This window comes from Calonectris borealis, chromosome W (assembly GCF_964195595.1).
Source record: "Calonectris borealis chromosome W, bCalBor7.hap1.2, whole genome shotgun sequence".
In the NCBI taxonomy this organism is placed as follows: Eukaryota; Metazoa; Chordata; class Aves; order Procellariiformes; family Procellariidae; genus Calonectris; species Calonectris borealis.
In genome coordinates this window covers 25,607,249-25,659,812 of record NC_134351.1, presented here as the reverse complement: position 1 = coordinate 25,659,812, position 52,564 = coordinate 25,607,249, and the positions used below count along the sequence as shown (strand labels likewise).

Below are 52,564 nucleotides of genomic sequence, written 5' to 3'. Positions count from 1 at the left end.
TAACTGGAGCAGATATCAAGGTTAGCTGCGGCTGATGGGTAGATGCTCTGCCTGTGTGCTAGCTCCTCCAAAGACTGAGCAACCTTCTCTGTTCTTGGTATAGGGGTACCTCTTGGATAGGACAACCTGCTGGTGCCGTTGAGTGCTGTTACAGTGGGGAGGATGGGTCTTTCTCAAATGTTTCCAGGTAATTTAGTCAAGGAGAAAGTCAATCAATGCCCAAATTTAGTGTCTTTGCATTTTTTTGTGTCCTTTGGCAAATGCAGATGCAGAGAGCAGAGTCCATCCCATCACAACCTGTTGGAGCTGGTTGCGCTGGGCTGGGCAGGGGGGTAGCCCTGGGAGGTATCCTGCTCACGCAGTCGTGGCTCTCCTCCCAGAAATGTAGAGTTAACCCAGTCCCAGGGTCCACCAGGGATCTTCTCCCGGGAGGAATGTCCTCCAGCCACTGTCTGGAGCTGGGAAACATTGGAAACTCCCCCTGTGCCTTCCTGTCTCTAACAAACAGTGTCCGCAATGAGGGATACCTGCCAGATTAGCAGCAGGATCCTGCACAAACCATCCCCTGCCCACTCACCCTCCTGACTGCCGGCTGGTCCCAAAAGCCTGCTGGTCCCTCTGGCAGCTTCACAGCCCACACACCTCCTGCCCTGCCATCTCTCCCAGCCCCAGCCTCAATCCCCATCCCTTGTAGGAGCAACACCGGTCTCCCATCACACCAGAGAGGCTCCTGTTGCCCTGGGCATTCTCCTCTCTGGCCCCTGCGGGGCTCTGTGTGGGCAGCGGGTTGGGCAGACCCCCCTCCCAGACACTGCAAGGTGCTGCCACCATGGACACGCTGGCATGGACACATTTCCAGTCCCTGTCCCTGACATGGTACGGGGAGGTGGCCTGCTGGTGCACAGGGCAAATTCTGGGTGGGCAGGGCTCCCCATTCAGCTCCCAAAAGTTTAATTTCTTTCAACTTTTCTCATGTCTTTTCCCATTTTCAGCCCAGTTTTCCCAGTGAATGAGCAGGATTCCCAGAGCCTAAGGTGGATGACGTATAGCTGGAGCCATGCACGCCCAGCCAGGCTGGTTACTGCATCTCACCCACCACGGGGAAAGGAGCTAAGTTTCCCATTGCAGCAGCTCCGCTTGACCTGAGCAAGCAGTGGCCTGCCAGAGGGGGAGAGCCAGGCAAGGGTCCCCAAAGGGACCTGGGCAGCGAGTCCTCAGCAAGCAGGACCATTGCAGTGCAACCACCCCAAAGCCAGGGTGCCTGCCCGGGAGTGCAGCCCGTTGGGGAACTGAGGTAAAGGTAATGAGGCAGCTCTGACTGTGGACTTTTACCTCCTCTGGTCCTCTGCCTGCTCCAGGTCTACGGTCTCTCCCCAGCCCATCCTCTTCATCCTGCACGGGATGCTGCACCTCAACATTGTGGAGGGGAGAAGAGCAGGGGCAGGAAGGGATGGACGCACAGGGTAGAGGTGAGCCAGGGCTGAGCCCCCTCCTGCTCCTGCTGCTCCTGCCCCAGCGCAGGAGCAGCACACTGGGGTGGGAGCTGGTAGCCCCAGCCTCTCATGTCCAGGAAAGGTGCCTTCTCCTGCCCACCTGCCCTGGCTGGGGAAGGGCCTCCATGCCTACAAGGATGCAGCAATAGTCTGAGCATGTGTCGTGGTTTAACCCCAGCCAGCAAATAAACCCCACGCAGCCGCTCGCTCACCCCCCTCCTCCGGTGGGATGGGGGAGAGAATCAGGAGGGCACAAGTAGGAAAACTCCCTGGTTGAGATAAAAACAGTTTAATAATGGAAATAAAATGAAGTAGAACAGTAATAATAACAATGAGAACAACAACAATAGCAGAATATACAAAGCAGGCGATGCACAATGCAACTGCTCACCGACAGCCGACTGCGTGTCACGAACGGGGGCGAGCCCCCCCACACCCCTGGTTTTTATACTGAGCATGATGTCACATGGTATAGAATACCCCATTGGCCAGCTGGGTCAACCACCCCAGCTGTGCTCCCCCCCTGCCCCAGCTTGCCCTGCACGTGGCAGGGCATGGGAGACAGAAAAGAGAAACCAAAAGTCTCCCCAGTGCAAGCACCACCCAGCAACAACCAAAGCATCAATGGGCCATCAACGCTCCTCTCATACCAAACCCAAAACACAGCACACCCCCCAAGCTACAAGAAAGTTAACTCTGTCCCAGCCGGAACCAGGACAGCATGGCACACCAGGTCCAGCGGGGACACTGCCCCAGGACCCTTGCTCTGTTGGGTGCAAGGAGCCTGAGGGCTTGCTTTGCGTCCGCAGACACGTCCCTCTCTGCCACCAAGGCTAGAGCTGTCCCAGTCCGTGTCTCCCATCCAGAGAGCCAAGGCTGACTCGGACAACATGGAGGGGTCCTGCCTGCCCTTGCCTGACACAGAGCAGTTTGCAGGAGCCAGCCCTAGCTGCGGTGTGCAGGCCCTGGTCTGCTCCTGCTCCTGCTCTTGCGCAGGCAGCGGTCTGTGCTGCCCTCGCACGGCTGTGCTGCACTGCAGGCTGGGCGCGCTGCGTGGGTCCTGCCGGGCTGCACAGCCCTCCGGCCCGGCTCGTCCCACTGCTCCCTGGCTTGGGGCATTGCCGGTTCCCCGCACCAGGGCTGGGGTATGTGCTTGGGATCCCTGCTGCAGCCAGCACCGCAGCTCCCAGCGCACCCGGCAGCACCTGCATAGACCAATGAAGGTCCTGGTTTGAAATACATCTCCATCCTCCTCAGCAGAAGCCAACTCCTCATTGACCAAATGCACCCATAGATCCAGGTCATGTTGGAGGACTATTGCAAAGCCTGCAGGACACCCCCAAACAGCCATGGATTTACTAATGCGTGCCACCCTGCTAGTGATGTGTCTCATGGGGACCCCTGCCTTGGGGACACTGCCTGAGAGCTGCAGCAGGCGCTCTGCACCAGAGCGGCTCACACAGCCCCTCGATGAGGGACAGAGATATCCCCTAAGGGGGGATAGTTCCCCTCCTCCCACACCACCCTCTCATCCTGACCCCAAGAAAGAGGCCCAGACCAGCTTCCAGCAATGAGCTATAACCCAACCAGACAGTGAATCCCAGGGACTTACTGGAGATACTGCTTTTATGGAACAATGCATAAATCCCTTTTCTGCTCACAGACCTCTCCGTCTTCCCTACCACTTCCCTCCTCCCTGTGCACACATCCGCCACACTGCTCGTGCCCCTGTGAATGGCACCCGCTGCTCCGCAGGTGTCATTTCTCACAGGGCATTAACAAAACCAGCCATGCTCAGGGAAACATCAGCTTTTCCTGATGTCTCACCTAAATCTCCAGCCCACAGCATCTCCTCCTGGTGCAAGGGTGGCTGTGGCTCCATCCCTTTCTATATGGGTGGGCTGTTCTCCGTCTAGACCTGCCCCTGCTCAAGAGACGCTTGCTATTAATTGCCAGGTCCTCATTTTCCCTTGTGCCTCTTAGCTCAAGCTCCATCTTCTTGTGACCCTGTGCCATAGAGGCAGATGCCCTGGATTGTGCTGCTCCCTCTCTCCCAGGTGCCCTGCTCTGCTCTGCTTGGAGCAGCATCGGCTCAGAAACACTGGCCAAACTGAATGCTTTTTGCCTTTTTCCAGATTGGAAAGCTGTTGCCCGAAGCGTCGTCCTTGGAGGATGTGCCTGCAAAATTCAAAACCCAGGTGGAGTTTTGAATGGGGATGGGGTATGGCTTGGCCCCTCTCAGGAAATCTCTGTCTCACAGAGACATCCTCTGTGATGCCTGCCTGTCCCTGAACCCAGGCAGGTCCCTGTCCTGCCCGGGACGAAGGCTGTCACATACCACAGCCGACACAGCACCGCTGCCCTTCCCACCATAGTTTTTCTGACTTTTTTTCCTTCCAAAACTTGGCTTTTCAGAGTATTTTTTTGCTCAGAGGAAAAACTCCAAACAGATATCCCCAAAGCTCTGACGGGTTCAGGGTCCCACCACAACAGGCAAAAGCCCTGAGCACCAGAGACCCAGGAGACCTGGAGCATGGAGGAGAGGTGTCCCTGTCACCTGCTGTAAGACAAGCCACCTTGATGTCCCTGGCATTAGATATCACAGTGCTCTTTGTCACCAAGGGGGAAGGAGCAGCTTTTGGGGATTTGAAGCCTGATGCTGTCCTCACCTCTGCCATGACTTTCTCAGCAGTGAAAGAGGGGTCACACATTGCCCAGGGAAGCTCCAGTTTGATGGGTTGAAGTTACTGGGAGCTGCTGGCCCTGTGGAGCGGGGAAAGGGGGCAGAGGGATGTGAGGCACAGGGCTGCAGCCAGCCCGGGGCCCCGGAGGAGGCGGATGCCGCCCGGGAAGCAAAGCTCAGCCCTGGTACGCAGCTGAGAGAGGGCAGCTGCAGCCCAAGCAGCGGAGCTGGGAAAGGTGCCTGCTGCCTGGGTCTCAGCAGGGACTGCTCTTGCTCCCCCCCGCAGCCTCCCAGCCCTTGCTGAGCACCCCCTGGTCCAGCCTGGGAGCTGCTGCTCTCCCCAGGGCTATGCACAATCTGGTCCCATGCCATCCCCGGGGTAAACTCCCCTCCTCCAGCAACGCCACTGCCTGATTGAGCAGGGGATCCATCAGGATGGAGGTGTTTGAGCACCGGGCTCTGGGTCTCCCCATCTTGTCCCTATTTCCCAGCTCTGCTCCATGCCGCAGCATCACCCAGAGCCCAAAGGCACCAATCCGGGCTCACAGGGGCAAGAGCAATGGGGCTTTTCACGTCAGCATAAAAAATCCCCATCCCTTGTGGTCCACAACCAGGAGCAGTATCTGGGAGCACATACATAAGAAGGGACCCCTCCCAGCCCTGATCTGCAGCTGGTAACAGGTCCCAAGGACGGCTCCCCTCTGATTTTATACCAGCCTGGGGGGGGGGTCAAGGAGGCCTCTCTGGAGACAACCTGCCAACAGCCAGAGCAGGGCCAGGGCATTAGTGGAGCTGATCCGGGAGGCACAGCAGAAGCATCTCCAGCCAGAGAAGGTGGTTGTCCCAGGAACAGCAGCATCACTTTGGCTCTGCTGAGATTTGCTGGGGAGATGGAGAGTTATTCTGCTGAGGGACCAAGGAGCAGGTACATGGGTGATATATCCCTGGGTCTAAATGACCAAAAGCCAACCTGTAGTCACCAGTGGCTTTGGAAAGCAGCTGAGCCTCGTCTTTGGGCAGGGTCTCCTTGTGCAGCACCCAGGGGGTGGCTCCACGGGCAGCATCCAGCTGCCGAGGGCCAGCACCAGAGAGATGCTGCCCAGAGCCAGGAGAGAAATCCACCCTCCACAACAGGGGGGGAGGAGACGTGGAGTCCAGCAGTGTCCAGATGTTACAGACAGCCTTTCTGGAAGGAAACATTCCAGTTTTTCCTTTGGAAATAATTTCTCATGTTCCACTTCTCTGGGTTTTTTTTTGCTCACTATCTCACGCTATAAATTTCATGTCTTCAGAAAGTCTGACTCAAATATTGTCATGGTCCTTCAGTGAATCCCTGCCTGGACTTTCTTTCGGTGGAAAACACAGAGACTTGAGATGCCTAAACAGAACAAAACTAATATCGAGCTCTAAAAATCCTCCTTACAGGCAGCTCTCTGTGCCCTCCACAGATTTAACTCTCTGTGGCTCAAACCACCCTGTTGATGATTTCAGACTAAGTGCCTAGTCCTGCGTGGTGGGCTCCGGCACCTGGCTGCCTGCCCAGGGAGGAGGGCTGCCAAATTGCCCTGGGTTTCAGGAGCTGGCTTGCCTCCCCCGGTTTATTGGCTCACTAGCATTTTCTCCCTTTAATAGCAAGGCAGCCCAGCAAGCTGCGTGACTCCGCGGGGACCAGGAGCCCTCCAAGCGCTGGGAGGTTTTGCCTCATGTCCCCAGGTTGCTGGCTGGTGGTTTTGGACTGAGCTCCCTAAACGCCAGCCCAGCCTTTGCTGCTGCCAGTCAAGTCCTGGCAGAAGGGCAGCCCCTATAAATAGCGGCGTGTATAATGTCTCCTCTCTCTGCCTCACCTCTTCAACCGCGAGTTTGCCTGTGTCTTGCAGCATGCAGTGCTTTGCATGCTGCCACCCAGGTGCTTGCAGTGGGGGGGAGCAGCTGGGGTGGCTCAAGTCTCCATCCGGGTGCCTGTCCCCAGCCCCATAGGGAGGGATTCCCTGTCCTCAGCAACCTCCAATCCTTAAACCCCATCCTTAAAGCAACCATGGTCATCACTGTGGTGTTCTCTCCAGGACGAGGACCTGCCACAACAGCAGGGCTGGAGCGGGCTGCGTGGAGCTGCTGGCCACAGGCAACGAACCGCTGGGATCCCATGAGCGGGTGAGCCCCAGGCTCTGCGCATTGGGGTGGCAGCTGGGCTGTGTCCCCTACACCTCTTTTCCAGGGGTGACGGAGATGGATGAAGAGAAAGCCCTGGAGCAGGGATGCAGCTACAGAGACCAAGGGCAATGCTCATTGCTGTTTTGCAGAGCAGAGGTGAAGAGCCAGGGAAGATGTGACCAGGCTGGGACATCCAGGTGCCAGTGCAGGTAATGTCTGCGGTGTGGCATCAGGCTGGGCATCCGTCAGCAATTTCTCCTGGCATGATGTGGCTGGCCACGCCTGGGACAAGCCACCCTGCTCTCGGACAGGATGAGCATCATATGGCATCGAGCATCCCGCCATCCCGCTCCAGGACAGGACTTCTGTCAGCTGCAGGACAGCAGTATGAATCAGAGCAGAGCAGGGCTGGCAGGGCAGGAGCCATGCTGCAGCACTTGGGGTTTTTCCTACCTTCTTTTCGCAGTGCGAGCAACCCAAGCTGTGACCATAATAAATAAAGCGACAGCCAGGGAGCAGGGCTCTCTGGTTTCCTGTACACCTCAGGCTGGCCAGGGTAAACACACAAGCCTGCACTTCAAACGGGGCCATGCTCACTGCACATCAGCCAGAGCCTGGCCATGCGCCAAGCCAGCGCAAGTGAAGCCACTGAGCAGGAGGCTTCACAGGACAGGTCCCACACAGGGAAAAAAGGCTGGTGCCAACCAGCGCAGCCCCATTGCCCTGCAATGCCCCGCATCCAGCAGGCACCTGCACCACTGGGACAGTCACCCGTGCCTCTGGGATGTCAGGGACAGTCACTGGGGCTGGGCTTTGGGGCATGTGTGCGCCCTGTAATTACCCCGGCCCCATCCATGCCCAGGCTGCGCAGTCACGGACCATCCTCAGACAGGCAGCACCGGGATGGACACCCAGGGCAGGAGAGGCTCCGCTCTGCTGGCCAGCCGTGCGTCAGAGGGGATGCACCCTGGGGCAGTGCCCTCTGCACAGAAACCGTGAGAGGACACTGCAGCCTCCATCTGCACTCGTCTCCAGTCCCCGCAAGCTTCCTCCATCCATCCCTCTGCTCCACTCGCGTCATCCAGGCAGCAATCCAGCAAGCGCTAACGCATCGAGCGCAGCTGAGGACCAGTGCCCCATCCCTTGGCATGTAATCATGACATGGCACCTGCACATCAGCATGATGCATCTCGCTTTGAGTTAGGTCTCATCCCAGCTCTCGAGCTTCCAACCCTAAACCTCTCAGTCTCTCCACCCAGTCCAGCAAGTGGGAGCCCAGTTCACAGATGGGTCTGCTTCTTCTCGGCAAAGAGCTTGGGGCGTCTTTGAGCAGATACTGGCAGTGAGTCAGGCAAAGCCATGGGCTGGGAGGGAGAGCAACACACAGCCCATAGGGCCCCTGTTCAGCAGGTCCTGCGCGTTTGTGATAGTGTAATATAACCCCCAGCCATCTGCTTGTGTGTCCAAGTCTCGACCTGCCCGGACAAGAGCCAGCAGTTCCCTCTCTGGCCTGGTCTCTGCTCAGAGGAGAGGGAGAGGGAAGAGAGACCCTGTGGTCCCCAAATTCAGTCCTTCTGGGGTGCTGAGCGGGGGACCAGCTGCTGGACGGGATGCTGCAGCCAGCCTGGGAGATATTCTTTCTTAAACTCTCGTGCCATGGCAGAATGCAGGAGCTGGGAGGTACATGGAGGTCGCGATCCTTGCCTGAGCCTGAGGATGGAGCAGGGGAAGAGCTGCAACGTCAGAGCTGCAGACTGTGCCAGTCTTGCTCGCCCTGTGCCAGGGAGGTGCAGAGGAGTCCTGCCCCGAGGACTCCAGGGTGCCTGCAGCCCCAGCCAAGCACCGTGCTAACCCGGCAAACCCCACACGGCCCCTGCCAAACCTGCCCCTTCTTCACCCAACATTGCAGCTCACTGTCTCTGCTCAGAGCTGGTGGCCCAGCAAGCCCCAGAGCCCCACTGCATCCCTTGTCCCAGCGCCCCGGCGGGGTGTCTGTCTGCTCCACACCCCACCCCCCCACTGAGACCCCTCCAAATCAAGCTCTGCTCTCAGCTTCCCAACCTCAAGGGTGGCCCAAGCCCAGCAGAGCTGAGGGATTCCCTGGATCCACAGCTTGGCTTGGCTCTCCAGTGCTGCAGTGGCAGAGAAAGCAGCATGTGGCTCCCCGCCAGTGCTGGTGCCAAGTAGCTTGGCTCCTGGCGCCCAGCAAGCACCACGAAGCGCTGGGGAAAGCTCAGGATCTGCTCTCGGGGGGGACCAACAGCCAAACACTTGCTGCAGCCCACCCAGCTCTGCTCCTTCCAGAGGGGCTGATCCTGCAAGATGCTTGGCATCCCTCAGCTCACGCGGACTGCAGGGAGTCGGGAGGGCGGGAAGGGGAAAGCAAGAAGCTGGATGGAGAAAACCTCTCTCTGCCTGGGACCAGCTCCTCCTACATCCCCAGGCTCCCAAAATCCACGTGAGCCACTAGCTAAGGGCAGATGTGAGCAGGCTGGTGGGACCAGACCCCTCCTGCAAAGCACCTGAGAGGCCATGTGAGATGACTCAAGGAGCGACATCCCCAGCCCTGGCACAGCCCCAGCTCTTGTAGCACAGGCGGGACGGATCCGGCCACATGTGGCTGGCAAGGCAGCAGCCCAGGCCACAAGCAGATGTGCCGCACTGGGCTATTCCTCGGGTGATGTGGGCACCGAGCCTCAACCACAGCTGAGCACAACACCCGCAGCGCGGCTGGGAGCCAGCGCGGGTGCTGGGCTGGGCATGCTCACCCCACACACAGCCTCCACCTCTCCCAAAGTCCGTTACTGTAGGGTTGCACAGGAGGGCTGGGACAAAGGAAAACACCAGTTTATTACTGCAGGGTTACATGGGAGGTGAGATGACTCACGGGCACGTTATTGTGGGGTTGCAGAGATAGGCTAGGATGGCAGCAGGTAGCCAGTTGTTATTGTGGGTGTGCCAGGACGTGAGCAAGGATTGGTTTGTTACTGTAGGTTGCAGAGGGGAGCTGCGACCCCATTTATTCCTGCTGGGATGCAGAGTGGTCTGTTATTGCAGGATTGCCGGAGTGGTGCTATGTGGGTGCTGCATGCATGCAGGTGCCATGCCCAGGCGGAGAGGGAAACACTGGGTCTGCCCCAGGACTCCAGCAGTGCCAGCCCCGACAGCCTCACCCGGGGTCTCCAGCGTGTCCCAGGGGGACCCCTAGACCACGCTTGGCCCCAGGTGCCAGGGGAGGGGAAAATTCCCAACTAGCTTGTTTCCTGTTGCAGAGTTTCAACATGTTTTTTTCCTTCTGAAAATTTTCACTGTGATAAAATTGCAAACCAAACCCATTTCCAAGGGAAAGCAGGTAGGGCAATGGAGGGGTGCTGCAAAAGGGGCACACAAACACGCACTGAAAGCCATGAGGAGGAAAGAGGCTTTTCTTCACCTCAGGGACACAAGCCCCGGGGCCAGATTTCACCCTACACGTTCCCCATCAAATAAACCACTATAAAAATAAACCCCAAAGAAATGCCTCTTCCTGGGGCAAGGGCAGGACCTACTTGCCTCGACTCCTCCAGGATGCTGGGAGAGGGGCAGGCAGAGTTGGCGAATGCAGGAGGTGCTGCCCCCCGAGGGCACCGGGGAGGGCTGTGCACCTTGGTGGGGGGGAGGATCCTCGTGTCCCGGAGGGACCCCAACGCCCCAGGCGGAGCGGGACGGCGAGCCCTGAGGGGCACTGTGCACGCCGGGGGCGCTGCAGGGAGCAGGCGCGGGGCTGGTCTGGGGCCGGGGGGCGGTGGCGGCAGATTGGCAGCGCCCTGCTCCAATGGAGCGGCGGCGGCAGCCCCGGCGGCTTCGCACCGCCCGCGCTCCCGGCCCCAGCCAGGCCGGCGCGGGCGCCCTGCCGCCGGCCCTGCTCCCGCTCCCGGCTCCGGCTCCGCTCCGCCGAGCGCCATGGGCACATAGCCGCGGCGCCACGCAGGAAGGTAGGAAGCCCTCCCCGTGCCCCCCCGAGGGGAACGGCTAGCCGCCGCCCTGACGCCGCGGTGAGGGGCGCGCGGCTGCGGGCAGGCTGCCGGCGCCGCGCAGGCAGGAGGCTCCCCCGGCTGTTTGCTGTTCGTACGGGGAACGGGGTGTGTGTGTGTGTGCGCGCGCGTGTGTGTGTGCGCGCGCGTGTGTGTGTGCGCGCGCGTGTGTGTGTGCTGGCAGGGACTTGCCCTCCCGCTTCCCCCCGCCTGCCTAGGGGTACCCGGTGCTATCCCCCCTCCTCCGCCCGGCGCGCCTCTGCCTTGCCCGGAGATGCTCAGGGGATGGTCGGAGTTCCCGGGGTGGGAACTTTGAGCCCCTTCCCCAGCCTCCACAGGCCCCCCCTCCCCCCCCGAATTTTCATAGAATCATAAAATTATAGAATATCTCGAGTTGGAAGGGACCCATCAGGATCATCGAGTCCAACTCCTTGCTCCTCGCAGGACTACCTAAAACTAGCCCCCCCCCCAACGTCTCCGGGGGGAGTTTTCTGGAGAAAGGCTGGAACACCAGGCAAAGCGCCTCCCTGGCAGGGCCCCTTCTTCTCCTGGGGGTCCGGGGAGGGAAAAGCTGCTCTCAATTACGGGAGATGTGGAAAGAGGCGCTTTCCCATGTGTGGGCACTGGCAGGGCTCTGCCTGCCTTGTCCCTCCTTGCCTCAGGACACCGCCTCAATCACGACTTCTCCGTCCTCTGCCAGCCCCTGCGGGTGCCCAGACCCGGGCTGTGCCTGCTGCCACCCTCACAAACTGGCCATGTCACCCCCTCCAGCTGTGTCACCTCCCGGGTCCCCTCCAAGCTCTGACTCCGGGCTGGCTAAGGGTGTCAAAGGGGGGCCGTGGGGCTGAGCTTGGCTTGGACATCGCTGTCAGCAAACCCAGACCCCACTGTGACGAGGCCTGGGGGTGCCTTGGGAATCTTATTTTCACTGTGCCTGGTCTCCATGGGGAGAAACCCGGAGCTGCAGCAACTCACAGACGTGTTGCTGTGCCCGAACCGGTGTTGGACCAACCAGCATTGGTGGCATAGCCGGTGCCAAGCTGCCCGGGGCTGGCCGAGCACCTCGGGTGCTAGGAGGTGCCCGCTCCTTGCAGGCTGCAGCCATGTCTGGTTGCCGCGTTTGCAAGGAGGTGGGGTGTTTGCACTCTGCCTCTGTTTATACGAGGGCAGGCTGTGGCGTGGTTATGCATGGGGCTGCACGGAGCCCACGGCATCTCAGCCTGGTGCGGGGCAGAGGAGCCTCCTGTGGAGCTGTGAGCTGGCAGAGGTCCCTCCTGGGGCAGGGACGGGGATGGGATACGGCCACAATGTCCCCCCAGCATCCACGCACCCTCTGCTCCACTGACCTGGCCCTGTTTTGAGGAGTGAAAGGGGCCACGTCTCCTCTCCGGAGAGCTGTGAACTGACCTCGGCAGACGAAGTGGGACAAGAGCCAGGGGACAGGGGCTGAGCGGTGACGGCGGGGTTGTGCGCAGGGCTGCATGTCGCCGGCTGTGGGTGGACAGGGGGATGGGGGGTGCGGCAGAGTGGTGGGGAGGGGTCCCTGGGGAGTGCTGCTGAAGGCAGAGGCTGCCTGCAGGAAGCTGGGAGAAGAGTGGCTCTGGTTTTGCCCTGCCTCCTGCTCCATGAATTTCAGTCTTTTGGGAACCTCACGGGGAGGGGAAAACTTGACTTGATTATATCTGATAAGCCACTTTTTCCCCATCCCAGAGAGCTGTCACGGCGGCGGGGGGAGGAGGATGCTTGGCCGGGTGCGGGCCCTGTTTGTGAAGGATGAATGAATGACTCACAGCGTGGCGAGTCTCCCCGTCATCTTCATCGTGGCAGCAGCGGTGGTTCCCTTTTGCAGCTACTAGGTTTATCAGAAGCCGCCACGCTGGGTGGGCACCCAGGCAGCCCACACCTGCATCCCCTGGCCTGCAGGTACCCAAACACAACCCAGACCTTCTTCCTCTGCCCCTCTCCCCCAGCTCACCTGGACCATCCTGAGCAGGGGAAACCGTCACGGATGGGGACGGTGCGCAGCACCCTCACCTGCCATGAACTAGCTGAGCACTTGGTTCAAATGCTCCCTTTCCGCTCCACTCTTGTTCAAAGGTGACTCCAGACTCTTCCTGTTCACGCAGGGCTCAACCTCCCTCCGGTTTCCTGCCGAATGCATTCCTGGAGAGCTTATTCCCCCATGGGTTCGTGCCAACATTGTGCTTTTAGTTCAAGACCTCTTCTCCCTCTCCGGTGTTTACCCTGCTGTATTTATAGCTTCCTCATTACGTTAAACAAGCCGAGGGATTCTTGCCTCCTCTTCTTCTGCAGGCTTGGTTCTGGAGGAAAACCCCCCGCGAGATGCTTCCCACAGGAGGGGGCAGGTGCCAGCTTGCAGCTCCGCTTTCCTCCCTTCAGAAAATTTGGGCACCTCTCCCAGCTTGTTTCCCCTCTTCTTGTTCAGGCATGGGAGAGGGTGGCTCTGCCCCTGCCGAAGATGTAGCTAAGGATGGAGCTTGGATGGGACGGGAGCTCTTCCCTATGGGCAATGCGCCGGGGCCTCACCGGCATTTGGGATGCTGATGCAAAGCCAGCATCAGGAATTAGCCCTGGGATGTCTGGGGTGACTCGCTGGGATGTTTAGAGAGCTTTTGTTTTTTCTGTGTTCCTGTGGTTACGACAGCATCGCATGTGTGAAAATCACCAAATCTCTCCAGCCAGGGATGTAGTGACCTTGTGACCCGAGTTCCTACTGGGAAATCTCTCCACACTTCCTAGTGATGGTTTTCTCCTCCTGTCCAGGCTGTGAAGGTGGGGAAGGGTGCAGATGCCTTGCAGTTGTGGTTGGGTCGTCTTCTCCAACAGACAGATTCCCATGGACCATTTCCATGGAAAAAGAAAAATTCCTCTGGAAATGAGAAGCAGGTTTGCGGTGTCGGGGATCAGTGTGTTAATAGGAATTATCTCTTGAGTCTGACTGCTTCCCAGGTCTCTTGAGTCACCCTGGCACAGGGGTGGGATGGGGTGAGCTTCAGGCTCCTTTGGATGGTCACAGCACCCACAGCCCCTGGAGCATGCACTGGGCTCTCCGGTACAGGCGGAGGGAGGGTGGACGAGCGGGCTGGGCTGAAAGGTGCGACTCTGCCTTCTCTCCAGTGGCATGAGTCTGGAACGTGGAAAAAAAAAAACCTGGCAAACATCTCCTCCTCTGGTGTTTGGGGTGGGGAAGGTCCGGGAGAAGAGGGACAAGAAGTCCAACTGATTGTCAAGACCTGACTCACCTCCGTCCTAGCGGAACCGTGTGCTGTGGTCACATCTGACCAGCGGAGCCTGGGCTTGCTCCAGCAGGGATCAGTCCTTGCTGAAAAAGCTTACAAGGGATTTTGGAAGGGTTTTCCAGGAGGGTCTGGCCAAGGGAAGGTAACATCAGCCAGTGCCCTGCTCGTACACGTTTCCTGAAGATGCTTTTGGAGAGGACAAACAGTCTGGAGGAACCTCGGGTGAGGGCTGGTGTGGTCAGACATGAGGCTGACCTGTGCAGGTGGTGATGGCCGGGGGGACCACAGGTAAGACTGAGCATCGACCAGCACAAGAAAGCGCCTGCTGGCAGGAGGGATTAGGAAGATGGTGGAGGTCATGGGGTTTTCAGCTGACTGTAGCCACCCAGGTCCTCACTGCTGATGGCTCGGTGCAAACGCGTGCGGTGGTGGGCAAGAAGCAAACAGGGCGTTGGGCCATGGGGAGAGGGGAGGATGCTGAAAGCGTTTTGGAAATCAACCCGGGGCTCCCTGGAGGCTGCTCGGCTTTGGTCCCCTCCTCTCAGTACAGAGATGGCTGAAATAGAAACAGACTAATAAAAATGGTTATGGACCTGCAGAGATTGCCTAATAGGGAGAGGTGGAAAAGCTTAGGGCTCCTTCATCTAATGAAATCCTGATCATAGAATCATAGAATCATTAAGGTTGGAAAAGACCTCTAAGATCATCGAGTCCAACCGTCAACCCAACGCTACCACGCCTACTAAACCATGTCCCTAAGCGCCTCATCTACACATCTTTTAAATACTTCCAGGGATGGTGACTCAACCACTTCCCTGGGCAGCCTGTTCCAAGGCCTGACCACTCTTTCAGTAAAGAAATTTCTCCTAATGTCCAGTCTAAACCTCCCTTGGCGCAACTTGAGGCCATTTCCTCTCGTCCTATCGCTAGTTACTTGGCAGAAGAGACCAACACCCACCAAGCTACAACCTCCTTTCAGGTAGTTGTAGAGCGCGATGAGGTCCCCCCTCAGCCTCCTCTTCTCCAGACTAAACAGTCCCAGTTCCCTCAGCCGCTCCTCATAAGACTTGTGCTCCAGACCCTTCACCAGCTTCGTTGCCCTTCTCTGGACACGCTCCAACACCTCCATGTCCTTCTTGTAGTGAGGGGCCCAAAGCTGAACACAGTATTCGAGGTGCGGCCTCACCAGTGCCGAGTACAGGGGCACGATCACCTCCCTACTCCTGCTGGCCACACTATTCCTGATACAGGCCAGGATGCCATTGGCCTTCTTGGCCACCTGGGCACACTGCCGGCTCCTGTTCAGCCGGCTGTCGACCAGCACCCCCAGGTCCTTTTCCTCCTGGCAGCTTTCCAGCCACTCTTCCCCAAGCCTGTAGCGTTGCCTGGGGTTGTTGTGGCCAAAGTGCAGGACCCGGCACTTGGCCTTGTTGAACCTCATACAATTGGCCTCGGCCCATCGATCCAGCCTGTCCAGGTCCCTCTGCAGAGCCTTCCTACCCTCGAGCAGATCAACACTCCCGCCCAGCTTGGTGTCGTCTGCAAACTTACTGAGGGAGCACTCGATCCCCTCGTCCAGATCGTTGATAAAGATATTGAACAAGACCGGCCCCAAAACTGAGCCCTGGGGAACACCGCTCGTGACCGGCCGCCAACTGGATTTAACTCCATTCACCACAACTCTCTGGGCTCGGCCGTCCAGCCAGTTTTTTACCCAGCAAAGAGTGTACCTGTCTAGGCCGTGAGCCACCAGCTTCTCTAGGAGAATGCCGTGGGAGACAGTGTCAAAGGCTTTACTGAAGTCCAGGTAGACCACATTCACAGCCTTTCCCTCATCCACTAGGCGGGTCACCTGGTCATAGAAGGAGATCAGGTTGGTCAAGCAGGACCTGCCTTCCATGAACCCGTGCTGGCTGGGCCTGAACCCCTGGTTGTCCCGGACATGCCTTGTGAGTGCCCTCAAGACGAACCGCTCCATAATCTTCCCCAGCACCGAGGTCAGGCTGACGGGCCTGTAGTTCCCCAGATCCTCCTTCCGGCCCTTCTTGTAGATGGGCGTCACATTGGCAAGCCTCTAGTCGTCCGGGACCTCCCCAGTTAACCAGGACTGCTGGTAAATGATGGAGAGTGGCTTGGCAAGCTCCTCCGCCAGCTCCCTCAGTACCCTCGGGTGGATCCCATCCGGCCCCATAGACTTGTGAACGTCCAGGTGGCGTAGCAGGTCATTAACTTCTTCCTCTTGGATTATGAGGGGTTTATCCTGCTTGCTGTCCCTGTCTTCCAGCTCAGGGGGCTGAGTACCCTGAGGATAACTGCTCTGACTATTAAAGACTGAGGCAAAGAAGGCGTTGAGTACCTCAGCCTTATCCTCGTACTTGGTGGCAACGTTCCCCCCCCCCCCCGCATCCAATAGAGGATGGAGATTCTCCTTGGCTCTCCTTTTGTCATTAATATACTTGTAAAAGCATTTTTTGTTGTCTCTCATGACAGTGGCCAGGTTGAGTTCTAGCCGGGCTTTTGCCTTTCTAATTTCCTCTCTGCACGACCTAACGAGATCCCTGTACTCTTCCTGAGTTGCCTGCCCCTTCTTCCAAAGGTGATAAACTCTCCTTTTTTTTTTTCCTGAGTCCCAGCCAGAGCTCCCCGTTCAGCCAGGCCGGTCGTCTTCCCCGCCCGTTCTTCTTGCGGCACATGGGGACAGCCCGCTCCTGCGCCTTTAAGACTTCCTTCTTGAAGAACGTCCAGCCTTCCTGGACCCCTTTGCCCTTCAGGACTGTCTCCCAAGGGACCCTCTCGACCAGTGTCCTGAGCAGGCCAAAGTCCGCCCGCCGGAAGTCCATGGTAGCGGTTTTGCTGGCCCCCCTCCTTACTTCACTAAGTATGGAGAATTCTATCATTTCATGGTCGCTAAGCCCAAGCCGGCCTCCGACCACCACATCTCCCACCAGTCCTTCTCTGTTTGTGAACAGCAGGTCAAGCGAGGCACCTCCCCTAGTGGGCTCGCTTACCAGCTGCATCAGGAAGTTATCTTCCACACACTCCAGGAACCTCCTCGACTGTTTCCTCTCTGCCGTGTGGTATTTCCAGCAGACGTCCGGAAAGTTGAAGTCCCCCATGAGAACAAGGGCTAGTGATTGTGAGACTTCTGCCAGCCTCTGGTAGAATATTTCGTCTGCCTCCTCGTCCTGGCTAGGTGGTCTATAACAGACTCCCAGCAGGATATCTGCCTTGTTGGCCTTCCCCCTCATCCTTACCCACAAGCACTCGACCTCGTCATCACTACCATTGAGCTCTAGACAGTCGAAGCACTCCCTAACATACAGGGCTACCCCACCGCCTCTCCTTCCTCGCCTGTCCCTTCTGAAGAGCTTATAGCCATCCATTGCAGCACTCCAATCGTGAGACTCATCCCACCATGTTTCCGTGATGGCGACTAAGTCATAGCTACCCCACTGCACAATGGCTTCCAGCTCCTCCTGTTTGCTGCCCATGCTGCGTGCATTGGTGTAGATGCACTTGAGCTGGGCTACCGATTTCTCCCCCGACATTGGTGTGCCGCCCCTACGCTTTTCTCTAGTGAGCCTGGTTTTATCCCCTTCCCCCTTCAAACCTAGTTTAAAGCCCTCTCGATGAGCCCCACCAAGTCATATGCAAGAATCCTTTTCCCCCTGTGAGACAGCTGAACTCTGTCTGTCGCCAGCAGGCCCGGTGCCCTGTAAACCTCCCCGTGGTCAAAGAAGCCAAAATTTTGCCGATGGCACCAGCCCCTAAGCCACGTGTTGATCCGATGAGTTTTCCTGTTCCCTTCAGTATACTTCCCTGCCACTGAAGGGATTGAAGAAAACACTACCTGTGCTCCCGATCCTTCCACCAGTCGCCCCAGTGCCCTGAAGTCCCTTTTGATCGCTTCAGGACTTCTCTCTGCAACCTCCTCACTGCCAGCCTGTATAACCAATAGCAGGTAGTAATCGGAGGCCTGTACTAGACCAGGGAGTTTCCTAGTAATGTCCTTCACCCGGGCCCCAGGGAGGCAGCAGACTTCCCTGTGAGATGGGACTGGCTGGCAAATTGGGCCCTCCGTCCCCCTCAGAAGGGAATCACCTATGACAATTACCCTCCTTTTTTTCTTAGCAGAGGCAGTCGTAATGCGTGGGGCTGACTGACTCACCTCAGGCAACCCCGTGGATGGGCCTTCATCTGCGTCCTCTTTTGTCTGGCCCTCAAGATCCAGGGCCCCATATCTGTTGTGTAGGGGCAACTGGGAAGGTTGAGGTGAGGGAGGCCGGGCGGGGATTCACCTGGCGCCCCGAGCAGGGACCTGTGTCCATTCCCCTCCGTCGCCTGGGTCCCCTCCTTCTGCTTGGTGGCAAGAGGGCAGGGGATCCTCCGCTTCTTGCGGAGCCTCCATGTGCTGCCCTTGCCTCAGGGACGGCAGGGTGCGGCTCCACCAATCTATCTCCCTCTCACACTCCCTGATACTCCTTAACCTCTCCACTTCCTCCTTCAGCTCTGCCACCAGGCTGAGCAGATCATCCACCTGGTCACAGCGCACACAGGCATTGTCTCTGCTGCCCTCCTGTACCAGTGACAGGCTCAGGCACTCCCTGAAGCCGGAGACCTGATGGTGGAAAGAAGGTCGTTTGGGCATCTTCTGGTTTACCCCACCTCCTAAAGTGAAAACAAGGGATGCCAAGCCTTGTTGAAAAGCTGACGCTGGAGATGCACCAAGGGGAAAAGGGGAAGGGAGAAGCTGCCAGCTTCATGGGAGCATTGTCTCTGCGGCAACTTGGGGGGGGTGTCTTCAGACTTTGGCAGAAAGGGACTGCCTCCGAGTCCCGTCCCACTTTGGGGAGCCCCGAACAGGGCTTGGGGCTGCTGCCTACCATCCTGCTGGCAGCCCTAAGGGGTTTGGATGTCCCCGCAGAAGAGCACGTGGGAGGCAGTGGGTTGGCACGGCGCCCCTGGAACACGTCCCCGTGGGCTGGCGTGGCGATGCCTGTCCAGCCATTTCCTTTGCCTTCCTGTGCTTTCACCAGCCCCTTCCTTTGGGACCAAAACCCCCGCGCGCTTCGTCCTGGCCAGACCGATAGCCGCAGCTGGAGCTGGGACCCTCGCCAGCCCCTCTTTGATGAAGGTTGGCGTGGGCATCAGTGCTTGAATTCAATAACACTGTGAAAGGCATGATTCAGCTCTCATCTTCCTGCAAAAGTAGCTAGGAAAAACCCAAAAGTGCCATCATGTGGGGTCTCTGTTGAGGGCCGGCCCAGCGCCATGCCAGCGTTGCAACAGAGCTCCTGACAGCTGTGCTGCAACAGCCCTGCAAAGGTCCTCCGGGGCTGGCTCGGCCACGGTGGCCCGACTTGGCTTTGCGAAAGCTGCTGTCACGCAGGGTGCCCGGGCCAGCTGGCATCTTCCCAGACTTTCTTGCAGAGCCAGGGCCAGCCCTGAGCCCCTGGGGAGGTCTGCAGGAGCCTTTCCTTTGCTTTCCATGAGTTTTGCCTGAGGCCCCAAGGCTTAGGAGGAACTGGTGGACCCGACCAGCTATTGCTCCATCCTTGTCTTGCAAGGGCCAACACGCAACCCCAGGGGGTTCCTCAGTGCTTTGGCTGCTTTTGATTTTTGTTTTAGCTCCTGCCAGGCTCCTGGGGGGCTGTTTCGTAGCTCCCCCAAGGCCACTCCGCCCTGTCCCAGCTTTGAGTTTTGCAGCTTTATGGCTGGAGCGTGGCTGCACCTGGGGAAGCATCCCTTTTCCCTCCGTGTCCCCGATCCTGTGCCTGGCTCTGTTCCCCCTCTCTAGCCGGTGCCATGCCTGGGGTCATTGCACCCCCAGCACCCAAAAAACAACTCAGTGCCTCGGGCTCCATGGCTGCCACGTTCCCACTCCCCGCAGTGATGGGGGCAGGTGGTGCATGCAGCGAGCAGGATGCGGCCCCCACCCTGTTGCCCACGACCGCGCAGGGAGCAGCTGGCATGAACTCCGGAGGGGCTGGTCTCTGGGAGCATCCTGTTGACACAGCTCTTGGTCTGCTGCACATCCCCATCCCTCCTTCCCAACCAGAGGCTGCAGCTGGGCTCTCTGGCAGCTCCAACAGCCGGGCGGTTTGCCCCGGAGATGCCTCGGAGGGCTCCGCTCGGCTGGCAAGGTGCTGAGGTTCAGACTCAGAGCTATCTGGGAGGAGGATGCTGAGATGCCCGGGCTTGGATGGATCCGCAGCAGTGCTTGCGCTGCGCCTGGGATGGGTGAAGGATGTAAGCGAGGCAAGGTCTGTGGGGTAGATCATCTCAGTTTTCACCCCTGGGGTGCAGCTGGAAGAGCAAGACAGGTGCTGGGGCAGCATGTCCTGCTGCGTCCCCAACCAATGTCCCTGTGAGACATGTCCCCAGCCAGGTGGTTAATAGTGAGCAAGTCCAGCCATGCACAGAGGATTTGTTTCCTCCAGCACCTGAAAAGGTTCCTGAGTGCTTTTTTTCATTTATTTTCCCCATCTACCAAGGGCGGAGGGACCCTGCAGCAGCATTTAACCCTCCTGGGGCGCACAGGGGACCTCAGCAGCGCTGTCAGTGGTGTGGCCGCTGAGTCTCCGGCGGCAGCAGCGTTTCAGGGATGCAACAAACGCCTCTCCATCATCCCTCGCAGCAACCAGAGGAGGGTGGAGCGGAGCCAGAAGCAGCTTTTGCGGCCAGCTCTATGAATTTCCAATTACCCTCTTGCCTTGCCACTGCACGAGAGGTTCCCGCACCTAATTTTTGGTGAAACGATCCATTTTTCTCAGTAATTTAATAGCGTGGGCAGGCTGCTTGCTGATGGAGAGCCAGCAGCCAGCACTGAGGAGCCTGTGTGCCGGGCTGCCAGCTGTAACCACCTTCCCCGGGCGTCGCAGGAATGCTGACCTAATAGAAAAGACATTTAAAGAGGAGTTTTGGAGAGCGGCTCAGATTCGGCTCGAGCGCACACAGCTGCTGGCTGCAGCGGGGTCTCTCCGTGCCCCAGCAGGGCCTGGGGACTGGCACAGGCGGAGAGGACATCTCTGATGGCAGCCGGGCACCGGGGCACGAGCTCTCCCAGATGCCCACCAACACAGTCCGGGGGGGTTATCTCATGCAGATGCTTTATTTGCTGGAAAAAAAGGCTGTTTTGAAGAGGCTAGTGCATGTTGTGAGCTGAGGCTGGGTTCAGCGCCAGGCTGCAGCTCTCCCAGGGCTGGAAAAGCCATGGCATTTCGCTCTGAAATTTTCCAAATGAGATGTTTTGATTTTATTTTATTTTTTTAAATTTTCTTTTATTCTCTACCCCAAGGTAATGTTTGGAAGCCAAAATTAGCTCAGTTTAACTTGAACCATTTTAAAAAAGTAAAACCACTGAAAACTAAACAAGGCCTATCATTTAGAACAAAATGTTTTGGTTTTCATTTTTGTTTTGGCACAAAAAACCCCAACTTTTTTTTTTTTCCTCTTAACCCTGTCGTAGTTTAACCCCAGCCAGCAAAAATAAACCCCACACAGCTGCTCGCTCACCCCCCACTCCGGTGGGATGGGGGAGAGAATCGGGAGGGCACAAGTAGGAAAGGTCCCGGGTTGAGATAAAAACAGTTTAATGATTGAAATAAAACTAAGTAGAACAGTAATAATAACAATGATACCAACAACAATAACAGAATACACAAAGCAGGCGATGCACAATGCAACTTGGCGTATAGGACTCCATACAGCAGCTTTCCATCTCCGATGCTTTCCCACAAGGCGACAGGACCCATCAGTGAACAGGGCATATTGCTTCTCGTTTTCTGGTAGTTTGTTATATGGTGGGGCCTCTTCAGCACGTGTCACCTCCTCCTCTGGGGATATTCCAAAATCTTTGCCTTCTGGCCAGTTCGTGATCACCTCCAAGATTCCTGGGCGACTGGGGTTTCCTATTTGGGCCCGTTGTGTGATCAGTGCGACCCACTTACTCCACGTAGCATCGGTTGCATGATGTGTAGAGGGGACCCTCCCTTTGAACATCCAGCCCAGCACCGGCAGTCGGGGTGCCAGGAAGAGCTGTGCTTCAGTACCAACCACTTCCGAAGCAGCTCGAACCCCTTCATATGCTGCCAATATCTCCTTCTCAGTTGGAGTGTAGCGGGCCTCGGATCCTCTGTATCCCCGACTCCAGAACCCTAAGGGTCGACCTCGAGTCTCCCCTGGTGCTTTCTGCCAGAGGCTCCAGGTAGGGCCATTCTCCCCAGCTGCGGTGTAGAGCACATTCTTCACATCTTGTCCTGCCCGGACTGGCCCAAGGGCTACTGCATGAACTATCTCCTGTTTAATTTGTTCAAAGGCTTGTTGTTGCTCAGGGCCCCATTTGAAATCATTTTTCTTCCTGGTCACGTGATAGATAACACCTAAGAAAGCTTGTGTTTCCTTTTTGCTAGTTGGTGGGGACATGGCTGTTATTTTATTGATCACATCTGTTGGGATCTGATGACATCCATCTTGCCATTTTATTCCTAAAAACTGGATCTCCTGTGCAGGTCCCTTGACCTTACTTCATTTTATTGTAAAGCCGGCCTTCAGAAGGATTTGGACTATTCTCTCCCCTTTCTCAAAAACTTCTTCTGCTGTGTTGCCCCATACGATGATGTCATCAATGTATTGCAGGTCTTCCGGAGCCACATCCTGTTCCAGTGCGGTGTAGATCAGTCCATGGCAAATGGTAGGGCTGTGTTTCCACCCCTGGGGCAGTCGGTTCCAGGTGTACTGGACGCCCCTCCAAGTGAAAGCAAACTGTGGCCTGCACTCTGCCGCCAAAGGGATGGAGAAGAATGCATTAGCGATATCATTGGTGGCGTACCACTTGGCTGCCTTTGACTCCAGTTCGTATTGGAGTTCTAGCATGTCTGGCACGGCAGCACTCAGAGGCGGCGTGACTTCGTTCAGGCCACGGTAGTCTACTGTTAGTCTCCACTCTCCATTGGACTTTCGCACTGGCCATATGGGACTGTTAAAGGGTGAGCGAGTCTTGCTGATCACTCCTTGCCTCTCCAGTCGATGAATCAGCTTATGGATGGGGATCAGGGAGTCTCGGTTGGTGCGGTATTGCCGCCGGTGCACTGTTGTGGTAGCGATTGGTACCTGTTGTTCTTGGACCTTCAACAACCCCACAACAGAAGCATCCTCCGAGAGACCGGGCAAGGTAGACAGCTGTTTAATTTCCTCCATCTCCAGGGCAGCTATACCAAAAGCCCACCAGTACCCTTTTGGGTCCTTGACATACCCTCTCCTGAGGTAGTCTATGCCAAGGATGCACGGAGCCTCTGGGCCAGTCACAATGGGGTGCTTCTGCCACTCGTTCCCGGTTAGGCTCACTTCGGCCTCCAATACAGTTAACTCTTGGGATCCCCCTGTCACTCCAGAAATACAAATGGGTTCTGCCCCTTTATAGCTTGATGGCATCAGGGTACACTGTGCACCGCTGTCTACGAGAGCCTTCTACTCCTGTGGGCCTGATGTGCCAGGCCATCGAATCCACACAGTCCAGTAAACCCGGTTGTCCCTTTCCTCCACCTGGCTGGAGGCAGGGCCCCTCTAGTCCTGGTCATCATATTCACTATCCACTTCTTGTAAGTATGAATCAGAAGTCCCTTTGTTAAGGTCGGAAGTGCAATCAGCCCTTCTACTCTGTCTGGGGAGCTGCTCCCTGGAGACTGGAGCAGCAGTTTTCCTGGAAGAACCCCCTTTTGGGGTTGTTTTCCCTTGCAACTCATGTACCCGTGCCTGTAGGACTGAGGTAGGTTTTCCATCCCACTTCCTCATGTCCTCTCCGTGGTCACGCAGGTAAAACCACAGGGTGCCCCAGGGTGTGTACCCACCATGTCTCCTCTCTTGAGCAGAGGGACGCTTGCTCCTAATGGCTGAGACACTGGCCCGTGCAGGTGGGGAGCAGGACATATCCTCTTTGATTTGCTGGACCTCCTGAGACAGTTTCTCCACAGCAGAGACACAGGCCCGTAGGGAGGAAGAGAGACTTTCTTCATATTGCCGGAGTTGGCCAGCCAGTTCATCCACTGTTTGTTCCTCTCCATCTCTCCAGGTCATTATTGCCAATGAGTTTGCATGTGACGCTGGTGCGCTCCGTACAAACTTCCGCCACATGGGTCGGGTGCATTTGACTTCATCTGGGTCTTTGGATAACTGCTCGTTGTTCAGGTCATCCTAAATCACCTCCAGCATGGCTAATTCCCTCAGGTACTGGATACCTCTCTCCATGGTGGTCCAGTTGCCTGGGTGACATATAACATCTTCCTTGAAGGGATACCTTTCCTTCACACCTGACAGGAGTCGCCTCCAGAAGCTGAGGACTTGTGCCCCTTGTCCAATCGCTTTGTCAATGCCCCCTTCCCTAGAAAGGGATCCCAGCTGCTTGGCTTCCCTACCCTCTAATTCCAGGGTACTGGCCCCATTATCCCAGCATCGGAGCAGCCAGGTGACAATGTGCTTGCCTGGACGACGGCTGAAGTCTTTTCGCATATCTCGCAGCTCACCCAGAGATAGGGATCGGGTGGTCACCATCTCATTTACGGGTTCTGCCTCCTCCTCCTCCTGTTCTCGTGATGGCCCTGGTTCATCTTCATCCCTTACTAGATGAGCTGATTTTCTTGTGCATTTTCTTTTTTGTATAGGGGCGACTGATACTGGCATGGGTTGGTTCTCTGTCGCAGGGGGCGGAGTAGCTGCCCTGCCTGCTGTGGGGGGTGGGGTAACCACAGGGCCTGTTGCTTTGTCATCAGCTGCAGAGATGTTTCCTTCCCCTTGGGGGTTCTGAGTGGTGTTAAACAGGGCTCGGTAGGCGTGGGCCAGGCCCCAGCACATTGTAGTGATTTGCGTCTCCCTAGAATGGCCAGGGTGACAGCATACTTTTTCCAAATATTCTACTAATTTTTCAGGGTTCTGCACTTGCTCAGGGGTAAAGTTCCAGAACACTGGGGGTGCCCACCGTCCCAGGCATGTGCCCATGCTATCCCACTCACCCTGCCACTCATAACTATCCAGCCTTGGGGCAGATCTCTGGATGACATTCTTAAATTGCTTACTAACCTTGGATAAAACCACAACAATATTCCCAAGGAGTACCAATAGATGTATCTTAACTACCCAGGGATGTTCAAGGTACTGGCAAGTTATTTTAACAAAGGCGATGACATCACAGAGGAAGGTAACGAGGGTGCCATTCTCCATTTCCTCCATAAAAAATCTCTCAAAGGAAAAGGTATAATTGCTAATGGTCTCCATGAGGTGGTACCCGAAATACAGAAATGGCTTCATTATGAATCCCAAATACCAAATAACCCCCAATGCCAGCGTTTTAGTAACAAATCTCCCAGGCAAAACATCATTAATCACGGCAGAGCACAACAGACTACAAAACCCAACTCCCATTTTTAACAGGTACAGTAAAAACAAGAGCATGGTGCAGAACAAATTAATATTTTACCAGATATAAATTCCTTAATATGCTCTAATTAATCTGTCGTTATCTCAACCCTTCGTGCCCCACGTTGGGCGCCAAAAAGGACTGTCGTGGTTTAACCCCAGCCAGCAAAAATAAACCCCACGCAGCCGCTCGCTCACCCCCCACTCCGGTGGGATGGGGGAGAGAATCGGGAGGGCACAAAAGCTCCTGGGTTGAGATAAAAACAGTTTCATGATTGAAATAAAACTAAGTAGAACAGTAATAATAACAATGAGAACAACAACAATAACAGAATACACAAAGCAGGCAATGCACAACACAACCGCTCACCGACCGCTGACCGCTTGTCACGAACGGGGGCGAGCCTCCTCCACACACCTGGTTTTTATACTGAGCATGATGTCACATGGTATAGAATACCCCATTGGCCAGCTGGGTCCACCACCCCGGCTGTGCTCCCCCCTCCCCGGTGCAAGCATCACCCAGCAACAGCCAAAACATCAATGGGCCATCAACGCTCCTTTCACACTAAACCGAAACCACAGCACACCCCCAAGCTACTGGGAAGAAAGTTAACTCTGTCCCAGCCGGAACCAGGACAACCCACAAACATTTTTTTTTTCCTTCCTGGTTGTTTCCCAAGACCAATGTTGTGCGCTGTGGCTGGGGGACATGCGAGCCCTGGTGCCGTCCCCGGTGGGACGGGGGTCCCAGGGTGGGTGCTTCCCTGTGGAGCCTGGAGGGGTTTTGCAAAGGCGAGCGGGAGCTGCTCTCCCTGCTGCCAGCACTGACTCAGTTGGGAGCTCCTTGTGGAAAGGGGAGGCCCCTGGGCTTGAGATTTGGGATTTGGGTCTCTCCCGGCTCTCCTGGTGCGGTCTGAGCCCTGGGGCTGAGCCCCACTGGTACCCAGGCTGGGCATGGCCATGCCGCAGGTGCTGTGCCCTGCTGCTAGGCATCCTCACTGGGAAGGGTGAGCTCTGGCATTGCCTTCTCCCCTTCTTTATTCAGGTTTCAAATTAATCTGACCTTCCCCCGCTCAGGCTTGTGCAAACACGGCATGCAGCCCTGAGCAAGGAGCTCCTGCTGGCCCAAGGGGAGCCCTGTCCGCCCCCAACTTGTGCCATTGCTGTCCCCTCCGGGTGAGGTCTCCTGCTGGGACCAGGGTGCCAGGGGGTGCTGGGTGATGCTGGAGCACCCACTCTCGCTGTTGGTGCACCAGCCCCTGGCAAAGGCACCTCCAGCTGTAAATCAGGGCATGGTTAATCCTCTGGTACAAGCTGCTAGGAGGCTGGGTGCCCGGATCTGGCATCTCCGGGCTGGGCGAGGGGTGGCTGCAATGCCTCCATCCAGGGCAGGAGCCTGTGTGCTGGAGCCGGCGATCATCCTCCCAGCTTTGACCCTCCTCCATCACCCGCCATCCCAGCCCTACATTCTCCATCCTTTGCCAAATCTCAGCTCTCTGCTCTGCCCCAGCCTCACCGGGATGTCCCCAGGCTGTCAGCCAGGAAGGGAGCGGGGAAGGGATGATGGGGGGCAGCGCCGGGGCCAGCCCTGGCCCAGAAGCGAGTGCCCGACTCATCCACCAGCTTATTTTATTTTATTCCCCTCTCTCAGTGCCTTGCTGCATACCGCAGCCTTGCTTTTTATAGCCCCCAGGTGCAGCCTTGGCATGCTCCCGGACAGCTCCCCACCACGGCCCTGCTCACTTGGTGCCAGCTGCGCTGTCCCTGGGGTCCCCACGGCAGTTCAGCAAGAGGAGAGCGCGGGCTGTGGAGGAAGGCAGATAATTAAACCCTAACCCGGCACCACACTCCCGTGCCAGCGGAGGTGTTTAAAGAGCTGCATTAGTCACCCCCGTCGCAACCGGCACGTGCCGTGTGCCAGGTCAGAGGCAAGTGGTGGTGGCCCGTCCCTCACCATCCCCTCCGGTGCTGCCCAGGGGTGTTTCCAGCCCGTGAGAGCCGCCGGCTTCTTCCATGAAAACACAGCCAGTTTGCTCTGCCGTGGGGGGTGTCAGTGGTCCCCCCACCACCCCCAATTCCCCCCCCCAGGCCCTGGCAGGTTTGCACTGCTATGAGAGAGGTTAGAGGGAGGTTAGAGGTTCCTGCCCGCTCCCCAGGAGTACTTTTACGAGCACCTGGGGCTTGCTGCCACATTTCTGCATACCGCAGCCGTTCCCATGGCTGGGATGCTGCTACAGGGTCTGGAGCGAGGAGGAGGAGGAGATGGGATGTGTGGCTCTTTTGCAGGTTGCGTGCCCAGAGCATCCCTCTGTTGGGATGCGGGGTTTGAAGAGCAGGGTCTGCCAGCCAGTGGGCAGGGAATGAGCATCCTCGCTGGGAAGTGGCAGGGGACAGACCCGGCAGCTCCCCCCCCATGCTTTCTCCAGCCGTGATTTCACTGCCGCGGGAAGGGAGTGCGGCCAAGGGATGGGCCCTGCTCACCCCAGCGGCACCCGGCTCACTTGCTGGGGTATTAGTCATTTGGGCTGCAGCTGGGGACGGGGTGTGCCTGGGGTCCCCGTGAGCCGTGGGGACAGGGAGCTCGGTGAGCCTGTGCTTTTGGGATGCTGCCAGGGAAAAGGCAGAGGGATGGAGGGAGGGATGGATGGAGGGGCTTCTGGGCTCACAGCCCACCATCCCCCTCCTCACTGCTGCCTGGAGAGGGGACAGAGGGCAGTGGCGAAGCCAGATGTGTGCCGGGCATCTCCAGCTGAGCAGATGGGGCCGGGACAGGGCCACCTTTGCCGGGCTGATGCCCGCAGCTGCTCCCTGACCAAAAAGGCTGCGGCTTTTTGGGGCTGGGCACGGCAGCACGGAGGCAGAGGAGATGCTGTGGGGAGGCAGCATCCCGTTTCAGGGATGGATTTGGGGAGATGTCCCAAGGAGAGGGCTTCTGTGGAGGTTTGCAGGTCCCTGGGGATGGGGGGAGACCCCAGGGTGCTGAGGAGCCACCGGAGTGGGGACGCTGCCAATGGCCCCTTGCTCTGCATGGGCGCCGGGGGTGTCGGGTGCCCAGGGCTAATTTTAAACCCTGGCTGAAACACTGGCTGGCTTGTTCTGCCTCCGGTGGGGAGGCAGGGAGAGGCCAGGTGGTGAAATACCGGCGGTGCTGCCATGTGGCTGCCACCAAGCAGCTGGGGCCCGGCAGCCTTGCCTGCACACAGGCAGGGCAGCGGGCAGGGGAAGGCAGGGAGCTCCAGGGGCATGGAGGAAGGGATGTGCAGGGGTGGGTTTTCCAGAAGCACCAGCTGAAATTTTTACCCAGTGCAGGTGGCTGCAGGGGGTGGGCTTCCAAATCTGCTCCCACCCGAAGGCGCTGGGCTTCACCCTGTAAGGGTTGGGGTCTCGCCGGCAGCACCCCGATCCTTGGGCGAGCCGGGGGTGGCTGGGGGGGCTGCGGGAAGGGGGAGCCGCTCACACTGCTGGCCAGGTGCTGAGCATGCCGGGAGAGGGGAAAGCCTGGGAGACTCGTTCTGAAACAAGGCTGCCCTTTCATTCTGCTTTATGACTGCATTTTAATATCCACAAACACCCCTCCCTCCCTGGGCCACTGCCAGTGGAGCCTGTATCGCCTGTGCTTGGCCTGCCGAGAAACCCTGGCCAAACCCTGGGCCCCAGCACGGGGGAGAGGATTATATTTCCCCCCCTTTGTTTTTTTTAATATATGTTTTCTACAGCTCTAATTAGACAGGCTTGAGCCCTGGCCAAGGCAAACACACCTGGGGGAGCCTTGCCCTACAGACCCCATCTGCCGTGCTGGGGGCTCTGCTCCCTGCACAGCTGCTGCCTGGCCCCTTTATACAGGAGGGGGCTACTCAGGGTAGGGGGGGGTAGGACCGCTCCCACACCAAGCCTTCGAGCAGCCTCTGCGCAGGAGTAGAGCCTGGCGAGGCGGCGTGGGGAGATGGTGCAGAGGTGGCGGGGCAGCAGGTGGCTGCAGGGGTGCCCGGCAGAGCCTCATCCTGTGCATGCCCGGGAAGGGAGAACACGGAGGCTCCCCAGCGTGTCCGAGTGTGTGTCAGGCTGCAGGACCACCTACCTGGTGACACCCATCCAGGGACCGTTTGGGAAAACGAGCAGGGGACATCAACGTGCCAGGCCACCACAATGGCTTGCATTGACAGCCAAATCCACACTGGGCTGAGCTTCGGGTGCTTGTTCCTGTGACTGCTGGCTTTCTTGTGGAGCTTTTTGGCTGGGCTTTTCTCCCTGCGGTTGTTTCAGGGGCCACCCCATTGCTGGTGGGCTGAGCAGTGCCAGCACCCCCACGCTGGGGTCTGGTGGGTCCCACACCACGTCTGTGCCTAGCCGGAGCCAAGGGAGCTCTTGGGGGTCTCTGCTTGCCCACGTTGGAGTCCCACCTCTTCTTCTTGGGTTTAAAGCCCGATGCTGAACAGGGACTGGGGTGCACACCCTGACCATGCGATGTGGGCCAGGGAGGGGCAGCACCCTTGGGTGGCACCCAGCGCCACAGCTCATCCTGGAGGACATTTCCTCCTCCCCTCCATGTGCCATCTGCCAGGGACATGCAGGGGACAGCGCTGTGCCCCCCCTCCATCCCCAGGGATGGCTGCAGCACGGCATCCCCTCCTGCTCTGTCTGCCCAAGCAGTGAGCAGGCAGGCACCGAGCAAGCATCACTGCTGCAAACTGCCCTCCCGGTGCCCGGGGTGCTGTCAGCCGCTTCTCCAAGGAGCTCTGGCAGATGCTTCACCCTCCATCGCCCCAGCTGGCAGAGTGGAGAGGCCTACAAAGGGGATGCTGCTGTGTGTGAGCTTGCCCTGCTGCCCCCCGATGCACCCAAGCCCTTTGCACCAGCATTGCTGTCTTGGGGCAATAGTAACTGTAGCGGCAGTTTAAAATAGAAAAAGCAGGATCTGGCCTCACCAGGACCTGCTGACTCCCTTCAGGTGATGGGCTGGGGGGATTGTACAGGCTGGGACATGCCTCCATCCTCCTCTGGCAAGTATGCCAGGCTGGAGGGTTTCCCCATGCATGGGGGGGGTTTGGGATGCAGTGGCTGCTGGTCCTGGTGAAGGGACCTGGGTGCCTCTGACCGGAGCTGGGGCTGTGCAGAGGGCAGCTCTAGTGTTTTGTGAAGGATTTCGGAGCTGCCTTGGCCTCCAGTCAGAGCAGGCTGCAACGGGAACATTTCAAAATTCTTTTGGACAAGGAAAATTCCATGGGCAGCCCCTCTCCGGAGAAAGTTTGGGATGGCTGAAATGTTTGGAGTGAGAGGCTGCTTGCTTTTGTTTACTTTGAACTATAACATTGGGGGGGGGAACCCCAAAAGGAAAAAAAGAGACAATAGGAGCCTGTAAACAGAGCTGGCCCTGAGCGAGGCCGGGCCGTCTCTCCAGCATCGTGGAAGGAGATGTGTCAGCACACTCACCATGTTGCCCTGCTTTCCCCCCCCCCGGATATGTTTGCACTTAATCTTTCATGAGAACTTGGTTGTTTTTTTATTTTCCCCCAGCAGAAAACAAGCCAGATGGTGTTTTTCCAACCTTCTCAACTCAGGCAGGGCCTGGCCCCTGGCCCTGCTCTGCAGCCCCCAGCCTCAGCAGTGGGCTTCTGCCCCAGCTTTTGCTCACTTCTTGCCGCTTCTACACCTCTCCTTTTGGCTTGGGGGCTGCTGTCCAATTGACCTGGCGCAAGGCAAGGGGCACGGATGCTGCCGCAGCAAGGTGTTTCCCCAGCCTCCAGCCCTGCCACGTGCCTCGTACCCTGCTGCATCCCCTGGGCTGCCTCCCCTTAGCAAAGCAGGCAGGGTTGCCTCCAAGCTTGGAGAAGATGAGCCACGGTTGTCCCACTGGGCGCCAGAGCCCGGCACCATCATCCCCACATTGCACATTGCCGGGGGTCCACAGCTGCCATCCTCCCCCCACGCAGGGACACCACCAGTGGGCTGCAAAGGGTTAATGGGCCACCCTTTTGTGGTGGCTTTATTTGGCCACCCAGGTGGCCCTTAATGACACCTGAAATCCCTCTCCGGCCCAAAAGGGATTTTGTTTTGCAAAAGGAGTGACAGCAAATTGCTAGCTGGGGAGCGTTTGTGCCTCGGTATGGCAAGCTGTTAATTTTGGCCTTGTGGCCCTGCAGCGTTTTGGCTGACCCGGGCGCCTTCATGCCTTGGGGATGGAGCTGAGCCCGATGGCTCCCAGGCACTGGCCAGCTTTGGGGCATGGGGAAGGATGGGGGGAGCACCAGGCAGGAGGAGGATGCTGCGGGGCCCCTCTCCTGCCTGGGCTTCCTGGCTCCAGTTCATCGGGAGCATTGGGAGGAGCTGGGCTTGTGTGGGTCGCTCACATATATGTACATATATATGTCCATGCCCTACATATATGGATGCATATGCTCTTCTATCACAGCTCCAGGGCCAACTTCTGGGGAGGTTTGTTCTGGGGGGTGCAGATGCTGCTGGGGGGGGGTGAAATGCTGGGGTGCAGGCTGGTGCCCAGCTGCCCCGTCATGCCAGGAGCTTTGGGTTCACTGAAACCTCTGTCGGGCTGGGCTGAGCCTGGGAGCAAAAAAATATCCCAAATCCCAAACACTCCTGGGACAGGAAAAGCCTTTCCTGCCCTACTCTAATCACAGGGTGGCCCAACTCCCTGTCGGCGGGTCCCACCCATGTCCCCGGATCCGGCACAGGTTCTGCCGTGCCCATCCCCATCCTGCAACCTTATGCCGAGGACAGTGGGGATGCAGCCCCCCGTGACTCCAGCTGCAGCGTTGGTGGGTTTCTTTACAGCTGGGAGATTATTTTTAGGAATTTCTCCAGCATGTGGCTTCGGGGGAGGGGAGCATGGGAATGGGAACAGGGAGAGGGGGAACCCCTTCTCTCCCCCCTCTGAATGCAACGCTGCCAGCTGGCGGGGCATCAGGACTGCTGGCTGCTAACAGAGCCCTCGCTGTTTGGCCCTTGCCGATGCTTCCAGTTACAACTGGGAGCCAGAGACTTCTCCTTCCTGTGGGCTGGGGCAGTGTTGGGTAGAAATTGGGGTGTTGGGGTGGGAGTTTCCCAGCCCCCTGGCCCCTCAACACTGGGTCCCGCTAGCGTCCACCAGCCCCGTGGAAGAGAGGTGACCCTCAGGGTATGGGGGGTGTTTGCGCTCGGGTTTGGACACCAGCGGGGCTGATCGCCAGGGGATGGGGGGGAGGGTTTGTCTGGGTTGGATGGGGATTTGCCTTGTGCCTGGCTGTGGAGATGAACCAGTTCCCTGGGCGGTGCTGGGGTTAACCCTGTGTTTGGGCTGAGCTGGGTTTAACTCCACATTTGGGCTTGACTGGGGTTAACCCCACTCCTGGGCTATACTGGGTTTAACCCCACATTTGGGCTGCATAACCCCACATTTGGGCTGCACTGGGTTTAGCCCCACATTTGGGCTGCACTGGGTCTAGCCCCACATTTGGACTTTGCTGGGTTTAACCCCACTCCTGGGCTGAGCTGGGTTTAACCCCGCATTTGGACTGCACTGGATTTAACCCCAAGTTTGGAGTGTGCTGGATTTAATCCCACTCCTGGGATGATCAGGGTTTAATCCCATGTTTGGGCTGCACTGGGTTAAGCCCCACACTGGGACTGTACTGGATGTAGCCCCGCACATGGGCTGCTTGGGGTTTAGCCCCGCATTCAGGCTGCAAGGGGGTTATTGGACTGCACCGGCCTCACAGGGAAAGGCTGTGACTGGTTTTACTGGTTTAGTTGGGGTAATTCCAGCAGCGGGTGCTGAGGTCGCAGTGGGTGCAGGTGTGCATGTGTGTGTGCCGGCTCAGCTCAGCCCAGCCCAGCAGGCATGGGGGCCCATGGGTGCTCAGCACCCCACCGAAGGGGTGCAGAGGAAAGCAGCCCTTTTTGAGGTCCCCAAGGCACCGGAGGGGCTGGGGACAGCGAGTGGGGCTCTCCTCTTGGCCTCGGGGAGCATCACCCCGTCAGTGCCCAGGGTGGGCGAGGAGGTGCCCCCGGGCACTGCCAGCAGTCCTGGGGGCTTGTCACCCGGAGGTGGTGGGGGACACACCTCCCTCCCCACCGGCACCTATTGCTGGGCTTTCTCCAGGCACCCAGTGGGATTTAGGGGACAGGGGTGGCTGGTTGCAGGGGACCGACCCAGCAGTGGGGTTGATGCTCCCCCCACCCCAAAGGTGCATGTTGATGCAATTCCCAGCTGGTGCCATGGGTTTGTGCCACCTCCAGGTCTAGCCACGCTGTTGGGTACAAAACCCTCCGGCCTTTCACTCGCATCTGAAGAGAGGACGGTGCCGAGGTGTGCAGTGTCAGCGGGGATGGAGGCTACTGATGATGCAGGGGTGGGATGCTGCCAGGTTTCTGGGCAGAGCAGTGGCCACGGTGATGGGCTTAGGCTATGCCGCAGCTCCTCGGAGCAGGGCACAGCGTTTCTGCAGGGCTGCCAGGAGGAGAGGGGGTTAGCAGGGCACTGCACTCCCAACCCCACAGGAAAGCAAGAAGAAGGAAATTCCTGCTGCTTCGAAACGCCACCACCCTTGGCCACGGGACGGGTTTCCCACAGCGGGCACTGGCAAAGAGGAGGGTCTGGGGTGCGGGGCCAGGGATGCTCCACCAGCTCAGGGGCAGGAGTGCAGCATGATGCCATGTCCAGGGCATTAGAGCCAGCCAGCGTCAGATGTTGCCCGTTGCAGAGCGGCTTTTTGCAGGTGGGTGACTCTGGCAGGGCCCAGCATGCGGCGGGCAGAGCTGCCGAGTGCTCTTGGGTTGTTTTATTTGCCACATCTCCATTGCAGCGATACTGCCCCCGACCACCCCGGGGAGAGGTTAGGAGGCACCCCAGATTTCTGTGCTCAGTGGGGAGCATCCCATGTCTCTCCCCTGCCATCTTCAGCCCCCCGGCATGGTATCATCTGTGTGTGTGTCCCCTGCCACCCCTGGCTCTGCATGCGGCTCATTCTCTTTGAAGAGTGACTTAAAATGAAGCAAAGCAAAAAAAAACCAAAACCCACTGTCTTTCAAAGCACTGAGTGCAAGGAAAAGTTGGCCTCCTCCAGGACTCTGTGCCAGGCTTTGCCAGGCCACGGCAGGGCATGGCACAGAGCGGCCGTGCGTTGGCATCAGTGCCAGTGCACATGGCTGTGATTTGGGGGGATGGGGGGATGTTTTGGCTCACGGCATTTTGGTTTGGATGCAGGAAGGGGCTCAATAGCAGGATTTCTTCCCGCATCTCCCCAAAAACCTTTGGATGGGCTAAAATGATGCCCAGCAGGACAGAGATCAGTGCGGGATGGAGGGTGGCACCTTGTATTTCTGGCTCACACCTGTGGGTGCCACACACAGCCCAGTCACCCCGGCCATGCTAGTGATGAGAGCATCCTGTGTCGGGGGTGCAGAGTCCGGCACCGCTGCCCTCCCTGCCGGGGCCAAGCCACAGCCCCAGGCTGGGATTGGTCCCACTGCCCTGGCCATGGCCATGGGAGGTCACCCAGCCCTGGGCAGGTGGCAGATGCCTCTCGGCCCGGGATCAGCATGTGGGGAGGAAGAAAAGCTCCGATTGTTCCCTCTGCCCCGGCTCAGCTCCAGGGCCACTGTGCCAGGACTCCCCATCCCCAGGATATGTCACTGCGGATGCAAGCATAGAGGGATGCTTTCTCCGCCTGTGTGCCTGTCCATGGGGGTGCAGAGCCACTAAGGAAGGTGGCCTGGCAATGCACGTGCGTGTGAGTTCATTTGCATGCCTGTTTTCTCCTCGGCCAGGGAGTTTGGTTGCGGAAAGTAAGGGGATCCTTTCTGGGCAGGCTGTTTTGCAGCTCTGCCTGGCCCTGAGTGCCTGGCCCCCTGCCACGCCACCGCACCCAGGGCAGGTGAAGGCTCCGGGTCTTCCCCCTCTCTGTGGCTCCTTCTCCTTTTGTTTGTGGCCTTCGGGCAGGCAAGGAAGGGCTTGCCCTGTTTCTTCTCTCTGTGGTGGTGTTCAGCTGTGGCTAGGTTTCAGCAGTGCTCAGGCAGGTCGTTTATTAAGCCAACGTGTGTGTCTGGGGGGGCTCGGTGCTGCCTTCCCCCACACTGTGCTGGCAGAGGTGGGAAGCTGCCCAAAAGAGCCCGTCTGAGACAGGGGAGCTCATGGGGTGCTGGGGTGAGGATGGGGAGTGCTGGGGGTCCCTGGGACGGAGGGTGCTAAAGGGTGGGAGGATACGGGGTGGCCCTCAGGGTGAGCGGTGGGGGACCACTGGGGGATCGCCATGGAGACCAGGGGTTGGGATGTGGCTGGGGATGGGGTCTACAGAGACGCCTTCTGCCACCATGTAGGGGTCTGGGGTGCCTCTGGGTTTGTGGGCATTACCACCCGCAGCCAGGCTGGACAGGCAGAGCTTGCACCGTTCCCTGGGGGCATTAGCAGCAGCTGGCTGCAAATCATATCATGCCCCCAGCTCTTCCCTTGTCCGTGCAGGGAAAGATGCCTTTGAGCATCGTGGCTGCAGGGTCATTTTTCCAGGCTGGTCTTGAACCAGTCAGCGGCCCTGAGACCTGACAAGCTCATGTCACCAGTGAGCCAGCACCCAGAGCGTATCCCCCTGCCACAGAGGGGCACGGTGGGCAATGGGTGCAGCAGCTCTGCCTTCACCCTCCACAGCGTTTCCACAAAAACCCAGGGCGGTCAGGAAAAGAAATTATTTTATTTTAAAACTATTTCTCTCTGTCCACACTAACACACTCTCCCTTCCCCCTGACCCCCCCCCCAGCATTATCCCCTTAACTCTGGCCCACGTGGTGTTTGGAGTTATTTTTGGTTGCTGCCTTTAAGTGTATTTTAAGTCTGTTTTTTTTTTTCCATCACCAAAATATTTTACTTTCAGGCTGAATGTTCCCAGTTAATTACCAGCATAGTTTTGGCAGAGACCTTTTAACTGATGTTTCTTGGGAACGTTTCTATAGGTGGTTTGGTAGGAAAAGTCACATGAAATTATTTACATTTGGGGCTTGTGTTTGAGGCTGCCTGGTATGTTCAGGATGGGGCTGATGCAGGGTGCTGCGCGCCTTCCCCCCTGCACTCGCTGGGTTGCAACGCATCTCCTCGTGGCTCTCGTTTCCTTTGCCATACAGTTTGGTCTGTGGGTGCCTGTGGCACACCAGGCTCAGGGCCAGCAGCCTTCCCGCAGGAGAGAAACCGGCAGCTGCTCCGGGGAACCTTTCCAGGGCTGGAGCATCCCTTCCCTGAGCATCCCCCCTTGGCTGTCGAACCCATGTGACTCAGGGGGACGCAGATTTAAGCCCACAAGCTGCAGCCTGCGCTTGGGGCTGGCAGGGAGCTCGCTGCCTCCTGTGTCCTCAACCCCTGCCCACCTGCAGCCAGGAGCAGAGCCTGGCAATATGGGCGTAAATAAGCAGGCCTGCCCATTTGTGAGGGGTGGGCAGGGGGTCTTTCAGGTCTTTTCAGCTGTCTGTGCCTGCTGGGGCCAGGTGGGTCTGGCTGATAGGGACAGTGTGATGCTGCTGAGACGGATGGATGGCGTGATGTTGGCCAGGATGGGTGCCCTGGAGCAATGCTGGCTGGCACAGACAGGGTGATGCTGGCTGGGATGGACAGGGTGACGCTGGCTGATATGTGCAGGACGATGCAGGCTGGAATGGATGCCTTAAGAGCAATGCTGGCTGGCACAGACAGGGCGATGCTGGCTGGCACGGACAGGGCGATGCTGGCTGGCACGGACAGGGCAATGCTGGCTGGCACAAATGGCGATTCTGGCTGTGCTGTGGTAGAGAGGCCCGGGTCTGTGGCTGGGGTTGACCCATGGAGAGCTGGGTGCACATCCTGCCTCAGCATCCCCCTCACTGGTGGTCTCTGAGTGGAAGGAAGGGATTTCAGGGCCGTTCTCCCTGGGCCCAGAGACCCCAAACAGCCCAGAAGGGCACAGACCTGCACAGACCAGCCCTGCAACGGGTGCAGGGATGTGCAGTGATGCAGGACCCCCAGCCAGCCCTGCTCTCGGTGCGGTCTGAGCTCTCACAGACCTGCTCTCCCTGGCTGCGTGAGCTTGTTCAGATCTAATCAATGTCTCCTGCCACATAAAAACAGGCCAGAATTTCTCCTCAGTCCCTTCCCACTCCAGCTGCATCAGCGCAGGTCTCTGGATCACCCCAGTTTTCTCACAGGGCTGGGAGCCAGCCAGGGCTCCTGGCACAGGACTGCAATGGCAAAGAGCCCTTAATCCCGCCAGCCCACGCAGCCCCAAGCTCCTGGTCAGTGTTTGCCCTTCGTGTCCCCCCTCCAGGCACGGGGACTCCTCAGCAGCCAGGGACCGACTGTGACAGTGGCACAGACCCTGTCAGCTGTCCCAGCTGGGGTCCCGGCGGCACGGTCCCCATGCTGTCCCCAGCGGGATGGGATGAGACGAGGGGGAGATGCGGGGTGTGTGGTCCTGCAAGGATGCTCTGGTTTGTGGCGCCCGCTGGCCACCCCATTGCAGGGGATAATGCCCTCTCCTTCCCTGCTCTGCCTCCTCCAGATGCGCAGTCCCATCCCAGGCCTGGGCAGGGTGATGATGTTCCTTGCAGCAGCCCTGGCATCAGCCTCCCTCGCCATCCCCGAGGGCTGGGGAGAGGAAGGTGAGCCCCCCCCCCAGCCCCCCGCATAGCCCCCCACATCCCAGTAAGGCATGACCCTCCTGGCGTGGGGATCCTGGGAGCACCCCATTCCCCCCAAGCAGGCACAGACCTACCAGAGTCAGGGCGTACCTGAAACACAGCCCCACAGCAACGTGTGTCCTCTGGCCAGCCCCCCCCCTGCAGCTGCCCATTGCCCAGCCCCAACTGGGACCAGTCTTTCCCAGTCCCCCATGGTAGTACCTGTGTGAAGCAAGACCCCGCAGCCAGCACCCAGCTCTCCAGAGACGTATAGCCCCAAGCTGCTCACCTTGACACCCAGCCCTGGCACGGGGTGGCACGAGGTGCTGACACCTGTCTGGGGGTGTGTGTGTCCTTCCAGGTGTGCAGTATGGCCAGGTGGGGACGGATGTGACCTTGTCGTGCACCGGTGCCCACGCCGGGTAGGTATTTTCCATGCACACCAAGGGATTTATCCGATGGGATGGTTTACAGGCTGAGCTCCAAAAAAATGGGACAGGAGCAAACTCGCTGTCCCTGTCCCCAGCTGAGCCCCTTCTCTCGGCGTCAGCGCACTGCCCTGTCCCCTCTCCCCCGGCTTGCATGGCCCCGCGTGTGGCTGGGGTGGCCCCGCCGTCTCTGTCCTCTAATGCTGCCTGCCCGGTTTCTCCTCCCCAGCTTGCCGGTGCAATGGAGACGGGCGGGTGCCGCGGCGCTGCCAGAGGGCTCGGCCATTCAGCAGGGAGGGCTGGTGCTGCCATGCACCGGCTTGGCCGCTGCAGGGACCTACAGTTGCCACAGCGAGGATGGTGGCCTCCTGCACGCCGTGTCCCTGCAGCTGGGGCGTGAGTAGTGTGTCCACGGGCTGGGGTGCAGGGGGCATGCGGCCCCAGTGGGACGGGCCAGCGATGGCAGCTGGGGGGGGTTTGGCACTGCCCGTACCCCTGGCAGGGGCTTGCCAAGAGGGGACTTTGCAGTGACACACGGATCCCTGTGTGCTGGCTGGGCTGCAGGACAGGGGACCCCTTGCTGACAGTTGCCTGTCCTGGACCCCAGACCTGCCGGGGGTCCCCTTTGTGTCCTGCAGAGCGTCCAACTACGAGAACTTCTCCTGCTCCTGGACCTCCAGCCTGGAGACCTTCCTCCCCACCAGATACATCACCACCTACAGGTGATGTATCCCTACAGGGAATGGGCTGGGGGGGTTATGGGGTGAGCCCTGCGTCCCAGCCAAGGATAGCCCCCAAATCCTGCTGGTCATCCAACCTCCTGCCCCAAGGACCACGCTGCGCCCTGGAGCAGGTTTCGTTTCGGGGCAAGCGGGGCACCGAGGATTTGCTTGCTCCAAGGGTGGCCCCCCAGCAGTGTTGGGGGGCTGGGACAGGCAGGCTTCCTCCCTGCCGACAGCTCTGCCAGCACCAGAGGGGCTATAAAAGAGAAGCAGGTCACCTGCAAGCTGCCAAGCACTTTGCATGCTTTGGGATGAAAGGAGCCTGGGAAGCATCGCTGCTTCTAATTATCCCAGCAGGCCAAATTAGCGGCCTGCTTTGAAGTCAGCTGGAGCCTGTAAAGCACAGCCCTGCTGAAAGCCGCAGGAGCCGGGGGCTGGGGGCTCAGCAGGGAGCTGGCGGTGGGAAGCAGGGATGTTTGGGGGCCGTAGGGTGAAGGCGAAGCCAGCTGCCGGGGAGCTGCTTTTATCAACGTCCCCATGCCTTTGCTGCTGCTGCGCGATGAAGCTCCAGACTGGTGAGGGATGTCCTCCGTGGAGGACCCTTCTGGGCACCTTGCCATCTCGTTCCCCTGGGACCCCCAGCCCCTGGCTCCTGCTGCCAGGCTGCTCACTGGCGGAGCTGGGCACGGTTTTAGCTCCAGCCCCCGTGCCATGTCACCCGTGTGCATCAATGTGGGAGTGGGGTGCAGCAGAGCAGCCCCCCAGGACCCGGGTGGAGACTTCTGTCCCTCCTCTGGGTCATGGTGGAGTTGGCTTCATGCCATCCCCCATCCTCACTGTCTGCTTTTCCGTCTCTCTCTGCGGCAGGAAGAAATCACTGACAGGCGAAGAGAAGCGGAGGTAGGACTGGCTCCCACTCCGGTCCTGTGCCCTGGGGACTGGCCCCCATCCCAAAGGCTCTGCCGCTGTCCTCAGCGGGGTCCCTGAGGCGAGGGCTGGGTGTCCCCATGGGGGAACCGGCTCCCCAAGCCTGGGGGCCTGGGAGAAAGGTTTGCCCCAGGGAGGTACCTTTGCAGCAGAGACTGTGGGGCTAGGATGGGATGGGGGTCCCTTCGGTCGTGCTTGGAGGGACATGCTGGGCTCTGGGGAGATGAGGGCAGCTGCCCGGACCCTGCCCGAGCTGTAACAGAGGCTGCCTCCTCCACCGGGCTCTTGGCACAGGGGGCTCCCTGCATGGCACCTCCTTGTCAGCACCAGGAAACTATGCATGGCGGGTGAGGGGGACATGTCACCACCCCACCTCCCCATCTTCAGGAACAAGAATGGGCATGTGGGGCCATGCCTGCAGGATCCGGCCTGCCCCGGCTCCTGCACTATCCATGGGTCAGAGTTCTGGAGCTCCTACCGCCTGAACATCACTGAGGTGAACCCGCTGGGCTCCAGCTTCCGCCTCCTCGACGTCACCATGCAGGCCATCAGTAAGTCCCCATCCATCCGTCCATCCATCCATCCATCCGTCCCCCTGTCCATTCATTCCCCGGGCATCCAGCCCCAGGTGGTGGCAGGGAGCCCAGCGCCCCTCTGCGTGGTGGTCTGGCATGACAGGGGCTCCCTGTCCTCTCCCGCACAGTTAAGCCAGACCCTCCGGAGGGCTTGGTGGTGGAGCCCATCCCCCTAGCCCCGCGACGGCTCCACGTGAGCTGGAAGTACCCCTCTTCCTGGCCCAAGGAGCCCCACTTCCAGCTCAGGTTTCGGCTCCAGTACCGTCCCGTCATCCACCGCTCCTGGTCCGTGGTAAGTGGTGGGCGAGGGAAGGCAAAGCTGGCATGGGAATGGGATGGGCACGGGGCTGGGGGAGGGCAGTGAGGGGTGCACCCTCCTGCCCCATGGCTCCCCTCTGCCCGGCACAGGTGGAGACAGTGAACCTGTCCGAGGTGATCACGGATGCCTTCGCTGGGCTGGAGCACGTGGTCCAAGTCAGCGCCAAGGATTTCCTGGATGCAGGGAACTGGAGCGAGTGGAGCACCGAGGCCCGGGCAACGCCAGTCAGAGGTGCCAGGAAGGGGGGCTCAGGCTGCAGCCCCCAGCAGCCCTACCAGGTTGCACCATCCCTCCCCAAAGCCCCTCCAGCACCCCAGGCTGCCCCTCTCCAGCCCCTTCCCCATGGCACCCACCCCCCCAAATATCACCCAGAGCAAGCCCCAGCTCCTGGGATCCCTTAAAGTTGACCCAAAAAGCTGGTCCCATGCACCGTCCAAAAACTGGCCCCATGGTGGACGGCAGAGCTGCAAGGGGGCAAAGCGGCTCCCATCCCCACGGCAGGCTGCAGCCGTGCTGCTGCTATTTGGGGATGGCCCCCCACAGCCTTGGGGCAGAACAGGGCTCCCCAGAGCACCACTAGCACCCTGGGGGCACCCTTGGGCTCGCGGGACCCCTGGGGCATAGGGGCACCCTTCCTTGCTCCTCTCTGTGGGTCCCTGGGATGCAGACCATGTTTTTGAGTGAGTGATTCCCAACCTCTCTGTCCTTCCAGACCCAGCCACCGCAGCAAGTGAAGAAACCACTACAGACGCCAGCCTGGAGAGCCTGGCTGAGGAGTCCTCGCAGGCTCCCAACCCTGAGCCCATCAGTGAGTAGAGCTGGGGGTGGTAGGCAGGAGGGGGGACTGCCCGCAGGCAGCTGCCTGCCTGGGCACACATGTGGCTGAGAGTAATGGGAAGGGTTTCTTGCCCCATGCCTGTGTGTGTCTGGGGTGCTGGGGTGTCCAGGAGCCTGCAATAGGGTCCTGAACCCCTCGGGGCCTGCAGGGGGTGTGGCCAGAGCCATCTCTGGGTGGAGCCAGCAAGTCCCTTCTTTTCCTCTCTCTGGGGCATCCAGGGCTACAGGGCACGATGGAGGTACTGGGATCCAGCAACTCTCCAGGGTGGGAGCAGGCCCCAAAGGAGGACAGGGTCCACCCCTGTACTAGCCTGCCCTGGCTGCAGGGTCCCCACTGGGTGCCAGGGGCTGTGGCATCCCTTGGCTGTGACAGTCTCTCTATCCCAGACCACAGCGACTCCCTGGAGAAGGTGGCCATCCTGGTGTCCCTCGGGATCTTCGCCGCCTTCGTCCTGGCTGCCATTCTCATCATCACCATCCTCGTCTGGTAGGTTGGATTTTGGGGGGGGGTCTGCGTGACTGCCTGTCCCCATCCCACTCTGGCCCCTGAGCCCCCAGCATGGGGTGCCCCATATCCCCCCAACCCTGCTCTGGGGTCCCTGCCCAAACAGACTTGACGCCAGCCCCATAAGGTGGTTCGTGCTCCCATTGCCCCCTTGGCACGGATGTTCCCCCCCACATCAACACCTCTTCCCAGCACACCCCACCAGCCACAGCACTGCCCAGCCTGCCTGGGGTCTTCCTGAGGAGCCCACATCCATGGGACTTTTCTCTGTATCCCCCAAAGACACTGCTGCTACTAATGTCTCCCCAAAGCCTCCTGCCTTCCTGGGGATTCTCCTGCTCCAGGGTCAGCGCAGAGACCCCTCCATATGCCTTTGCCCCCTGGGAGTCCTGTCCCCGGGCACTGCCCAGCTGACCCTGTCCCCGGGTCCCCTCTCGTCCTGCCATTGCTGGGCTCTCCCTGCCATGCTGTGGCTCTGCTGTCAGTCCCTGTCCCCATCCCAGCCCTGCCCGATCTCATGACTGGCTCCTGCTGTAGCCCTGGAGCTGACCCGCTGGAGCAGCTGGGCACAGCTGGATGGGGATGCAGAGCTGGATCGCCAGGGCCGCAGGCAGTCCCAGTGCCCAGGGGGGCTGCTCAGGGTCCTCAGCCACCGCTGCTCTGTCCCCAGGCTCTGGGTAAGGAAACACGGCAAGGACAAGACAAAACCCCACAACTTCTTGGTTGCTGCCACACACTTGAAGGTGCTGCCAAGTGAGTCAGGGTGCAGGGGGGCACAGGGCAGGGGGGGCTTCATCCGCTGCTGCCCCGGGGAAGGGGGCAGGCAGGGCTGTGCCCCCTCTGACCCCCTGCCCTCTCTCTCGGCAGAGGCTCAGATCCTGTAGTGAGTCCCGGCTGAACCCCGCTCCCTGCACCCGCTCGCCCATGCATGGGACTTGACGCCACTGCTGGCCCCCCAGGGCCCACGCCTCCCGGATCGCCCCACAGCCGTAGACATTGCCAGAGCCCCCAGCACCCTGGGGGTGCGGGATGGACCCTAAGGAGAGAGGCTCTGCTCCCAGGAGCTTTGGGCTGCCCGTGCCTGCCAGGACCTGGCTGGAGGCACCTCGGACTCAGGGTGACAGGCCAGTCCCCACTGCCAGGTGCTGCTGAACACATGGGGATGGGGCACCGAGCCAGCCCCACCTTGCTGCCCAGTGTCGAGGGGGACCGTGAGTGCAGGCTCCCAGGGGTGCTGGACATCAGTGAGCACGGGGTGCTGAGCTCTGCCCATCACCCCCCCACCAGCTGCCAGCAGGCAGAAGGGATCCCTGTCCCTCTGCCCCTCGCCCCCATGCCGTGGCCGGACAGAGCAGTGATGCCAATAAAGGGGATAGCATTGGCATTGCCCAGGCAAGACCCCCCCTTGCACATGGTGCTGGGCCAGGGGAGAGGTGAGTGGCACTGGGCAGGAGGAGAGATGCCAGCTTGGGGACAGTCCTTGCAGGAGGTGCATGCACAGCAGGGCTGGTCCCCAGACAGGGCAACCCCTCCCCAGGAGCCTGGTGGGGGCTGAGAGAGACCCTCACCCAGGCCAGCCCTTGGTGAGTGCCAGAAGAGGATGCAGGCAGCTGCCTGGGGCATCTCCCATGCCCTCCCCAGCCTGGCAGCAGGGACAACCCCCCTCGCTCGGCATGTGGCCCCCTCCCTGCGCCTCGACCTGGCCCCTCTAGGTGCTCAGTGCCAGCAGCCCGATGAGATCCAGATGGGGCTGGGTGGAAAGTCAGGCAGCGGCGGCGCAGGGAGTGCAGGGAGCAGAGCCAGCGTGGGGTGGGTCCCTGTGCCTGCCCCGCCTGGGACATGTGTCACTCCTGGCTGGGCCCCGGGGCTGTCCTTGAACCCGGGGTGCAGAGGGAGCCTGGAGGGGGGGACCTCCTGCAAGGGTCCTCGTGGGGACTGGGTTGGAGAGGACAGGGGCAGGGCTGTGCCCTTTGCAACGGCTTGTGGCACTGCCAGGTGTATGCCCACAGTCCCCTGTGCGATAACCTGCCTGAGGCTCTGCCCTTGCTGGGTGCCCCTGCACTCCCACCCCGGGTGCGGGTGCACGGGGGCTGCTCGTGCTGGTGCTTAGTTTTGCGGGGTCCCAGCCTCTCGCTGCCCCTGGTGAGCGCATTCACTCTGGATGGGGGATATGGGGCTCAGCCCTCCATCTCCAATGTGCTACTGGGATGGCACCATCCTTGGACGGGAGCAGGGCTCTCCATGGACCAAGTAAGGCAGGTCACCAAGCTGGGGAGGTATAAGGGGCCAGATCCTGCCTGGGTTTCTGGGCCCAACAGCCACATCCCCTCTCCCAGGTGCATCCCAGACTTTGCCAGGTCCAGCTGTGTCATGCTGCCATCACCTTCTGCTGGACTCTGGTCCCCAGCATCCCACCCAGTCAGTGTCCTTTCTGATGTGCCACGGTCACCCTTGTCTCCCCCTAGTCCCCAGCATGCCATGGGCAGCTTCCAAGCTTTCTGCTTGGAAACCTGCTCTTATCACCACCAGATCCCACTTCCCCGCCACTGTGGGGGGGATCAGGGCTGTGGTTGTCCATAGGATGCTGTTGAACATGGGTGATGTCCATCCCATAGCCATGGCTCCAGCGTTTGCAAACTGAGCTCAGTGGTTTCCTGGCACCTGGTGCTGGTTTAGAGGCTGATGCCTGCTCAAGACGCAGGAGTGCAATGGCCAGAAAATGGGAAAGCGTGTGAGCCAGCGGCTCTGGCCCCTGTATTCTACCTGCTTATAAACTCCAGAAAGTCCAGGAGTGCTCCAAATAGAAGGGGAGATTGCTGCTGGCTGGGGGGAGCAGAGACCACCGGAGCCTCGCACATCCACGAGGCAATGTGTGTCTGCACCATGCAGGCAAGCTCAGGTGGGTAGATGAGAAAGGCCGGGCAGAGGGGACCCAGAGCTGTGCTTTCCCCATGTGCCAAGCCCTCTGTCCCCTTCCTTAGCCAGGGCTGGGCTGGCCAGGTGATTGGGACACCCAGTTCTGGTGACTGGGGTGTGATCAGGACAGCTTGTGGGCAGGAGTCACACATCTGGTCTTCATCACTGCATCCCACTGCCCTTGGCCCTGGAGGGTGGCCCCTTTCCTCTCTGATGGAAGCTTTAGAGATGGGACCTGCCAACCATTTGGCAGCTGGAGATACCAAGAGCAGGTGAGAGCTCTGCATGCCGCCATGAAGTCCTGCCTGCCCACAACACGGCTGCCTGCTCCAGCGGCTCAGCCCCCTGCCCCAACAGCCTGTAGATGTGACACATGGGCAGCGGGGACCCCAAGGAAACAGCAAGCTCAGTGCTTGGGGGGGCTAAAGATGCTCAGTGCTGGGTGCTGCATGCCCAGCTGCCCGGGGGAAGGATGCCCTGGCACTGGACATGGGCGAGCAGGACTCTCCTCTGGACCAGTGAAGATGCGAGGGGAGGGCTGGGGTGAACAGCAATCTGGGATAAAGGAGAGGGCTCCAGATGCCAAAGTCAACTTTGCCTCCAAGCCGTGGAGGAGAAAAACAGGAAGGGACCATGAGAGCAGTCCCAGTGCCGGCACCTCCCCGTCCCACCACGGGGCCAGAGCACTTCCTCCAGGGCTCAGGCTCTTTGGTGGCTTGTGCAGCCACTGAGTGAGCAGAAGGCTTCCTGCTGCAGGCTGGAGCCCTGCCTGGATGTGCCCTGCCTGGAGTAAGCAGAGGCACTTCCAAACTTGCCTTGCTGCTGTATCCCACCCTCCCCAGGGTGGATGCTGTGCCAAGTTCGCTGGGGGAGCTGGTATGATCCAGGCCTGGGGATGCTGAGGCTGTGCCAGCTTGAAGCAGCCTGGTGGGCTGCATCCACGAGGAGCAGGGATGGGTCCTGCTCCCTGGCAGGGGACAGGGACCAGCCCAAGCCCAGTAGGAGAGAAGTGCAGGAGAACATGGCCCAGGTCCTGCTGGGGGCCCAAAATTTCCAGCAGGCAATGCCACACGCCAGGGAAGGTCCCCAGCACTGAGGCACAGAAAGGCCCATGTCCGTGCTCCGTGTCTCCATCCTGTGCAGGGTGGCCCCATCCAGAGCATCTCTTGGGCAGGGGCTGGGGTGCACCAGCTGCCCAGCTGTGTGCAGGGCTCATTTGGGAAAGCAATAGCTTGGGCCAAAGCCATTGTGGCAGGGCACCGGTTGTGGACAGTTGTGCAGTGGTGTCTGGGCTGCTTGACTGCCACTGACCCTGCCAAATATCTGGGCTGGCCCTCAGGCCCAGCCTCCTCCTTTCCCTGCCTGGCTGCCAGGATCAGCCCACATTTTGCAGGGGAGGAGGTAGGTTGCACAGGACTGTGAAGCAAAACAGTCTTAACTTACCTCTCATGGCTGCTCCTGCTTACTTCTCCACCACATCCTGAGCCAAGGAAAGAAGTAAAAGCAGCCCCGGCAGATCATGGAAGCCATAGGGGCATGAAACATATATATGTCATGGGGCAAGGGAGAAAGGAAAGGATATGTGTACGGTCAGTGGTTCAGCAGGGAGGGAAGGATGCATGGACTGAGGGAAGAAGCTGTGCAGATGTATAGATGGATGCATGGATCAGTTGGCAGAGGGAGGAAGGGATGGATATATGGATGGATGCATGGATGAATGGATGGACAGGCAGATGGACAGTTTGGACACCCAAATACCACCCTAAGCCTCAGAGATGCTCATTATGCAGGGCCTGATTTGTGAAGATGGCTGGGAGGCCAAGTGCGTAAGGCTGGCAAGGGGGGGCCCATCGACAGAGCAAGGATGGGGTTTGGGAACAAGTCCCAGGTGTGACCCACACACCCAGTTCCCATGGAAGTGGCATCAGCTGACACGAGAAGACAGAGCCCAAATTGTTACCGGTGCAGGTCCCAAGAGTGTCAGGGGAGAGCGTGGGGCATCTCCAGAGATTGCATCCCCCTCAGGAGCCACTTTCATCTCATGCTGTCCAGGCACTGGGAGTGGAGGAGCAGCAGGGACCCTGCCCCAGGGACACAGCGAATCCAAACACAAATGCTTTAAAAACCCAGTGCTGAGTGTTCACCCTGGCTATAGCTTTCATCTCACCTGCTCGTGGGATACCTCTGCCTGGGGCCTTGCTAGAGAGTCCAAGCCCCCAGCCCACTGGAGATCCCTGAGATCACCCATACTCCCTTTTCTTCATCTGCCTCCCTTTCTAGCTGCCACGGGCCTGCAAACTCCTTGCCCATCATCTGCTTTTTCCTGAAAGAGAGAAGGGGAGACATCACCTGCCAGGCCAGATGTGCTGGCACCCAAACAGATGTGGAGAGGGGAGAGGCCTGAGACATCTCTTCTTGCTGCCCCATTGTAGGCTTCTCCCTGCAGGAATGGGTTGTTTCTTTCTTTGCTTGCTGGGAGTCTGCAGGGACAGACCAAGCAAAGAGAGGTTATGGACAGCATGGCCCAGCCCTACGTGGGAGCTCCTCAACCAGCTGGGGGATTCCAGTGCTCCCTGGGTTTCCAGGATTACATGGAGCAGGTGCTGGGCAGACATCCCTGTACACCAGGGCCTTTCTCTGCGTCCAGAAAATGATGGCCAAAGTTAAATGTGACTCTGGGAGTCTCATGTGGCTTTGCAGGGTTACAACACACAGGGCCCTCCCAGCATACAAACAACCCCCAGCCTTTGCTCCACGCTGGGAGATCCACCAGACTTGGCAACAGTTGAGCTCTGCATACATGCTGGGCACTGGCATAGTCACCTCTGTGACAGGCATCTCTGGAGGTACTAAGGTGCTAAAAGTGCCAGGTCTGTGTCTACACCTGGGATCATCTGGAGGATGCTGACCGATCCCCGGGAGGATACTGACCTGGAAGGCACTGATCCCCAGGGGAATGCTGACCTGGAAGGCACCAATACTCAGGAAGATGCTGACCTGGAAGGCACCAATCCCCAGGAGTATGCTGACCTGGAAGGCACCGGTCCCCAAGGGAATGCCGACCTGGAAGGCACCGTTTATCCAGGACATGGTGCTTTCTTCCCTACACCAGAGCACTTCCTTCAGCTCCCCACATATGCTGGGCACCAGCTCAGACAGGGACCACACCAAGGGCTTGTGCTGGGGATCTGCACTCAGGCAGGCATCCATGGCTGGCTGCAAAGGGTCCGGTGAGCTGCCTGAGGGAGGCAAAGGTCTGCAGGAAGCTGAGCCAGCACCACCTCTCCCAATTTCCCTCCTCCCTGGAGCTCCCCACAGAGGCTGGGAGCTGCCACCTGGCCATGGGCCAGGGGGAGCGTGGCCCCAACTCCTGCCAAAACAACCCCAAGCCCCATCCTTCTGCAGGCCCCGAGTGGGCAAGAAGGGTGCCCAGACCCTATTTTCCCACTAGATGGCAAACACTGCCTTTAAAATAGCCTTTCAAGGAGTTGCATGCCTTCCCTGGGAGAGGAGGTGGAGAAAACCCTTCCTTAGGGCAAAGCCCTGAGGGCAAAGGGCCTGGTGCTGACCAGGAGCAGGGCGGGGGGTGGCAGGGACCCCTGGAGTGCTCCTGATCTTGTTTTTTCTGTCATTTCTTAAATTGTTTTTCTTTCCCACCTGCCTGGTTTCGCCTCTCCTGGGAGACCCATCCCTCGCCCTGTGCTGGTGGGGCTGAGAGCCCCAGGCATGCAGGAGAGGCATCTGGTTAACCCTGGGTAGCACCTTGAACTTCCACAGCCACAAAGCGAAACCCAGAAGCTTTGCTGGGAATTAATTACACTGTGGTTTGCAAGCCAAATGTGTGCTCATTCCTCCTTGCAAGCCCCCAGGTCCATGGGCAAGCCCTTATGCTGGGTATAAATAAAGGAGGAAGGGATGAAGGCTGTGCAGGTGGATGTGCACCCTTGTCTAAGATCTTCTGCCAGCTCAGATGTATTTCCAGGCTTGTGTACTTTTGTTTGAATTCAGACCCAGATTTTCTCATGGTCTCTGTATTAACCTTGCACAGAAGTTTTCTGAGCGTTTGCTGCTGGCTCTGGCACCACTGCAATATTGCTGTGCAATTAAACATGATGTGTCACAGCTAATGAAGGAGCTAACTGTGGACAGTAAATGTTTAATACAGACAAATCAAGCCAATTAGACAATGTTGAGAGAGAAGTGTGTCATCTCAGCTGTGTCTGTCCTGTGTGGAGGAGAGGGTCTGTGGAAGGATACAACCCCAGCTGCTATGGGATCAGCAGCTCCCAGCACCGGCCAAGGGTAAAGACCCTGAATACAGATCTTCCTGCAGATCCCCTGGACCACCGTGTAGGTAGCTTCAGCTGGGGGAAGAAGACAGTCTCTTAAGAGGAGGATTTTGTTTCTGAAACAAAGATCTCTGGGTAGCTAGAGGGGATGACAGCCGCCTCCAGCGCAGAGCTGCAGAACGAGAAGTAAATCTTCCTACTCAAAGTACTCCTTGGAGTCCTTCAACAGGACTCTTGGCCGTTCAATAGCATACCACCTGATTTCACGGCAAACCTGGGGCTCCAGAGCTCAGCAGTGCTTGGACGTGCGCACCAGGGAACCCCAACGGCCAGGGTGGAGGAGAGGGTCTGTCAGGCAAGGGTGCCTTGGGGTGCACTCCCTGCCGGGCTGTGCAAGGAGCCACTCCTGGAGTCCCCCCAGCTCATTAATGAACTAACGGCAGCAGCTGTATTTCCTCCACAAAGTGCTTGGGAGCCCTGCTCCTGGCAGCATCCTCTGCCCTTGCTGCCTCCGTTTCCTGCCCGGGGATGTTGCTTGGCATCATTTACTCTTGGGTGAGAAAGGTCCTTCAGGCTTCCTGGTTGCTTCCTTCAAGAAGGGATTATTGCCTCTTCCTCCGTGAGGACTGGGAAGTCCCTCTTGGGGCTATTTATAGTCAAAGAGAAAATGTAAAAAATGAAAAGGAGGAGGGTGACTGGGGAACAGAAAATGAGGGAGCTGTCGGGAGCCAGTCTGCAGCATGCAGCTCAGGGCAGCAAGCCTTGGCTAAACCACTGACCCATCATGATGACCACTGAACCACGAGCAGAGCAGGTAGAAAGTCCTTCTGGCTCTCTCCAGCATAGCTGGGCTCCCTGCCAGCACTTGTGTTGGCATGTGCTGATGTCTGGGGATGTGGGATTGGGGCAGAGACGGTGACAACATGGATGGCATGGGTTTTAGTGCATCCATGTGGCTTGAGGCTTCCCCATCCCTTTGCCAAACTCACAGTCTCTGAAGGCAGCAGAGCAGCAGTTCAGCACAGACGTGTCTGCATTGCTCTGGAAGGTGGGATTTACAGATCCAGGAGGGTTTGACCCAAATACTTGTCTGTCCAGCCTGTGTGCCTGCAGAGCCACAGCATCAGAGACCACTCTAGTACCCCCCAGGCTAAACATTACCCTGCTCTACTAACCCATCCCCATCACTCCTGACTACTGACTCCACCTCATTCCTGACCTGAGGACACCAAAGGATGGACAAATCCCCTTGCCTGAGGATGTCAGGTCTTTGCCTTGACATGTGCCTGATTCTAGCTTTCCAGTCCAGGTCCTGGGAGTGGTTCTGGCCCTTCCCTGTAGGCTCAAGGTTTTTCATCAAGCAAATGCTTCCTGCCTGTGTGGCATCTCTAAAAGGTGACAGTCTGCCATGGGCAGCAGGCACCCCCCCGCCCCCCAGCCTTGCTTTTCCCTCCATCTCTGCTTTCGTTGTAGTGCTGAGTGGTCCCAAGCTATCCAGCAGGCCAGGGGCTCTGGAGCAAACTGGCCAGCTGTGTCCCCTCCTGCCTTCAGCAGAGTGACACCATCCACATCCCTCACCTGGTGCTGCCAGGCAAGGTCATCCTTTAAGCACGAAGCAGCCAATGCTTCAGAAACGCCAGTGGAGTTGCACCAAGCTACTCTGGCTAAGATCTGTGCCTCTCTCCCCATGGCCTTTCATGGGGTCTTGGTCACGTGCATGGTGTGGGGCAGTGGTGGCAAAGGTAAAGGGGCTGTGCCGGGGCTGCTGGGGGACTATGAGGCTGTGCATCCCCTTTGTGCTGGTTCAGATCCCCCTGGCAGGTGATGGATGAGAGGCCTTAGCAATCAAGGCAGCTGAGGGGGCTGGGGAAATGTTTTTGCTGTGTGCAGAGCTGAGGGATGAGCCTCTCCAGACCCAGCTGAACCTTGCTTGCAGCCTCTCCAGGGGGGTAAAGGCAATAACCCACCATGACACACTGAGAGCCCCAGCAGAAGCATCATAGAATCATAGAATCATAGAATTGTTTAGGTTGGAAAAGACCTTTAAGATCATCAAGTCCAACCAATCATGCAGAAAACAATGCCCAGGACTGCACAGAGAAAAGCAGGGACCCTCCAGCTTCGTCTGTGCTAGGAAATCAGTTCTGCCAGGGACTGCTTTCTGGCCCTGGGCCAACTGGCATGGGACAGCTGACCTCCACCCTATTAAACTCTCTTCACCCTCCTTGGCTGCACCCAAATTGCCTGTTGGGAATGATGCCTGCCCTTGGGGTGAACTGCTCAAACTAGTTGACCTGGGCCAAAACCTGCCAGGAGTGATGCTAAGGGTGTTCCAGCATGTGAGGACATTTGCTTCAGTTACTGTCATCCACACAGCCTTGATGCCCTGCAGTGGGCACCGCTATGTCTTCAGGAGACACTGGGACAGTTGAGAAGTTCAGACTCCTGCCTATAGTGTGGCTAAAGATAACTGCTGAGCTATGGGGCCCATTGGGAGAATAAATGGAAGGAAACGTAGTACAGTTTGCGTGCCACCATTGCTGGGATGGCAGCCTGCTGTGGTCCAACAGAAGGGGAACCCGGCAGAGACCGAAGACTCAGAGTGGAGGAAAGACGAAGGAGTCAGTGTTGTTGGTGGCTCAGATCCTGCAGTGGGTTAGCAGACTCCACTTCCTGCAGGATTTTAGCTGTGTTTGCTTATTCCTCTTGCATAAGCACATTGGCTCTGCTCCAGGACCAAGTTCTGCAGTCGATAACCTCTTTCTCTACCCTTTTGCATCATGATCCTTTAAATGCAGCAGTTCCTAAGCTGTGGCCTGAGATCCATGGTAAAAAGTTGACAGGTGATCTGCAGACCTGCTTTACCTCTATAGTGCTCCCTGCTCTGCAGGGCTGCCTGGAAACCCATGAGAGACTTAAGAGCTGACCGGGATCTGGAGCCCAGAGGAAGGGTACTGGTGCCTGAAGGGTCATGCTTTCATTTCCTCCTGAAGGCAGCCACTTTGAAGAAAAAAACCCGGAAAGGATCTGCCACCTTTGCTGGGGCACTAGCTGGGGCACAGGCTCCAGTACATCCCACCACGACCGCTACTGTGATTCCCCAGTATAATAATCCCCATACCCTTCTTCAAAGCACAGCTGGGATCCAGAAAGTAAGAAAAGCCAAAAAAGGCAGTTGCACACAAGGAGGCTGGGTATCGGGATGATGGGCAGCAGCAGAAACCCCATGAGGTGCAAGGAGGGGGTGCTGCCCAGCCAGCCATTGGGTTTCACTCCTGTCGTATCAAGGGAAGCCCAGCCTCTTGGTGTCTTTAGGATCTGGGCTTTCGATGTCACACATCTCTCCTTGTGCTCCTCAGCTATGCTGAGAGCAGCAAGGAGACTATATGCAAGCCCCCACTGCCCCT

General features: G+C 58.5%; 1 protein-coding gene across 1 annotated transcript; it reads left to right on the top strand.

Moving 5' to 3' along the window:
* Window positions 1-10,121: 10,121 nt before the first annotated feature.
* LOC142075021 (interleukin-11 receptor subunit alpha-like) lies at window positions 10,122-42,836 on the top strand. The gene is made up of 13 exons (XM_075136011.1): window positions 10,122-10,301; window positions 37,522-37,621; window positions 38,001-38,061; window positions 38,297-38,463; window positions 38,675-38,789; window positions 39,657-39,689; window positions 40,104-40,267; window positions 40,420-40,583; window positions 40,700-40,841; window positions 41,323-41,418; window positions 41,835-41,934; window positions 42,623-42,705; window positions 42,820-42,836. The coding sequence occupies exons 2-13, from the start codon at window positions 37,522-37,524 to the stop codon at window positions 42,834-42,836; spliced, it is 1,242 nt and encodes a 413-aa protein (XP_074992112.1). The 5' UTR covers window positions 10,122-10,301.
* Window positions 42,837-52,564: the final 9,728 nt, after the last annotated feature.

What these genes read in the sequence shown, in the direction of transcription:
- LOC142075021 (XM_075136011.1), top strand. Translation starts at nt 37,522, where the DNA reads ATGCGCAGTCCCATCCCAGGCCTGGGCAGGGTGATGATGTTCCTTGCA. An exon ending in CGAGGGCTGGGGAGAGGAAG is followed by an intron (nt 37,622 to 38,000) that starts GTGAGCCCCCCC and finishes GTGTCCTTCCAG; the next exon opens with GTGTGCAGTATGGCCAGGTG. An exon ending in TCCCAACCCTGAGCCCATCA is followed by an intron (nt 41,419 to 41,834) that starts GTGAGTAGAGCT and finishes TCTCTATCCCAG; the next exon opens with ACCACAGCGACTCCCTGGAG.